Source organism: Dipteris shenzhenensis, chromosome 28 (assembly GCF_047967505.1).
Source record: "Dipteris shenzhenensis isolate YYH24624 ecotype China chromosome 28, Dip_SZ_1.0, whole genome shotgun sequence".
NCBI classification, from domain to species: domain Eukaryota; kingdom Viridiplantae; phylum Streptophyta; class Polypodiopsida; order Gleicheniales; family Dipteridaceae; genus Dipteris; species Dipteris shenzhenensis.
In genome coordinates, this window is record NC_141623.1 from 14,046,522 (window position 1) to 14,118,610 (window position 72,089).

At 43.3% G+C, this 72,089-nt stretch overlaps 1 protein-coding gene and 4 pseudogenes across 4 annotated transcripts; 2 read left to right on the forward strand and 3 right to left on the reverse strand.

Annotated features, from left to right (window-relative positions):
- Nucleotides 1-2,430: 2,430 nt before the first annotated feature.
- LOC147883211 (pentatricopeptide repeat-containing protein At2g33680 pseudogene) lies at nucleotides 2,431-3,651 on the reverse strand (annotated as a pseudogene).
- A 6,899-nt stretch (nucleotides 3,652-10,550) lies between these two features.
- LOC147883212 (pentatricopeptide repeat-containing protein At2g33680-like) lies at nucleotides 10,551-13,713 on the forward strand (annotated as a pseudogene). Its single transcript, XR_015543745.1, has 3 exons — nucleotides 10,551-10,712; nucleotides 10,848-11,032; nucleotides 11,226-13,713. The product of XR_015543745.1 is annotated as a pentatricopeptide repeat-containing protein At2g33680-like (transcript).
- Nucleotides 13,714-31,512: 17,799 nt separating this feature from the next.
- Nucleotides 31,513-34,808, reverse strand: LOC147883213 (uncharacterized; annotated as a pseudogene). Its single transcript, XR_015543746.1, has 8 exons — nucleotides 34,729-34,808; nucleotides 34,520-34,612; nucleotides 34,224-34,319; nucleotides 34,025-34,148; nucleotides 33,371-33,942; nucleotides 33,103-33,219; nucleotides 32,380-32,664; nucleotides 31,513-32,244 (listed from the first exon to the last, which is right to left on the reverse strand). The product of XR_015543746.1 is annotated as an uncharacterized LOC147883213 (transcript).
- Nucleotides 34,809-34,996: 188 nt separating this feature from the next.
- LOC147883214 (putative inactive receptor kinase At2g26730 pseudogene) lies at nucleotides 34,997-36,506 on the forward strand (annotated as a pseudogene).
- Nucleotides 36,507-37,442: 936 nt separating this feature from the next.
- On the reverse strand, nucleotides 37,443-41,015 carry LOC147883215 (uncharacterized). Of its 2 annotated transcripts, XM_087399934.1 has the most exons (7): nucleotides 40,768-41,015; nucleotides 40,472-40,567; nucleotides 40,273-40,396; nucleotides 39,619-40,190; nucleotides 39,350-39,467; nucleotides 38,627-38,911; nucleotides 37,443-38,491 (listed from the first exon to the last, which is right to left on the reverse strand). In XM_087399934.1, the coding sequence occupies exons 1-7, from the start codon at nucleotides 41,013-41,015 to the stop codon at nucleotides 37,679-37,681; spliced, it is 2,256 nt and encodes a 751-aa protein (XP_087256060.1). In that variant the 3' UTR covers nucleotides 37,443-37,678. The 2 variants fall into 2 exon arrangements, with proteins under 2 accessions (XP_087256060.1, XP_087256061.1); XM_087399935.1 differs by lacking the exon at nucleotides 40,768-41,015 and having other exon boundaries at nucleotides 40,273-40,388; nucleotides 40,472-40,557.
- Between the last annotated feature and the right edge of the window lie 31,074 nt (nucleotides 41,016-72,089).

Genomic DNA, 72,089 nt, shown 5'->3' on the forward strand with positions numbered 1-72,089 from the left:
ACCATGTTTCCTAAAGAAATACATTTTTTTTAATCTCTTGAAAAACACGCTCGGATAAACCTGCTCATAGGTTTTTGCTCCTAAAATTGACGCATCCGCCCTTACTTAGGATCATACTTTGTGTACAAGTGGGGTGAAGAGTCTCCTCTAGGCAACCCTTCACCTATTTCTAGTGTAGCCCCACATTAGATTGATCCAAGGGCAACAATGATCCTTTGTCTCAGTCTCTTGCATATCACATAAATTGTAGATCTATCTCTCACATGAGATGCCATCTACTCGTCCTGTCTCAACCTATAGCGTGTGTGAAGATACCCGAAACCGTGTGGGCTCACCTTCTGTGAAGAAGAAGTCAGTGATCCATTCCTGCCTCCTGATCTTGCCCTTGTGGCAGGGCTAAGTCCACTAGCCCCATGTTGTCGTCATATGGGGCTTCAGAGATGGGGAGGTGAGTTGCCGACATCTCGATGTCCTAAGTATGGGAGCACAGCACCCGGAAGTAACAAGATCTCATGGGTATAGTCCCTCTTTGTCCATTGAGTCATTGTGAGGGTCCTGTCTTACATGGACTCCATCGGTTTCACTACAGTTTTACCATGGGTGAGGTTGTTTTGATGATATCTGTTGGGAGGCCGTCTATGCGACTGGCACTACTGGCCCTTACTTAGGATCGTACTTTGTGTACAAGTGGGGTGAAGAGTCTCGTCTAGGCAACCCTTCACCTATTTGTAGTGTAGCCCCACATTAGATTGATCCATGGGCAACAATGATCCTTTGTCTTAGTCTCTTGCATATCACATAAAGTGCAGATGTATCTCTCACATGAGATGCCGTCTACTCGTCCTGTCTCAACCTGTAGTAGCGTGTGTGAAGATACCCGAAATTGTGTGGGCTCACCTTCTATGAAGAAGAAGTCAGTGATGTACTAAGCTATATTGAGTTAGGAACTAATTTCTATCATTCTCTAGAAAGCCAATGCAAGATCGATAGGTATTTTGGTTAAATCTGACAAAACTCCAGGATGGTATCTCTAGAGCAGATAAGGATTCTCAAGATAGTGAAAATGTTACCTTTGAGAATAAGGTTTCTCAAAATAGTGAGAATGTTACCTTTGAGAATGATACTAGAAATCAGTATACAATCTGTCATGGATTGTTATTCTGCAAGAGGAACAATCTGTAAACATTGTTGGAACAACCAGCCAAACAGTTCGGAAGCCTAAAGTCTTGGAACACCGCAACGAAGTCCTCGAGCTAGTACACAAGTAGCTAAACAAGTACTCACAACACAGCAAGCTTTGTGGATGTAAAAGACAACTATTAGTTAATAGTTGCCTCTAGTCCCATAGATCTTTAAGGATCTCAAGAGGACTTAAATACAATCATATCATATCATATCATCTCTCTCTCTCTCTCTCTCAGCGTATTTAGGATGGGCACAGTTAGTGAGAGAGTATTCCATGCCCCTTGCCCGTTACAACTTTTGTCTAACAGCATCCTGCTAGACTCACAAGCAGAATCTCCTGCTACACCTGTGTTACACAACTTGCATGAAGGAATCGAAAGAGTTGCCACCAGTTGACACTGAAGGCTATTGACAATAATGCAAAACAAACATCTGTCTAGCATTTGAATGTATTCTCGTATACACAAGCCTGACATCAGGTAAAATGGTTGTTACTATTATCCCTTGCCCTTCAATTATGGGCATTTGACCTCATGGCTCCAATTTCACCCTAGGAAAAATGTATATACACTTGGACACTTCTGCCTAGGAATAGAAGGCAAAACACCATGACCAAGCTAGCTTCTCAGTCTATACAATGGATTTTAATTGTCCTTGACCGATTTTGGCTGCATGACTAATTTAGATGTGGAATATATCCCTCCCCTTTCATATTCATCCCTATTCTCCTTAGTTTTGCATGGATATTGTAAGTTTGCGGGTAAACTCTCACACCCACCACAAAATTGTGCACCATTTTGTCCACCTCAATACAAGCTTCTTCCATGCATACATGCATTTCCTCAACTCACATAATTTATCTGCATCCTCCTGCATATCAACATCTGCATAAATTTCCAGCATAAGGACATACCCTGAAGCATTTTTCTGATCCATCAAGACCAGTTGATCGAAGCAATGTCTAGCTAGCGCCACCTTGCTACATATTTTGCAGTGAGTAAGCAAGGCTGTCCAGGCCACAACATTGGGAGGGAATGGCATACTTTGCAGTAATGTTTGTGCTTCTGTCAAATATCCTGCACGCCCAAGAAGATTAACTATACAATTATAATGGTCAACTATTGGTTTAATGGCATACTGTTCAATCATGGACCTGAGGTGGTGAAACCCCTCATCGACCCGACCTGCATGACTGCATACAGAGAGAAGACAGACATATGTGATTTCATCTGGCTTCAAGCCACTCTATCCCATTCTCTCAAAGTACTGCAAGGCCATCTTATAATCATTCTGCTGAGCATGCCCTGCAATCATTGCACTCAACAATCCCACACTTTTCTTTGGTAAATCTTCAAACACCATGCGGGCATCTTCAAAGCTCGCACATTTAGCATACATGTAGATAAGGGCGCTCCCAACCTCTGCAGCTAACTCGCAGCCGCATTCCATCATGTGAGCATGAATTAGCCGGCCCTGAGAAAGAGCTGTGAGGCTGGAACATGCTTTCAATATGCTGATGAATGTAACATTGTTTGGAACTAGGCCTTGCTGCTGCATTTGTTCAGAAAGTAGGAGAGCCTCCTCTCCATAATCATGCAGGGCGTACCCTGCAATCATTGTACTCCATGTAACAAGACTTCGCTGTGTCAATTTGTCAAAGACTCTCCGAGCATCCCCAAGCGATCCACATTTTACATGCATGTCAACAAGTGCATTGCCAACACATCCATCTGAATCCAAACCATTTCGGACGATTTGTCCATAGATCATGTTACACTGACCTTCAGCTGCTGTGGTGGAACAAGCTCTCAGAATACTTATGAAAATGACATTGTTTGGCTCCAAGCCCTCCTTTTGCATTTGCTGAAAAAGCCGGAGAGCATCCTCCCCCTGTCCATGCTGCGCATACCCTGTAACTATTGCACTCCATGTCACAACATCATGTTTTGATAGTTTATCAAACACCCTCTGGGCATCTGCAAGACTTCCACATTTTGTATACATGTCGATGAGGGTACTTCCAATGAATTCATCTGACTCGAGCCCACTCTCAACAACATGGGCATGAAGAAGCTTACCGTGACCTAGGGCTGCCAGGCTGGAGAATGCTTTGATTATGCAGACAAATGTGATGTTATTTGGCTCTGTGCCCTGTTGTTGCATTTGCTGAAAAAGATGGAGAGCCTTCTCACTATGTGCATGCTGGGCATACCCTCCAATGATTGCATTCCATGTCACAACATTAGGCCTGGTCAATTTGTCCAACACCGTCTGCCCATCCTCAAGGCTTCCACATTTAGCATACATGTCAACAAGGGCGCTCCCGATATATACACCTGCCTCCAAGCCACTTTCAATAATATGGGCATGAGCCAGTTTGCCCTGATCTAGAGCTGCTATTCCAGAGCATGCTCTAAGGACAGCAACGAAGACATACTCATCTACCTTGAAATTTGACTGTCGCATTTGATAGTACAGTTTGATAGCTTGCTCACCTTGTCCAAGGTGGTCATGTGCTAAAATGATTGCACTTCATGTAAATCCGTTCTGTTCCAGCAAATTGCAGAACACCTTGTTTGCTTCCAGCAAACTCCCACATGCAGCAAACATGCGGATTAAGTGTCATCCTAAAAATGCATTTGACACAAACCCATTCCTTGTGACAAGGCAATGCAGTTCCTTGCCTGCTGACAAGTCTTTCTTGTTTATGCACACTTGTAGGAGACAATAGAAGATGTTTGTGGAAATAGCAATTCCTTGCTTGGCCATAAGGTCCACAGCCTGAAATGCATCACTGAGCCGTCCTTCCTTACAAAGTCTCCTTAAAAAAAGTGTGCCATCAATTCCTACCAGTGAGCTACATTCAGACTCGACTTCTACTTTTCCAATACGAGACTGACTCTAAGCTAATGAGTTCCTATGTCGCCCATACATATACTCCAAATTACAATCAGAAAATTGTCTCTAAACATGCACCTGATAGTATTTCCAGAAGGTCCATGTTTTATAACTTTCTCCTGTGGAAACCATACCCTTTCTCTAAGAGCAAAGCCATTCAAGGTGGCCAACTTTGCTTCAACTGCGCAGCCGTATATCCAACCATGTGGGAGCACACATGCATAACTATGGAACAGCGAGCACACATGCATCAGATGCGCGACAAAAATGCTGGATCTCACTAAACTAAACACTGAAGGATTAAATTAATGGGATAATTCCAATTCTCGTAACATCCCTCTTGCTTGAAATCGCATTCGCCTCAATTGCGTGACAAAGAGGTAGTCAATAAATCAGGGTGGTTCTTAAATGTAAGAAGATAAATAGGATACGAGTTTCCACGTCTTGTTTGAGTGATTTGTTGATCAATGATCTGGTCTGGCTCTAAGAGCTAGGTCTCTCCTTGAAGCAATGGTGCATTGTCTAAAATAGGTCGAACTGGTGGGTCTCCATGGAAAGGTTTCAGGAGGTGCACATGAAAAGGATGGTAATTCGAGCCGATAGGCATTGTCATTAATGCGCTCCAAAACTTTTAAGGGACCATAGGATTTAGGAGCAGATTTAAATACAGGGTGTGTCTCAATACTCTTAAGTCTGCACTTCTCAATACGTAACATGACTAGGTCATCTTCAGCAAATACAACTTTCTTTCTACCCTTGTTTGCACGTGCATTATACACAGCTTGAGCATGCTCGATATTCTTTTTGACAGTAGCCAAAATGCTAGAGAATCTTCAGTAAATCGATTAGCAGCCTCTACTTGGTGCTTAAGGGGGGTCAATGGAGTAGGAATGGTCTTTTTATAGACAATTTGGAATGGAGATTTGCCTATAGCAGAGTGCTTAGTGTTGTTGTAGGCAAATTGTAATATGTATACAAATTTGTCCCATTTGCCTAGCTGAGCAGACACGTAAGCACGCAACATGTCACAAATAGTATTTTGTGTGACCTCGGTTTTGGCCATTAGACTCGGGATGAAAAGCAGTGGAAAAATCTAACTTTGTACCAAGATTGTCAAAGAGTGCGGTCCAAAAGTTACTACAAAATTTACTATCCCGATCTCACACGATTACTTTTGGAAGGCCATGGTGTATAAAGATGTGCTTGATGAACAACTGAGCAACCTGAACTGCGGTCAAGGTCTTCTTACAAGGAATAAAGTAAGCCTGCTTGCTAAATCTATCAATGATAGTCCAAATCATATCAAAACCTGAGCTACTTGTAGGAAATCCAATAATAAAGTCCATAGAAATCTGTTCCCATGGGCCATCAGGAATTGGTAAAGGCATAAGTAAACCTTGATATTTGCCCTTGTAGCTCTTGAGTTTTTGACAAATAAGACATTGTGCAACAAAATTTGCAACATCAACTTTAAGCTTAGGCCAGAAAAAATCTTGAATTACAGTCTGATATACGTAGCAGCGACGCCTCTATGTCCCATGTAGGGTGGTTGATGTACCTCTTCTAGTACCAAGCGTCGAAATGGTGCAGTGACACACAAGTGCTTTTCGTAGAATAGATAGTCATTATGAATGGAATACGATGCCATAGGGGTGCTATTAGCTTGCTTAATCGTATGCCAGATTTTTGAAAAGTCTCGATCAGTAGGATAGTCCGCCTTCAAAGGCTCGAAAGGGTCTCCCTCGATGACTGAGATATTATTTATGCTAGGTCGACGGCTCAGTGCATCGGCAACTACATTGTCTTTGCCTAGTTGATATTGGATCATCGGTTTAAAGCTGTCCAATAAAGGCAGCCCATTTAATGTGCCAATCTGAGATCACCGGCTGAGTAAGGAGATGTCTAAGACTCCGGTGATCAGTCTCAAGAGTAACTCGGAACCCATAAGATAGTGTTTCCAGAGTTTAAGGGCATGCACCACAGCGGCTAATTATTTATCATATGTGGAATAGTTTAGCTCTGCTGGTTTTAATTTACGTGACTCGAATGCAATTGGATGGTTATGTTGCATGAGCACAACCCCAAAACCCTATCCACTAGCATCAGTAACCATGACAAAGAAGGTTCTCGTAAAGTCCGGCATGGTCAAAACTGGTGTGTGTGTTATTGCACCCTTAAGTCGTTGAAAAGCTAAAGTGTGCTGCTCACCCCAAGAGAAAGCACGAGTCTTACGTAGTAGTTCGGTCAATGATGTGCCTTGTGTGCAAAATTTCTAACAAATCTGCGATAGAAACTACACAGACCTAGAAAAGATCGTAACTCATGGATATCTTCAGGCTGTGGCCAGTTTACTATCACTTCTACCTTCTTGGGATCTACTCGAATGCCTTCAGCTGAAACAATGTGTCCAAGATATTCAATTTCACGTTGGAAAAAAGAATTTTTCTCCGGGTTGGCATACAGTTGGTTCTCACATAAGAGGGAGAAAACAAGATTCAAGTGTTTCTCATGTTCCTCTCAACTCTTGCTATAAATCATGATATCATCAAAGAAAACTACCACAAAGTCTTGATAGGGTAGGAAGATACGATTCATCGTCTGACTAAATGTGGCAGGTGCATTGGTCAATCCAAAAGGCATAACAAGAAATTCATAGTGACCAGTTTGGGTTCTAAAAGCAGTCTTGAAAATATCACTCTCACTTGATGATATCCTGACTTAAGATCGATCTGGCTAAAGATTGTGGATCCTTTTAACTTGTCGAAGAGATCATCAACACTCAGAATGGGGTGTCGATTTTTCACTGTGATTTTATTTAAGGCACGATAATTGATGCACATTCGGAAAGTTTCATTTTTCTTCTTGACAAGAAGAACGGGTGCCTCAAATGGTGAGCTACTAGGTCGAATTAGGCCTCTAGCCAAAAGATCTTCTATTTGGGATTGAATCTCTTGCTGTTCAGTAGGATTGTGCCTATATGGTGATTTACACGATGGTGCGCTACCTGGAATAAGGTCAATCCTATGATCCTCAGGTCTAGATTGAGGTAGGCCAGGGGGTAAGTCTTCCATAAAGCAGTCGTCATAGGTAGCTAGAAAAGGATCCAAAGGCTCTTGCTTAGTTTTCTTAGTCTCAGGACTAGCCTCAATCTTATTGACCATAAATAGATATGTCTTCTCACGTTTGCACAAAGCTCTTTTAGCTTGGGTATGTGACAATATAGGCCAAGAGGGAAGATTCTTGTCGCATTCTAGAGTCATAGTCTCATTGCCTTGAGTCAGAGTAATGGTGCGTTCAAGATAATCAGGTTTGGCATTATGATCGATGCGCCAGGGCATCCCTAGAATGAGATCTTGCTCACGCAAAGGAGCGACTAAGAAATCACGGCTCTCAACTAATGGCCCTAAAGTCACCTCAAGATCCTTAACCATTTGCAAACAATTATAATTCGAACCTTGAAAAGCTGATTTGACTTAATATTTTGTTTTGATGGTTGCGAGCCCTAACTTTTCAACTAAACGTTGCGAAATGAAATCATGGGTGCTTCCATCATCAAATAAGACACTATGTTCTTTTTTGTGCAATAGTGCAGTCATATGTAACAAAGAAGTACGAAAATAAGATGCACTTTTACCTAAATAACACTTACCTGAAGGGGTGTAGTCGGCATCTTCAGTGTCGTCCTCCTCATCCTCATCTTCAGCTCACACAGTGTGATGTGGGGTGTGGAATCACAAACTTCTTAGCTTATGTGCATAAAATAGATGTGCAGACTCATCAATAGACAATGAACCAGCCAGATAGAGAAACCACCAAAATAATATATTTCCGTCCAAAGCTATGGACACAATACAAAAGAGATAGATCCAAAGTCCCACCAATGGTGTGGTCCTCTGATCTTACCACGGGGTACTTCTCCTATCTGCCGGCTATCTCTAGACTCGAGCCCGCGTGCTCCACCTTGAGCGTCTGTAGACTTTCCGTCCAGAACGATCCTCTCCACCTTGCTGTCTGGAAACCAGCCTAGGTGGGCTGCCACTCAAGCTCAGTCTGCAGCTCCTTCACGGTCACCTTCACCTCCTGTGGATAGGCCCAAGGCTTGCCTTCTTGCTGCTCCTATCTGCTGTCAGAGGGCTGCTCTAGAGAATAATTTATGAGGGCTGGAGGCCCTCCTTTTATAGGCCCAGGGGCCAGTCATAAAAACCGACCAGTCAGCTTCATACTGGCCGACCAGTCTGCTGCTGGTCCAGCCCTTTAAGGGCTCTGAAACCGGGGCCCTTTGGCCCAAACTTCTAGGGCCTTTGGCCCTCCAATTAAGGCAAGGGCCCAGCCCTATATAAGGCATGCCACTGCCTAGTAGCAGCCCCATTTGCTGCTCCACCTGGCCTCCATGTGGACAACCTAATCTGCTGGTCTGCCTTGCCCTTCTGCGCCATCTCTTCTGCTAGACAGCTCGCCACACAGGCGCTTCCAGCCTACCTATGCCGCCACCTGTGTGCCTCTTTTGCAGGCTCATGGATTCCTGAGTCACTCCACAGCATGCTATAAAGGCTCAAATGCAAAATATCAAGTACATACCAGACTGTTGTACTGCCTGTGTGTTTGCTTGGCCCTGCCAGGGCTAGAGCCTGAATCGCAGCAACAAGGTAGGGGGCGATGACCTTGCTTGGTCGTTGCTCCTGTGCTCCAGGGGCTGTTGGGTGCAGGGCTGCACCTGCCAGTCCCTTAGTACCTTCTCCTTGCAATCTAGAGGGTATTCCCTTCTACCCTACTTTCTCATACCCGTCCTACAGACTGAATACTCTAGTACTACCTTCAACCAACTCTCTAGTTCTCATCATCCCTAACTGAAAATTACACCATCTTGAGATGGGAAAGTGCAGCAAATAGTAGATTCTTGAAGCATACCTGGAAGAAGCTTCAACAAACCTCGCTCTACAGAATTCTGTTACAGGGGCTGGCTCTGATACCAACTGACACGACCCTAGCACTCCTAAAAGCTTGGACTTGCAAAACAAGCACAAGAACATAGCCATAGAACAACGATGGAAATCGCAGGCATGCTCACCACCCAACCGTGACATCCTAGACTTGGATGTCCCCTCCGAGCCTCGAGCAGAGCTACTGGTACGATCTCCCAACCATGTCCCCAGCCTGTTAGAAATGACCCAACAGAGGGTACGCACAGCAGAAGACTGATAGTAATGCCCAGGAGCTCACACAGAGTGCGTGTGGGTGTGGAATCACAAACTTCTTTACTTAATGTGCATCACATAGATGTGCAGACTCATCAATAGACAATGAACCAGCCAGATATAGAAGACACCAAAACTAATATATTTCCGTCCAAAGCTATGGACACAATACAAAAGAGATAGATCTAGAGTCCCACCAATGGTGTGGTCCTCTGATCTTACCACAAGGTCCTTCTCCTATCTGCCGGCTATCTCTAGACTCGAGCCTGCGTGCTCCACCTCGAGCTTTTGTAGACTATCCATCCAGATCCCTTCCACCTTGCTGTCTTTGCACCAGCCTAGGTGGGCAGCACTCTGAGCTAGGTCTGCAGCTATACAGCCCACTTGAATCCTCCTGGATAGAGGCCCACAGTTGGCTGTTCTGCTGCTCTTTCTGCTCCCTGAATTGCTGCTCCAAGTGATGATTTATGAGGGCACAAAGGCCCTCCTTATATAGGCCTTTCAAGGGCTGCAAAAAACCGACCAGCAGCAGCATTCTGGCCGACCCCAACAGGCCGACCAGTCTGCTGCAAAACCAGCCCTTTAAGTGCTCCAAAACTGGGGCCGGCTGCCCCATATCTTCATGCAGGTTCCAGCCTTGGTTTGTTGGCCCTTCAACCAGGCCTGGTTGGCTGGCTGTATCTAGCCCAACCAGCCTGTCTAGTCAGGCCTTCTCCTCTGCTATCCACCTGCCATCTCTGCTTCGCCACTTGCAAGCTCTGTTGCAGGTCATATGGACCAATCGCCAGCCACATATTTTGCTTAAGCATTTTCCATTTGATGGGAATCTGTGACTGTCATTCCAGCTTCCCTTTTTCTTTTCTTTCTCCAACCTCTTCCTGCACTCGATGATTTAGTGTCCAAGCTTCTTATAGTAATGGCACTTACCCTTCTTTTTAGACTAACGTGTATTATCTGAATTTTTCTTAGATGGCTGTGCTGAATCGTCTTGGACTGATAGCCATCATAATGAGGCTTGCCCTTGCCTTTTGCCAACAAGGCTCGTTCCCCATCATGCACATCAACAAACATCTTTTTTCTTGCCAGTTCTTCCTACATAAGAGTTCCCACTGGCTCCTAGAAAGTAAGTCGAGTTGTACTACTACTCATGGACATGGTTGGATAGATACGTGTTTCTAAATATTAGACAATTTCTAGATTGCTTAGATCGTTCACGTGGCTATTTTTTTCGAGATCTGGTGCTTATGTGCTTAGGTACCAAAAGTGAACTGCATGTCTGGTCACTACACACCCCCATTTTACGTGAGTGAAAGTCTTTTTAACAACCAAAGCCTCATACAGACCCCCAAGAGTGCCCATAAGTGGCGCCACAGGAGTATTGTAGACAAATGCCCAAATTGTAGGCAAGAATTTGAGCAGATTATCATTGCGAAGGTTGTGCAATGAGCCCAAACTTTGCACGTTGCTGTTTTAAAAGTATGTGGATTGGTTGGTTTGGTCCTCCTCCTCTTGGTGTTTTAGTGTGTTCAGCTTAATTTTTTGACCTTTACCATTGGTATGCCCTTTTAGAGGAATGAGAGATTTCCTGACTTCGTGCATAGCACAACAAAGGAAGCCTTGTGGATTGATGGTAGGGCAAACCCTCATTGGGTTGAAGCAAAGTTGGCCACCTTGAATGGCTCTGCTCTTAGAGAAAGGGTATGGTTTCCACAGGAGAGAGTTATAAAACACGGACCTTCTGGAAATACTATCAAGTGCGTGTTTAGAGACAATTTTCTCATTGTAATTTGGAGTATATGTATGGGTGACATAGGAACTCATTAGCTTAGAGTCAGTCTCGGGTTGACATAGGAACTCATTAGCTTAGAGTCAGTCTCGTATTGGAAAAGTAGAAGTCGAGTCTGAATGTAGCTCACTGGTAGGAATTGATGGCACACTTTTTTTAAGGAGACTTTGTAAGGAAGGACGGCTCACTGATGCATTTCAGGCTGTGGACCTTATGGCCAAGCAAGGAATTGCTATTTCCACAAACATCTTCTATTGTCTCCTACAAGTGTGCATAAACAAGAAAGACTTGTCAGCAGGCAAGGAACTGCATTGCCTTGTCACAAGGAATGGGTTTGTGTCAAATGCATTTGTAGGATGCCACTTAATCCGCATGTTAGCTGCATGCGGGAGTTTGCTGGAAGCAAACAAGGTGTTCTGCAATTTGCTGGAACAGAACGAATTTACATGGAGTGCAATCATTTTAGCACATGACCACCTTGGACAAGGTGAGCAAGCAATCAAACTGTACTATCAAATGCGACAGTCAAATTTCAACGCAGATGAGTATGTCTTCGTTGCTGTCCTTAGAGCATGCTCTGGAATAGCAGCTCTAGATCAGGGCAAACTGGCTCATGCCCATATTATTGAAAGTGGCTTGGAGGCAGGTGTATATATCGGGAGCGCCCTTGTTGACATGTATGCTAAATGTGGAAGCCTTGAGGATGGGCAGACGGTGTTGGACAAATTGCCCAAGCCTAATGTTGTGACATGGAATGCAATCATTGGAGGGTATGCCCAGCATGCACATAGTGAGAAGGCTCTCCATCTTTTTCAGCGAATGCAACAACAAGGCACAGAGCCAAATAACATCACATTTGTCTGCATAATTAAAGCATTCTCTAGCTTGGCAGCCCTAGGTCACGGTAAGCTTCTTCATGCCCATGTTGTTGAGAGTGGGCTTGAGTCAGACGAATTCATTGGAAGTACCCTCATCGACATGTATACAAAATGTAGAAGTCTTGCAGATGCCCAGAGGGTGTTTGATAAACTATCAAAACATGATGTTGTGACATGGAGTGCAATAGTTACAGGGTAGGCGCAGCGTGGACAGGGGGAGGATGCTCTCCGGCTTTTTCAGCAAATGCAAAAGGAGGGCTTGGAGCCAAACAATGTCATTTTCATAAGTATTGTGAGAGCTTGTTCCACCACAGCAGTTGAAGGTCAGTGTAACATGATCTATGGACAAATCGTCCAAAATGGTTTGGATTCAGATGGATGTGTTGGCAATGCACTTGTTGACATGCATGTAAAATGTGGATCGCTTGGGGAAGCTCGGAGAGTCTTTGACAAATTGACACAGCGAAGTCTTGTTACATGGAGTACAATGATTGCAGGGTATGCCCTGCATGGTTATGGAGAAGAGGCTCTCCTACTTTCTGAACAAATGCAGCAGCAAGGCCTATTTCCAAACAATGTTACATTCATCAGCATATTGAAAGCATGTTCCAGCCTCACAGCTCTTTCTCAGGGCCGGCTAATTCATGCTCACATGATGGAATGCGGCTGCGAGTTAGCTGCAGAGGTTGGGAGCGCCCTTATCTACATGTATGCTAAACGTGCGAGCTTTGAGGATGCCCGCATGGTGTTTGAAGATTTACCAAAGAAAAGAGTGGGATTGTGGAGTGCAATGATTGCAGGGCATGCTCAGCAGAGTGATTATAAGATGGCCTTGCAGTACTTTGAGAGAATGGGACAGAGTGGCTTGAAGCCAGATGAAATCACACACGTCTGTCTTCTCTCTGCATGCAGTCATGCAGGTCGGATCGATGAGGGCTTTCGCCACCTCAGGTCCATGATTGAACAGTATGCCATTAAACCAACAGTTGACCATTATAATTGTATAGTTAATCTTCTTGGGCATGCTGGATATTTGACAGAAGCACAAACATTACTGCAAACTATGCCATTCCCTCGCAATGTTGTGGGCTGGACAGCCTTGCTTACTCACTGCAAAACATGTAGCAATGTGGAGCTAGCTAGACATTGCTTCGATCAACTGGTCTTGATGGATCAGAAAAATGCTTCAGGGTATGTCCTTATGCTGGACATTTATGCAGATGTTGATATGCAGGAGGATGCAGATAAATTATGTGAGTTGAGGAAATTCATGTATGCATGGAAGAAGCCTGGCAAGGCCTGTATTGAGGTGGACAAAATGGTGCATGATTTTGTGGTGGGTGCGAGAGTTCACCCGCAAACTTACAATATCAATGCAAAACTGAATATGAAAGGGACGAATATGAAAGGGGAGGGATATATCCCACATCTGAATTAGTCATGCAGCCAAAATCGGTCAAGGACAATTAAAATCCATTGTATAGACTGAGAAGCTAGCTTGGTCATGGTTTTTTGCCTTCTATTCCTAGGCAGAAGTGTCCAAGTGTATATACATTTTTCCTAGGGTGAAATTGGAGCCATGAGGTCAAATGCCCATAATTGAAGGGCAAGGGATAATAGTAACAACCATTTTACCTGATGTCAGGCTTGTGTACACGAGAATACATTCAAATGCTGGACAGATGTTTGTTTTTCATTATTGTCAACAGCCTTCAGTGTCAACTGGTGGCAACTCTTTCGATTCCTTCATGCAAGAGGTGTAACACAGGTGTAACAGGAGATTTTGCTTGTGAGTCTAGCAGGATGCTGTCAGACAAAAGTTGTAACTGGCAAGGGGCCTGGAATACTCTCTCACTAACTGTGCCCGTCCTAAATACGGAGTGTTGAAGCATGGAATGCTGAGAGAGAGAGAGAGAGAGAGAGAGAGAGAGAGAGAGATGATATGATATGATGTGATTGTATTTAAGTCCTCTTGAGATCCTTTAGGATCTATGGCACTGGAGGCAACCATTAACTAATAGTTGTCTTTTACATCCACAAAGCTTGCTGTGTTGTGAGTATTTGTTTAGCTACTTGTGTACTAGCTCGAGGACTTCGTTGCGGTGTTCCAAGACTTTAGGCTTTCGAACTCTTTGGCTGGTTGTTCCAAAAGTGTTTTCAGGTTGTTCCTCTTGCAGAATAACAATCCATGACAGATTGTATACTGATTTCTAGCATCATTCTCAAAGGTAAACATTCTCACTATTTTGAGAAACCTTATTCTCAAAGGTAACATTCTCACTATCTTGAGAATCCTTATCTGCTCTAGAGCTACCATCTTGGAGTTTTGCCAGATTTAACCAAATTACCTATCGGTCTTGCATTGGCTTTCTAGAGAATGATAGAAATTAGTTCCTAACTCAATATAGCTTAGTACATTTAGTTTTTCAAAAAAGTTTTTGTTAGCTCTTTTTTCTTCTCTTTCGTTTTCTCTTTTATTTTCGGTGTAGATTTTCGGACTTTAGAACAACAAAAAAGCTAAATTTGTATGATTGGATATATTCTAGTCTTACAAAGGTATAGTACATTTAGTTCTCCAATTTTGTTTAAAGCATCCACTACCCCATTTTGACTGGCTGTATGATATCTAATTTGAAAATTACTATTGCATCAACTCCACCCTTCCTTGCTTTCAAAAATATTTAACGATTCCCTGCACTTGATCATATTCCTCCATACTTCAGCCTGCTCTTGGCTGGAATTACTTGCTCTATCTCACTCTCCTCTTTCTAGTTTCTTCCCTCCTTCATGGCTGACGTTGATCACCTCTCCCAAGATGAAGATCGGGAGGAGATGATCATTGGATGATTTGGTCCTTTGAAGCATTCCAGACCGCTCTGGATCAAAGGCTCAATGAGACTCACTCTCACTTGCCTGATCAGATGAACGCACTACAAACCTTGGTAACTCTCATGACGAGCACCATCCAAGCTCTTACTCACGTGGATGCCTTGGCTTCGGTGTTGGCTAGATTCTTACCTACTAGATCGACCATATCGGCTGTTCAGTTGGCTCATGCGTTTGTGGACCAATTATTCAAGTTATACGGTTTGCCTTCAGACATAGTTAGTGACCGGGACAAGTACCTTCTGGACACTTGCTTTTGAGAAGTTGGAAACTAATGAGTTCCTCACATCATGGCACATGCACAATCCATGGTAGTACAGAAAAGGTTAATCATTTGCTTGAAGATATGCTTCGGGCATATGTTTCTAAGAGACAATCTCCGTGGGAAGATTACCTCCCCATGATAGAATTTGCTTATAACAGTGCAAAGCATTCAAGTACTCGTTACAGTCCTTTTATGCTTATGTACGGATTTCGACCTAAGTCACCAGTAATGGTTGGATTCAAGGGCGTACAGAATGATGCTGCTAAGACATTCTTGCAAGACATGCAAGAGATGTTGCAGTTTGCCAAGGAGTCTAATAGAAGTGCCCAAGATCGAGACCGATTTTATGCAAATAGACATCGTTCACCCAGAGAGGCCTCTGAAGGAGAAGTCAGTGATACGTTCCTGCCTCCTGATCTTGCCCTTGTGGCAGGCCTAAGTCCACCACCCCCATGTTGTCATCATATCGGGCTTTACAGATGGGGAGGTGAGTTGCTGACATCTCTATGTCCTAAGTATGGGAGCACAGCACCCGGAAGCGACAAAATCTCACGGGTATAGTCCCTCTTTATCCATGGAGTCATTGTGAGGGTCCAATCTTACATGGACTCCATCGGCTTACCTACGGTTTTACCATGGGTGAGGTTGTTTTGATGATATCTGTTGGGAGGCCGTCTATGCGACTGGCACTACTGGCCCTTACTTAGGATCGTACTTTGTGTACAAGTGGGGTGAAGAGTCTCCTCTAGGCAACCCTTCACCTATTTGTAGTGTAGCCCCACATTAGGTTGATCCAACGGCAACAATGATCCTTTGTCTCAATCTCTTGCATATCACATAAAGTGCAGATATATCTCTCACATGAGATGCCATCTACTTGTAGCGTGTGTGAAGATACCCCAAACTGTGTCGGCTCACCTTTTGTGAAGAAGAAGTCAATGATCCATTCCTGCCTCTTGATCTTGCCCTTGTGGCAGGCCTAAGTCCACTATGCCCATGTTCTCATCATATCGGGCTTCACAGAAGGGGAGGTGAGTTGCCTCCTAATCTTGCCCTTGTGGCAGGCCTAAGTCCACCAGCCCCATGTTGTCGTCATATCGGGCTTCACAGATGGGGAGGTGAGTTGCCGACATCTCTATGTCCTAATTATGGGAGCACAGCACCTAAAGGCAACAATTTGTAGTCTCTATTTGTAGACAGAGCTCCTGCGAGCCCTCCTCCCCCTCTCCGTAGCCTCTACCTCCCTACTTTCCTCCGCCTCACCTTACGCCCCCGCCTCGCGCCCCTTGCCCCTCGCCCTTGCCCCTCGCCCTCGCCTTGCGCCCCTCGCCCTCGCCTTGCACCCTCGCCGTGCGCCCCTCGCCACCACACCCTCGCCTCCGACCTCCGCCCGCTGCCCTCCGCCCTCCGCCCTCCGCCCACCGCCCTTCTTGCGCCCCCGCCCTCCGCCCTTCGCCCTCCGCCCTCCGCCCGCCTTGCACCCTCGCCCTCACCCTCCGCCCTCCGCCCACAGCCCTTCGCCCTCGCCTTCGACCTCCGCCGTCCGCCCTCGCCTTCGACCTCCGCCCTCCACCCTCCGCCTTCCGCCCTCCGCCCTCACCTTCGACCTCCACCCTCCGCCCTCTCCTCGCCCCCCCGCCCTATATCCGCCGCCCTACCTCACCTCGCCATCGCCTCCTCTTTTTTTGCCCCGCCTCGCCTCGCCTCGCCTTATCCTCCTCCGTCACACCCAGGCTCCATCCCTCGTCTAACTCCCCCCTTTTTGGTGGTAGCCTCTTCCCCATCGGAGGTCTCGCAGTTTATCTTGGCGGTATGGCGGCTCCCTGCCCGGAACCGGAGGCCCAGCCGGACCCTCCCTCTCCAGAAGCCTACCGCATGATCTTGATAGAGCAACAGTCGTCTCGGGTACAACAGGTTGCCAATGACTTTGCCCTCACTTCAGTCTATGGCAGAGGCATTGGACACTCTCCCTCTAGACCAGCCATCAGGGATTGGCTTCAATCCACTCTTATGCTAGAGGACAGCCACATCGAGGAGGTGGCCCTTATGGGAAGGAGCATCTTCTGGCTTAAACTCTCCATTGCGAAAGCTGCAAGCAACCTGATTGCCGGTTCCCCCACATCTGTGGATGGAAAGATCATCATGATAGTCCCTTGGTACCGAGGATTCAGCGCAGCGGACTTTGATGCTCGTTTCCGCATACCTCGCCACCCAGTGACGCTAGTTTTTCCAGGCCTTGCTGCTGAGTTGCGGCCGATAGTCAGGGACCTGGGTTCCCACTTTGGCTGGGTGATGCATGACACTTTCGTCGACGCGGTTGCTGCGGCAGGAGCTCCCAGAGTCCGTGTGGCTGTGGCAGACCCTGCGTCCCTCCCTGCAGTGATTGAGATCGTGACAGATGCTGGCAGCATTACTCAGAGCATGGTAGTCACAGGACAGCCAGGCCATTGCCTGAGGTGTCACGGCTTTGGGCACCTGGCTGCTGCTTGTCCACGCTTCTCCAGCTCCTCTCGGCTCCACCCGCCCCCCCCCCCCCGCAGCCCCCTCCCCCTCCCTCCGGGCAGCCACGTCAGGAAGAGCAGAGGCAGCCGCCGGTCCAGAGGTGGCTAGCGGCTGGACCGAGGTTAGAAGAAAAAGAGGAAAGAATAAGAAGACTTCTGACAAAGGCAAGGAGGCAGAGGTTACTCAGCCTGCAGCAGCGCCTCAGAGACCTGACAGGCAGCCGCCCCAGGGATTGATTTGCCTCATCCCGAAGGGAGGAGATCGACAGAAGATCCGTCAGTGGCGCCCGATCACTCTCCTCACCACTGCCTATAAAATCCTTGCCAAGATGATCAGCGCCAGAGTTCGGCCACTACTTCCTGACCTCATTCATGACACTCAGACAGGCTTTGTCCAGGATCGCAGTATCCTGGATAATGTCTTCACCTTCTCAGAGGCGACGGAGTGGGCTCAGCATAGCGGGTCACACTTAGCCATCCTACTTCTCGACTTTGAGAAGGCCTACGATCGAGTGGACTGGTCCTTCCTGGAGGGTACTTTGGAGAGACTTGGATTCCCAGTAGGATAGATTCAGGATATCTCAGCGTTATACAGGACAGCTTCCAGCAGGGTCATCATCGGCGGCAGGATGGGAGAGCGATTTCGATTGGAGAGATCAGTGCGTCAGGGTTGCCCCCTCGCTCCTTACCTGTTTCTCTTCTTCACCGAGGCGATGACATACTATCTTCGGGCGAGGTCGACAGGGATCCGGGGTGTTCGCCTTTCCATCAGGGAGAACACGGAGCTCCTGGACTCGGAGTATGCAGATGACACAGCGCTGTATGTTCAGGATGATGAGATGATGCTGGAGAGGGTGAGGCTGGCCTTAGAGATCTTCTGCTCGGTAGCCGGTGCGAAAATCAACTGGAACAAATCAGTTGGTTTTCTCACAAACCCTGGGGCATGCTCACAGTGGGGGAGGTTTTTGGGTTTCAGATGGATCCTGCGGGGGCAGAATACTAGATATCTCGGCTTTCAGGTCGGCCTGGACATCACGCCAGCTCAGCAGTTTCTCCCGGTGCTAGATTCCATACGACGGAAGCTGGCTTTCTGTAGTAGATTCAGAGAAGAAAGGAGAATCCTTCCATTCCCTGAAGAAAGAAGCCCTCCTAGCTGAGGCTGCACAGGAGTCCCCTTGCATACCCGTCCATACGGCCATCAGAGTGTGTACGGTGTCTGTCCAGATACTAGCCAATGTGTGTGAGGGATGAACCTGAGTACCCTCCATAGCCTCTGTGCATCTGGCTCTCCAGATATGCCAGGCTGCTATGCTCGCTAGAATCTCCCAAGAAGTATCCACAGAGGCATGTACAGCTGTAAAAGGACGGTGTGGTACCACATCCAACGAACAGAACTCAACCCGATGACATCGAACCGAAATGGCCCGAGAGGAGTCAACTCCCTCATAGAAAACCTGAGGTCCTGTAAGAGAAAGCCAAGCCACCGAGCCCCAAGTCATAAAAAGTGGGGAATGGGCAAAGTGACTGAAGATCCTGGCTATCCCCATCCAAATCAATCTCGCCTGTCTGCAATCCCATAAGCAATGCTGAATAGACTCCGAAGCAGAAAGGCAACGAGGGCAAGTAGGGTCGGCTCCGAATCTGGACCTCCAAAGGTTCACTGCAATCCCTCCATGGATAGAAAGCCAAAAGAAGATAGTGATCTTTCTATTCCTGTGGGATTTCCAGAGGCTCCTCCAGAAGTACCTCTGCTGATCCGCAGTAATACCAAAAGTCTTCCAATGAGGAACTCTGGAGGGTCTCCAACCTCTACTATTGAGCTGAAATCTCTTGGCATTACTGACCGTGTAACGAAAGAAGGGGATGCTCTTCTCTCGATGCCCCGCGTCAATCCACTCCCACTCTCCGGGGTCCCACTGTAAATACCTGATGGGAACTCCTCCATAGAGCCAGAGCCTCCAAGACCCGGTGGAGAGTAGCTAGGGGTCAGGGTCTAAGAACCACTATGAATCTGATCCCTGCATCAAAAGACCTACAACCCTGATAGGCTGAAAAGCAGACTCAAGCAAGATGTCCTCTGTGGACCTAGGAATCTGCCACCATCCTGGACACTAAAAACCAAAGCATCCTCCTGTGCATCTCGGAACGCTAAGACCTGAAGCGGAACCCCGCCTCTCGAGAAAGTACCTGCCCAAGTGGAGGAAGTGAGTGGCATATCATCTGTGTCTATCTAAGCCTCTGGAAGGGCTGCCTCAATTTGCAAGATCCTCCCTGCACTCCCTCTGAGATGTCCTGTCAACCTTGATTTGGTTTCCTCTCGAAGCCTACGGAAAGCTTTCCAAGATCCCAAAGAAGAAGCAGGTCCCCTCTCCCACCTGGCCCACTGCATGTAGAGTGAGGCACCCAGTGGCCTGCCAAGATCATCTAAAATATTGTCGTTCCACATGATGGGCTGCCTATCAATCTCTTCCCGGGAGGAAGGAGGAATCCTCCGAAGAAAGCTTCTGAAACTGGCCCAAGCTTTCAGAATGGCAACCATGAGAGGGGACGAAGGTGACCTGAGGTGTGCTGTGGTGAAGATCCATCTAACACTGCTCATCCAGTCTCCTCCTGAGGAAGGTGTGCACCTCTGTATGCTGCTGATAAGAAAGTCCTTCCACGGTTCCTGTCCTGGCATAAGTCCTCGCACCACCATCTTGCAAAGTAAAGCTCTGCACTGTAAATCTGGATCAATAATATTGAGACCCCCATCCTGTGTAGGGAGGATGAGGGTCTCCCAAGCCACCCTGGCTAAGGCATCTGCTGTGCCATCAAGCCCACTCCAGAGAAAGTTCCTGATCGGTCTTCTGAGCTGAATGATGCAGTCCCTAGAACGGCACCAACATGAACATATAAACCAGGCTGTGGCCAAGAGGACCTGGTTGACCACCACAACTCTAGAGGCAAGATCCAGCTTGGCTGAGCTCCAAAAGAGAAGCTTCCTTCTAATGCTCTCCAACACGGGAGCAAACTGCTGCGTGGTAGACATACCCAAGCCGACCTGGCAGCCCAAGTACCTGATAGGCACACCCCTCTGAACCCAAGTGGACCCTATGTCAAGCCCCCAAACTGGAGTGTCCTCATCACTGATCCAAAAGCCATTGGATTTATGCCAATTTATCTGTGCCCCTGCCGCCAAGCAAAATAAATCCAATGCTGTCCTGAAAGAAGTGAGCGTCTGTGGAGAGGCATCCAAATAAATCGCTGTGTCGTCAGCCAACTCACTGTCAAGTAGCTCCTCTTCTCTTCTGATGGGAAGTCTCAGCCCAAAGATGTCAGCTTGAGATCTAACATAGATACTCATAGCTTCGGCCACGAACAAAAAAAGGAAAGGAGCAAGGGGGCATCCCTGACGGACTGATCTCGAAATCTCAAATCTCTCACCCCTTACCCCACCAATAAGTACCTGGCTATGGGCTGATCTGTACAAAGAGGAAACACCTCTGATCCAAGCATTAGTGAATCCAAAGCGTAGAAGGGTGCCCTCCAAAAAACTCCAATCTACTCTGTCATAAGCTTTTTCAAAATCCAATAGTAGAATGGCAAGATTCTGGCCACTCTGCATGGCCCACTCTGAAGCTTCCCAGAAAGAAAAAATGTTATCAAAAATACTTCTGCCATGCACAAAACCCGTCTGAGTGTCATGAATAAGATCAGGGAGAAGTGGCTGCAATCGGAGGCTGATAGCCTTGGCCAGAATCTTGTAACAAGTCCCCAGAAGTGTGATAGGCCTCCACTGGGACAATAAATTTCTGCTACCTCCTTTTGGGATAAGGTGGATGAGACCCTCTGTAAGCGACCCAGGCATCTCACTAGAGTCCCAAATGGCCTGCATGGCTGAAGTAATATAGTCTCCAATCATATCCCAAAATGCAATGAAAAAAGACGGGGTGAGGCCATCTAAACCTGGGCACTTGCCCTTGTGAAGGGCTGAAAGTGCAGTCCTGAACTCTGTGTTGGTGAAAGGTGCGTCGAGTAGAACATGCATATCCGGATTCACCAACACAGGGATACTCTGCCAAATAGCCTGTCTAGCATCCTCTCTATCGTGTGTCTCAGGATCAGCAGTAAGGAGGGTGGCATAGAAATCTGAAGCTATGCGTAAGACGTCATCAGGCTCTGTTGTAAAACCCCATGTGAGTCAATAAGCTGGGATACACTCTCTCTACTATGTCTAGGGCCAAGAGTAGAGAAAAAGTGTTTATTGACTCTACCACCCATCTGAATCCAGAAGGACTCCCGTGCATGAAAGGCATACTCTGCTCTCTGATCAAGCAATAACTGCAGATGAGCCCTGCAGCAAGGCGCTCCTGAATCCAAGCATCTGAAGGCCATTTCTGCTCTTCCCTCTGCAAAGCTGCCAACTGCTGGCGAACACCAATCTCACGTCTGAGAATATCTCGTCTCCTGGTACAAGCAACTGAGCAGTAAAAGTCGCTAATACCAGAAAGGGCAGCGGCTACATGTGATGGATGTGGCTGCCCACCCTGGACATGAGCAAACAATATCTGTAGGGCTGCCTCTGTAAGGTCCTCCTCTGTGTAAAAGGCATCTGGAATCCTGATGCTGGCAGACCGGCCTCTCAAGTGAGGCTCTGAGATAGCCAGCACAACAGGGAAGTGGTCTGAAGTGGAAACCCCCGCAGCAATGCATACCGATCCACCTCTGTCTAGTGCCCAGTCATCTACATAAAATCTGTCAATGCGTGCATGAATAGGCATCTGTTGCCTCCTGTTCGACCAAGAGAACAGGAGGGACTGTGGCTGAATAAGAAAGGCATCATCACACCAAGTATCTCTGCCACAGAAATGGAAAAGGAAGGCATCCCAAGCTGCTCTCTCCAAAGAGTGAAGTCCGCCTTCTCTACCCCCTTTTTTGTCTGACGGTAACTCGACCATGTTTAAGTCACCTCCAATCACCCATGAATCCACAATGGGGGCCCAGGAGAGCAAAGTCTTCCACATAAGGACACGTTCCCCTCTAATGTTGGAGGCATATAGGTTAAGGAAGCCAACCTTACGCCCTCCAATCAAAAGAATAATCCACTGAGCTCTAGAGGGGATAATGACTCCGTGCCCAACAACTAAGGGGAGAACCAACTGCGAAACTGAAATAGAAGTGCCTCCCCTGGTGCCCAAGGCAGGCGACCAAAAAGTATGGCCAGAAAGCAACTTGCCTGACTTGGCACAATCTCTATAATCCAGCTTGTGCTCTTGAATAAATAATATATCAATGGAACCCCCAGTAACACCTGGATGAAGCTGATCCCGGATCAGCTGTCTACGGCGGCGATGTGGGACGCCACCTAGGCCCTGTATGTTCCAACTGATAATCCTCATCGACGGGAGGATGTAGAGTGGAACACCTTACCCGACCTAGTGGCGGAAACAAACCCCTCAACAGGGGAAGACCTCCTGCTTGAGGAGGGAGGGATGGAACCAAGTGGTGGAAAATCAACAGGGGAAAGAATCCTAGCACCTGAAGAAGAAGCCCTGTCAATAGGAAACCCAACCACTGGCTCCCCAAAAGTAGCAGGCACAAACTCCTCCTCTGGGAAATCTGAACTCTCTGCCAAGGCTGAAAACGAGTTCCTGTGGAGCAAGCCAGACACCGGAGTGCGAAGGATCCCTTGTGAGGGAAGAGGATCAATAGTGTAAGCTATCCCCTTCCCCCTATCCAAGGGAGGAAGTGAGGAATGCTCTCTATCCTGTGTCTGCCCAGCCGCGGAGATCTCTCCTACCTCAAGAGGAGCATCTGGCACTGCTGGATCTAAGGAAGAAGCTGCAACTGGGGAGGAGGTCGAAGCTTCAGCGTCTCGGACTGTGCAAGGTGAGACAAGAGGGACAGCTCGAGGTGAAGCAGAGTCTACTAAGGTACCCTCGTGAACTGAAGGAGGGACCTGCACACGTACTGGAACCCACTGTAGAGCGTCGCGTGTGCCTGAGGGAGGTGGGGGTCGAGGAGCAAGTGAAGGACCTGTACCACCCCCCTGTCGAGGCCAAGGAATAGGTGTTGGACCTGTACCACCACCTAACTGAGGAGGACCGCCAAGCGAAGGACGAGGAGCAGGAGCTGGACCTGTACCACCCCTCTGTCGAGGTCGAGGGGCAAGTGCAGGGTCTAATCCACCCCCCTGTCCCCCCTGTCGATGCCCTAGGGCGGTAGCTGTACCAGAGGGCTTCTTGGGCCTTTTCTTCTTCCTGGGGCAATCCCTGGCAAAGTGTCCCGAGGTCCTGCAAATCCTGCACTGGTCCTGCCTGCCTGAAATCTCCACTCTCTGGCGAAAAAAGGAACCATCCGGGCGCTGGATCATAACGTGATCCATCTTGAGGTTAGGATCCTTGCAAAGGACCCTAACTCTAGGAACCCCATCAGCCTTGGTTGCCTCTGCTGCAGTCAATGGCAACCCAGGGAGGGGTGGGATCTCAGCAACTGCGCCAAAATGCTCCCCAATAACAGAAAGAAGTCGATGGTAAACTTGGGGAAGCCCGGGGAACCTGTCGATGGCACATTTGGACCTCGCGCTGCTGCGCGCAGATCCTCGGTGGTACCTCTCTTTCGACTGCCCAGGTCATGGCCAACATCAGGAGCGAGATTATCCACACGCTCAGAGGCCAGTGGGACCAGATCCAGGGGGATTCCCGGGCTGGCCGGGAGAAGCGGAGACGTTTCCTCCGAGATTGGGATACGCAGGGCCTCTTCTTCGAGCATACTTCTCAGGGTCTTCAGTGGCGCTACTCACCGCCACTCTGGCTGTTTATTCACACCCACCTAATCCCTCCGTGAGAGAAAGCTTTTTGTTTCCACTTAGGGCTGCGTCCGATTTGTGAACGCAGCCCCGTCAGCTGCAAAACTGACCCCTTGTATCTTGTTTTTTCGAAGTAATATAATCAACACTGTTTTTTCGGGAAAAAAAAAAAGGCAACAAATTGTCACGGGTATAGTCCCTCTTTATCCATGGAGTCGTTGTGAGGGTCCAGTCTTACATGGACTCCATCGGCTTACCTACGGTTTTACCATGGGTGAGGTTGTTTTGATGATATCTGTCGGGAGGCCATCTACGCGACTGGCACTACTGGCCCTTACCTAGGATCGTACTTTGTGTACAAGTGGGGTGAAGAGTCTCCTCTAGGCAACCCTTCACCTATTTGTAGTATAGCCCCACATTAGATTGATCCAAGGGCAACAATGATCCTTTGTCTCAGTCTCTTGCATATCACATAAAGTGCAGATCTATCTCTCACATGAGAAGCCGTCTACTCGTCCTGTCTCAACCTTAGAGTGTGTGAATATATCCGAAACCGTGTGGGCTCACCTTTTGTGAAGAAGAAGCCAGTGTTCTGTTCCTGCCTCCTGATCTTGCCCTTGTGGCAGGCCTAAGTCCACTAGCCCCATGTCATCATCATATCGGGCTTCACAGCTGGGGAGGTGAGTTGCTGACATCTCTATGTCCTAAGTATGGGAGCACAGCACCCGGAAGCAACAAAATCTCACGGGTATAGTCCCTCTTTATCCATGGAGTCGTTGTGAGGGTCCAGTCTTACATGGACTCCATCGGCTTACCCACGGTTTTACGATGGGTGAGGTTGTTTTGATGATATCTGTTGGGAGGCCATCTACATGACTGGCACTACTGGCCCTTACTTAGGATCGTACTTTGTGTACAAGTGGGGTGAAGAGTCTCCTCTAGGCAGCCCTTCACCTGTTTGTAGTGTAGCCCCACATTAGATTGATCCAAGGGCAACAATGATCCTATTTCTCAGTCTCTTGCATATCACATAAAGTGCAAATCTATCTCTCACATGAGATGCCGTCTACTCGTCCTGTCTCAACCTGTAGCATGTGTGAAGATACCCGAAAGCGTGTGGGCTCACTTCTGTGAAGAAGAAGTCAGTGATCCGTTCCTACCTCCTGATCTTGCCCTTGTGGCAGGCCTAAGTCCACCAGCCCCATGTTGTCGTCATATCGGGCTTCACAGCTGGGGAGGTGAGTTGCCGACATCTCTATGTCCTAAGTATGGGAGCACAACACCCGGAAGCGACAAAATCTCATGGGTATAGTCCCTTTTTATCCATGGAGTCATTGTGAGGGTCCAGTCTTACATGGACTCCATCGGCTTACCTACGGTTTTACCATGGGTGAGGTTGTTTTGATGATATCTGTCGGGAGGCCATCTACGCGGCTGGCACTACTGGCCCTTACCTAGGATCGTACTTTGTGTACAAGTGGGGTGAAGAGTCTCCTCTAGGCAACCCTTCACCTATTTGTAGTGTAGCCCCACATTAGATTGATCCAAGGGCAACAATGATTCTTTGTCTCAGTCTCTTGCATATCACATAAAGTGCAAATCTATCTCTCACATGAGATGCCGTCTACTCGTCCTGTCTCAACCTTAGCGTGTGTGAATATATCCAAAACCGTGTGGGCTCACCTTTTGTGAAGAAGCAGCCAGTGTTCCGTTCCTGCCTCCTGATCTTGCCCTTGTGGTAGGCCTAAGTCCACCAACCCCATCTCATCATCATATCGGGCTTCACAGCTGGGGAGGTGAGTTGCCCACATCTCTATGTCCTAAGTATGGGAACACAGCACCCGGAAGCAACAAAATCTCATGGGTATAGTCCCTCTTTATCCATGGAGTCGTTGTGAGGGTCCAGTCTTACATGGACTCCATCGGCTTACCCACGGTTTTACCCACCGTTTTACGATGGGTGAGGTTGTTTTGATGATATCTATTGGGAGGCCATCTACGTGACTGGCACTACTGGCCCTTACTTAGGATCGTACTTTGTGTACAAGTGGGGTGAAGAGTCTCCTCTAGGCAGAACTTCACCTATTTGTAGTGTAGCCCCACATTAGATTGATCCAAGGGCAACAATGATCCTATTTCTCAGTCTCTTGCATATCACATAAAGTGCAAATCTATCTCTCACATGAGATGCCGTCTACTCGTCCTGTCTCAACCTGTAGCCTGTGTGAAGATACCTGAAAGCGTGTGGGCCCAACCTCTGTGAAGAAGAAGTCAGTGATCCGTTCCTGCCTCCTGCTCTTGCCCTTGTGGCAGGCCTAAGTCCACCAGCCCCATGTTGTCGTCATATTGGGCTTCACACCTGGGGAGGTGAGTTGCCGACATCTCTTGTCCTAAGTATGGGAGCACAGCACCCGGAAGCGACAAAATCTCATGGGTATAGTCCCTCTTTATCCATGGAGTCGTTGTGAAAGTCCAGTCTCACATGGAGTCCATCGGCTTACCTATGGTTTTACCATGGGTGAGGTGGTTTTGATGATATCTGGTTGGAGGCCGTCTATGCGACTGGCACTATTGGCCCTTACTTAGGATCGTACTTTCTATACAAGTGGGGTGAAGAGTCTCCTCTAGGCAACCCTTCACCTATTTGTAGTGTAGCCCCACATTAGATTGATCCAAGGGCAACAATGATCCTTTGTCTCAGTCTCTTGCATATCACATAAAGTGCAAACGTATCTCTCACATGAGATGCCGTCTACTCGTCCCGTCTCAACCTGTAGCTTGTGTGAAGATACCCGAAACCGTGTGGGCTCACCTTTTGTGAAGAAGATGCCAGTGATCCGTTCCTGCCTCCTGATCTTGCCCTTGTGGCAGGCCTAAGTCCACCAGCCCCATGTTGTCGTCATATCAGGCTTCACAGATGGGGAGGTGAGTTGTCGACATCGCTATGTCCTAAGTATGGGAGCACAGCACCCGGAAGTGACAAAATCTCACGGGTATAGTCCCTCTTCATCCATGGAGTCGTTGTGAGGGTCCAGTCTTACATGGACTCCATCGGCTTACCTACGGTTTTACCATGGGTGAGGTTGTTTTGATGATATCTGTTGGGAGGCCGTCTACGCGACTGGCACTACTGGCCCTTACTTAGGATCGTACTTTGTGTACAAGTGGGATGAAGAGTCTCCTCTCGGAAACCCTTCACCTATTTGTAGTGTAGCACCACATTAGATTGATCCAAGGGCAACAATGATCCTTTGTCTCAGTCTCTTGCATATCACATAAAGTGCAGATCTGTCTCTCACATGAGATGCCGTCTACTCGTCCTGTCTCAACTTGTAGCGTGTGTGAAGATACCCGAAACCGTGTGGGCTCACCTTTTGTGAAGAAGAAGTCAGTGATCCGTTCCTGCCTCCTGATCTTGCCCTTGTGGCAGGTCATTGTTATAATTTGCGTCATCTTGACTCTCCTTCCTCTTGGCTTCTCGGTGCTTTCTTGGCCTTTATTACTCATTCACGATTTGAGCTACAATGCTACTGGTCACTATTTTCTTGACTCATTCACGATCGGGACTTTGAAACTGGTTGCAATTGTCTCTTATTCTTACTACGCCATGCTGTGCCACCTTTGCTTCTCACAAGCAGCACTCTTGGCTACTCCTCTCCCATGTATGCTTTCCCGTTGTTAGTTTTTGTCACAACTCCCTCGATGTTGTCCCCTTCGCATGCCTCTTCAACTTCTTCTCCTTCAACCTTCCTACATGTTTCCCTCTTGGCTGTTCTACTAGTTCAGGTCTTCCTGCATGGTTCATGCTTTGCCAACTCGGGTATCACATCGGGTGGCATGCAAGACTACCATTTCGTGCACTTCCTTCTCTTGGAACAGCTCCTTTATGGCATGACCGATATCCTCAGCTCCCACTTCATTTTTTGCAAGCTACCCCAAAATCTGCAATGATATCATTTTAAGTCCTCGATGACCAAGTCCCCTTCTTTTCTGCAACGATACATGGAAGGTTCTTTTACTAAGCTCCTTTTGCTTCGACAGCTCTCTACTGCTTGGATGTCATAGCCTTATTCTCTTCTCTTGCTCAAATGGTTTAATATTGAAGCCATTCTTATGCTACCTTCCGGTCTAAACCACCTTCTATTCCATTTGGTCTTTGCACCATGGCCTCTCATCCTTTTATGCATCTCCTGTTCTACTATGGCCGCTCCAGCTACTGTGTGCTCACGGCCATTGCACCCTTGTGGATATGCAAGGTTTGCCAGCAAGTGTGCATTGCCAAACTATTGGCCTTACGCTTCACGCCCGACCCTTTTTCCCTTACTCATACCATTCCCTTGCAGCTTTGTTGTGAACTCCGGCCATTCTTCAAGCTCAGGTGCTTGGACACTTCTTTTGAGTTTTTGTGATGCCTGCACTCAGTTTGTTGCACTTGGCTCTTCACTTCTAAGTGTTGCAACGTGATAGTAGCTTGGTTGGCTTCATGGCAGTCTCTTGCTTTTTGTCGAGTCAACTATTTGGTTGACTTTGACTTGCTCTTTATTTTATTGGCTCTTTATTTATCCTTTTGTTAGGCTCTTTATTTGTTTTTAGCCTTTTATTCACACACACACACACACACTTATTCTTACATTTTCTCTTATTAGTGCTTTTCCTTAAGTCTATACTTTCTTACAGTTTATTGAAAGTGCTTGTCTAGCTAATATTTATTATCTTTACATTTTATTTTACACTTTGTTAATTATTTAATTATTTAATTATTTTACTAATGATTATTCCCCTTTTCTTGCTATATATATATATATATATATATATATATAAGCTTGCTTACATCTTTCTTATAGAACATTTTTGTCTTGTTCTATGTTTATTATATGTATAAGATGTGTTGAATTTTTTTTCTAGTTATCTAAGTTGGCTTTTGTAATTACTTTAATTAATTCATTTGCCTTTTTTAAGTGCCTGGTTTTTTAATTGTCTCATAGTTAACTTTTTTCTTGACCTCTATATCATTATTGTAGCAACTACAGTCTTAGTGGAAGAATTCCTCTGACACTGCAACACTTTCCGAGCTCTGCATTCGCTGGCAATGCGGATCTTTGTGGTCCTCCACTCCCCTCTTGCCCTAGCCCACCGCCTCCGCCCGCCGGTCCACCCTCTACGTCCCCAATCAAACCTGTCAAGGCACGGTCAAGGTTCAGCACACTAAAGATTGTGCTTATAGTTGTGGGAGACGTTGCTCTACTCGTAGTGATCGGAGCCTGCTGTCTTTTTTACTACTTGAGGAAGCACAGCTCCAACTCATCTTCTACAGAGAAGGCGTCAAAGCCAACCCGGCCCAGGCCATTCAAAAAAGCATCAGACGATTCTAAGGACGAATACAGCTCGGCGCAGGAGCCTGAGCATAACAAACTTGTATTCTTTTCGGGTGGTGGGCATACTTTCGATCTCGAAGATCTCTTGCGAGCCTCCGTGGAGGTTTTGGGAAAGGGCAGTTTCGGGACATCTTACAAGGCTGTCCTCGAAGATGGTTCTACAGTGGTAGTGAAGCGCCTCAAGGACGTGAATTTCGGACGCAAAGAGTTTGAACAGCACATGGAAGCAATTGGAAGACTTTTACACAAACATCTGGTTCCTTTGCGTGCGTACTATTACTCGAAAAAATTTGAGACGGAAGATGGCAATACACAATCTTCATCAGCTGAGGAAAAATCAAATGAATCATCGGCAGAAGTAGCAGCTGCAGGTATGCCAGCATCTGCGGGACACATTCCAGAAACTTCGGGAAATACGAGCAGCTCGACAGATCAGTCTACATAGGGATTCCTCTTTTGAAGTGCGATCGAAAAGCAGCAATTGGACAGATTTCTTGTAGCAACTGATGATCCTTTCTGCGAAATCCCAGACAACATTGAAACGCAGCAACTGGACTGATTCTGACAACCTGTTAGCAGTGCTGCCAAGCTTCCGACCAGCATCACCGTCGTGATCAAACTCTCTGGTAGATTATAGGCTGCATGGTTTCCACTGGTTCGTGGTAGCAATTTGTGTTGGTTGTGTTGCTATACCCTCATTCTTTTCGTTTCCCTTTCATTGTCAAAAATATTTATCTCGCATCACCTAGCAATGGAGACCAGATCAGACTCAGTGCCCTAGGGACTTGTGTTTTGATTCTTTCAACATGGCAACAATTGGAGGTGTCACTTTGTTGCAGGAGACCAGCTGGATAGAGCTCATTCTTTATTATTCTTGTTCTTGGAATAGTACATTACTTTAATTTCATTTTGTATAGAATACAAAGCAAAGTTCCCATGAAATGCACACTAGCACGGGCTTGGAACAAGGTGAATTGAAAATCGGAGAAAGTTCTTCTTGATGCAGTCCAGTCGGAGACGGCACAAGCGTAGTACAACAAACGCTGTTTCAGCCTCAGAATAAACTTACTACACAAAAACAACATATCGAAAGAGAAAAAACAAAAAAAATGCTTCCCACACAGTGTTGGGTTTGCAAGTAACGAACATTAGCTACATGATCTACACACATTTTTTCACATCTACCATCATGGATCTCGAGATTAGCAATCTACCATCATGGATAGAGGGAGTGGTAACAAGCAAGCAGCAAGCTGGTGTCAATACACATTTCACGCCTCCCCCCAGGGATAGGAACATAGGCTTTTTGCAAATTCAGGAAGCAGCCAGCTTGATTCTTCAAATGATGCAAGAGTCCTTAGGCACCTTCCGTACAATTGTACAAGGGAACGGACTGATTGAATTAAATCTCCCTCTCATTTTTCTCCCCAAGTTTTAGCTCTCTCCGAGCAAAGCCAATGCCGTAGAAAGATTGTACATGGCACTGCAGAAAGGCGGACACACAGCACTTTTTTTTAGCGTATGCCTACCCCAAGCATGTGCCTAGAAAAGTTATAATTTCCAAGTACATGGAACGAATTTAATACTTGATAGTTTGCACTGAAGCAAGGTCTTTACAAATACCTTCTGGTAATGTTCGAAAATATAACTTATTGTACAAAACATTTGCTATATTAGCTAAAGATCTTCTTAATATCTACACTCTGCAACCGTTGAATCTCTTGATCTATCCCTTTAATTATCCTGTCCTCTTCTGTATAAATTCCAGTGTGTAACAAGTCCTCTCTCTGTTTTGTAAGCCTCCTGATTTCTGAATTTTGAAACTCAGAAAGCTGCAAGCTGTAGGGAAAAGAATCAATAACCTTGTTTTCATCAGAATGTGACTGCATATAGCATCATCAAGATAGCCTTTTGTTCTTGCCTGAAAAGCCATTGATTTTTGTTTATGACCTACCTCCCATAGAGGTGTCCTCGATTGATGATTTCACAGATCATCAGCAGTTAACTCTTCTGCCAACCAGTTGTCTAATCCATCCCTTTCTTGTCTCATGAATGAAACTCCATGCTTTCTGATATCACTCAGGAATGCATCCTCCATACTTAAATCTACCTGGGTAGCTTCATCCAAGCCATTCCCTATGGAACCAAACTTCTTTGCACTACCACGAAGAGCAGGAGGGGGATGGCGTAGGGAAGGGCTAGGATTCTTTTCTTCCCTCTGTGCCTCAGGGACATTTTGAGTCACCGGTGCAACTGTAGCCGATGCAGCAGCAGTTGTAGCAGCTACATCTGTTTGTTCCATCATCTGTAAACGCTCCAATTGGTCTTTTAACTGGCGTAACTCGAACCTTTCCTCATTGCTTTTCCTTTCTTGTGCTTCAATGAGTGATTGTAAAGCAAGCTGCCCACGATCCTGAGCATGACGATTTGCCTCGTTGTGTGCAAGTTGTCGATGCAGTTTAGCAATCTCCTTGGCCATCTTCCACACCTTCATAAAGCAGAAAGCTAACATCAAATTCATCAACACAAGAAAACCATGAAATGCATATCATGATGCAATTCATCACATCCTTATAAGGCCAGCTCCAAGTTTCAATTTGTTTCATGCAGTTGAGAGATGCACCTGAGTCTTGTAGTCATTCTTTGCTCGTATCACTAGTTCAGATCTTCTCTGGAGATCAATATACTTCTGCTTCAAAAGCATAACCTGACCAAGCAATTCTGCTTCTGAGGTCTTCCAGTGCTCAGTTTTGTAAGTACAAAACTGTTTCTCCAATTCTGCCAATGCTTCATTTGCTGTTGCCAGTCGCATCCCTAGAACATTGTGCTGCTCTTTAAAAGCAGTGTACTTTGTACGTTCAAGTTCTACACGGTGCTCACACTCAGACTGCAATCTTTTGACGGCCACATGCATACTCACATTACAGGGAGAATGAAGCTTTTGGTTCACCTGCCTCCGTTTTGGAGGAGCTCAAGTTGCTGCTGGCTTGAAAAACAATTAAAGTTGTACAAGCTTTCAATACTTTCAGTAACTGAGAAATAGTTTTCAAGATTGTGCACGGCATTGCAATTCACAACATTAGTGGCACAGGCACACGAGATCAAGATACAAAACACCATATTAAGAATGTGGGGAAAAGTCCCATACGGATAGCCTTGTGCATGTAGAGGGTGCGCGTGCATGGATGATGCATGTATGTGGAAGGGTGCATGCACTTCTGTGTCTATACATTTGTTTGGCATGTTGCTGTCTGTAGACATGTGCTTAGGTCTAGTTCTAGTATAAACATGTGTTCCTGTGTAAGGATGCATCTGTGGTATAATGACATTGGGAATTGTTAGTTACCTCTGCATCAGCAGCACGCTGGGCACATTCTCGAGTCCAAGCTTCTCGCCTAAAGAAGCTTCTTCCTCAGCAAGAACGAGTGCTCTCTCTCTTTTCTCCAACGCAAAAAGCTTGGCTCTTTGTTCAGTGGAAAATCCCATAACATACCGTGCTGGCATAAGAAACTATACAATCTAAAAATCGCACACCAATAATTACTTACAAGAGAATTCTCATCAAAACAGGCAATATCGGCTTTTATTCATTTGCTAATCTGCAAGATGCTTACCGAAACTTAGTCTCCAAGTTGGTAAGCTCTGCACGAGTTTTATCAATATCAAGGATTCGGTGCTTCTCTTTTTGCTTCCACTCTGCTTCAAGAGCTGCCATTTTTTTAACCTCTTTTTCGTTGAGATCTGCGCGCCACTTTACCTCTTGGGCACTACGCCACCTCTCAAACTCCTTGACTAGTTCATGCTTTCTCAACATATCGTCTGGCTGCAAAGTTGAAAGGACACTATCTGGACTGATACTGGCTAGTGCATTTTTTAAAACGTTTTCCTCATTCCCTTTTATTGGTTTCAATTTTTTAAACCTGCTTGTATCCCCTTTTGTAGTAGAAGGCCTTTTTAGTGGCTTTTCATCACGGACTTCTTCAGACTCTGTTTGAACACCGACAACCTTCGATCGCAAATTCTCATTAAAATTTATCTTTAAGATTAAGAAAGAATCTTCTAGACTTGGAATTGGTGAAATAGTTTCAGCGTCTGCAATGGTCCTTTGAAGAGGTTTGTGGAATGGTCTGGTCGCTGGGCCTAGCTCTTCAACAGAAAGCACCACACGGAGATTTCCAATGCTTACCTACAGATCATAAATGTGCAGAAGCTAAGAAAATAGCAAGCAGGGGAAAATCCTTGAATGCCAATTGTAGTGTTGATCATACCTGACCCTCTTGCTCGATTTTGTCATTGGGAGAGTACACAGGAGCGTAACCATCGAGCCAAGGTTCCTTCATCAGAGGCGCCATGGAAATCGACGCCGAACCAATCAAACTGTCGGCTGCATATCTGCAAAGTATCCCTTAGATACTCGTTTCTTTCAGACTTGTACATTTTGCAATGAAAGAAATGTTGCAGACTTACTTGTCGCGGTGGAAAACCTGCGCCTGGAGACGAGGATCCTGCGCAAGTGCGGCTGCAAGGCCACTCACGGAGGCAGGCAACTCTAGAGAAACGTAGCTGAAAGAAGTAGTGCACCAGCCACATATCAGCATAGGCCAATCTGTACAACAACGATCCACATCCGAATTTCATCATACCGATCGAAACAAATCAAAGAGCGCCCAAAAAGAAATTTGATTGAGAGAGAGGATGCTTTGTCCATGATTCAATTTTTGTAGCAATATTGGACAAGGCGATTGCGTATGAAAGAGACTGACCCATTGGAGAGCGCGATTTCAGAGCCCTTTTGGACGATGACAGGGGGATGGGTGCGAAGGGGAGCAGTCAACTTGGCAGTGTTGCCGGGCGTGCTTCCTCAACTCCGAGTCCTGAGCCTCAGATCCAACCGGCTTTCGGGCACTCTTCCCTCCGATCTCGCCTCTTCCAATCAGCTGAGAAGTCTCTTCCTTCAGGGAAACCTCTTTACTGGATCGCTCCTTTCAACGGCACTAGCACCCCCAGCCTCAAAGTGATCGACCTCTCCTTCAACTGCTTCACAGGTGACATTCCTCAATCCCTTGGTACCCTCGACCGTCTTAAGATATTACTGCTTCAAAATAATTCGTTAAGCGGAAGCATTCCAGCAGCCATCGATAGTCGTGGCAACCTTGCGTAGCTAAACTTGGAATATAACAGTCTTAGTGGAAGCATTCCTCCGACACTGCAACACTTTCTGAGCTCTGCATTCGCCGGCAATGCGGATCTCTGTGGTCCTCCACTCCCCTCTTGCCCCAGCCCACCGCGTCCGCCCGCCGATCCACCTTCTACGTCCCCAGTCAAACCTGTCAAGGCGCGGTCAAGGTTCAGCACACTAAAGATTGTGCTTATAGTTGTGGGAGACGCTGCTCTACTCGTAGTGATCGGAGCCTGCTGTCTTTTTTACTACTCGAGGAAGCACAGCTCCAACTCATCTTCTGCAAAGAAGGCGTCAAAGCCAACCCGGCCCAGGCCATTCAAAAAAGCAGCAGATGATTCTAAGGACGAATACAGCTCGGCGCAGGAGCCTGAGCATAACAAACTTGTATTCTTTTCGGGTGATGGGCATACCTTCGATCTCGAAGATCTCTTGCGAGCCTCCGCGGAGGTTTTGGGAAAGGGCAGTTTCGGGACATCTTACAAGGCTGTCCTCGAAGATGGTTCTATAGTGGTAGTGAAGCGCCTCAAGGACGTGAATGTCGGACGCAAAGAATTTGAATAGCACATGGAAGCAATCGGAAGACTTTTACACAAAAATCTGGTTCCTTTGCGCGCATACTATTACTCGAAAGAGGAAAAGCTCCTAGTTCTCGAGTATTTACCGGTTGGGAGCGTCGCTGCTGCTCTGCATGGTGAGGGTTTTTACGTCCCTGATTAGCGTGAAATTCATAGTCCAATAAAGTGTATGCCTACCTGTTCTCCCATCTTTCATCTTAGCAATAGCTGGATGAATCTGTTCTATTTGACGTTGATAATGATCAACGGATTGGTGCTGTGACGTCCATGCTTCAGGCAGCAAGACCTCTGCAGGGCCTGCCTTAAGCTGGGAGACGCGACTGAAAATTGCCACCGCTGCCGCACGAGGGCTTGCCCAAGTACACGGAGCAAGTGGCAAATTTGTTCACGAACATATCAGGTCGTCCAATCATCAATGTTCTGCTCCACCGCCAGTACGATGCTTGCATTTCAGACGACGGCCTATCTATACTCTTCAACTCCAATCCAGCCGCCTCTCGTACGGTTGGATACAGCGCTCCCGAAGTAGCTAAGACCCGCAAGGTGACGCAGAAGTCTGATGTATATAGTTTTGGCGTGTTTCTTCTCGAGCCCCTCACGGGAAAGGCTCCTTCCCAGACATCCAACGAGCAAGGAATGGACTTACCGCGATGGGTGCAATCTGTCGTCAGGGAGGAATGGACTTCAAAAGTTTTCGATGTGGAGCTGATGAGATACGAAAACATAGAGGAGGAGATGGTACAGATGCTCCACATTGCCTTGACTTGTGTATCAACCGCACCGGATCAGACACCAAAAATGACGGATGTGTTAAAGATGATAGAAGACGTGAGGCAATTTGAGACGGAATATGGCAATACACAATCTTCATCAGCTGAGGAAAAATCAAATGAATCATTGGCAGAAGTAGCAGCTGCAGGGATGCCAGCGTCTGCGGGACACATTCCAGAAACTTCAGGAAATATGAGCAGCTCGACAAATCAGTCTACGTAGGGATTCCTCTTTTGAAGTGCGATCGAAAAGCAGCAATTGGACGGATTTCTTGTAGCAATTGATGATCCTTTCTGCGAAATCCAAAACAACATTGAAACGCAGCAACTGGACTGATTGTGACAACGTGTTAGCAGTGCTGCCAAGCTTCCGACCAGCATCACCGTCGTGAACAAACTCTCTGGTTGTGTTGCCATACCCTCATTCTTTTCGTTTCCCTTTCATTGTCAAAAATATTTATCTCGCATCACCTAGCAATGGAGACCAGATCAGACTCAGTGCCCTAGGGACTTGTGTTTTGATTCTTTCAACATGGCAACAATTGGAGGTGTCACTTTGTTGCAGGAGACCAGCTGGATAGAGCTCATTCTTTATTATTCTTGTTCTTGGAATAGTACATTACTTTAATTTCATTTTGTATAGAATACAAAGCAAAGTTCCCATGAAATGCACACTAGCACGGGCTTGGAACAAGGTGAATTGAAAATCGGAGAAAGTTCTTCTTGATGCAGTCCAGTCGGAGATGGCACAAGCATAGTACAACAAACGCTGTTTCAGCCTCAGAATAAACTTACTACACAAACAACATATCGAAAGAGAAAAAACAGAAAAAATGCTTCCCACACAGTGTTGGGTTTGCAAGTAACGAGCATTAGCTACATGATCTACACACATTTTAACGTCTACCATCATGGATCTCGAGATTAGCAATCTACCATCATGGATAGAGGGAGTGGTAATAAGCAAGCAGCAAGCTGGTGTCAATACACATTTCACGCCTCCCCCCAGGCATAGGAACATAGGCTTTTTGCAAATTCAGGAAGCAGCCAGCTTGATTCTTCAAATGATGCAAGAGTCCTTAGGCACCTTCTGTACAATTGTACAAGGGAACGGACTGATTGAATTAAATCTCCCTCTCATTTTTCTCCCCAAGTTTTAGCTCTCTCCGAGCAAAGCCAATGCCGTAGAAAGATTGTACATGGCACTGCAGAAAGGCTGACACACAGCACTTTTTTTTAGCGTATGCCTACCCCAAGCATGTGCCTAGAAAAGTTATAATTTCCAAGTGCATGGAACGAATTTAATACTTGATAGTTTGCACTGAAGCAAGGTCTTTACAAATACCTTCTGGTAATGTTCGAAAATATAACTTATTGTACAAAACATTTGCTATACTAGCTAAAGATCTTCTTAATATCTACACTCTGCAACCGTTGAATCTCTTGATCTATCCCTTTAATTATCCTGTCCTCTTCTGTATAAACTCGAGTGTGTAACAAGTCTTCTCTCTGTTTTGTAAGCCTCCTGATTTCTGACTTTTGAAACTCAGAAAGCTGCAAGCTGTAGGGAAAAGAATCAATAACCTTGTTTTCATCAGAATGTGACTGCACAGCATCATCAAGATAGCCTTTTGTTCTTGCCTGAAAAGCCATTGATTTTTGTTTATGACCTACCTCCCATAGAGGTGTCCTGGATTGATGGTTTAACAGATCATCAGCAGTTAACTCTTCTGCCAACCAGTTGTCTAATCCATCCCTTTCTTGTCTCATGAATGAAACTCCATGCTTTCTGATATCACTCAGGAATGCATCTTCCATACTTAAATCTACCTGGGTAGCTTCATCCAAGCCATTCCCTATGGAACCAAACTTCTTTGCACTACCACGAAGAGCAGGAGGGGGATGGCATAGGGAAGGGCTAGGATTCTTTTCTTCCCTCTGTGCCTCAGGGACATTTCGAGTCACCGGTGCAACTGTAGCCGATGCAGCAGCAGTTGTAGCAGCTACTTCTGTTTGTTCCATCATCTGTAAACGCTCCAATTGGTCTTTTAACTGGCGTAACTCGAACCTTTCCTCATTGCTTTTCCTTTCTTGTGCTTCAATGAGTGATTGTAAAGCAAGCTGCCCACGATCCTGAGCATGACGATTTGCCTCGTCGTGTGCAAGTTGTCGATGAAGTTTAGCAAGCTCCTTGGCCATCTTCCACACCTTCATAAAGCAGAAAGCTAACGTCAAATTCATCAACATAAGAAAACCATGAAATGCATATCATGATGCAATTCATCACATCCTTATAAGGCCAGCTCCAAGTTTCAGTTTGTTTCATGCAGTTGAGAGATGCACCTGAGTCTTGTAGTCATTCTTTGCTCGTATCACTAGTTCAGATCTTCTCTGGAGATCAATATATTGCTGCTTCAAAAGCATAACCTGACCAAGCAATTCTGCTTCTGAGGTCTTCCAGTGCTCAGTTTTGTAAGTACAAAACTGTTTCTCCAATTCTGCCAATGCTTCATTTGCTGTTGCCAGTCGCTTCCCTAGAACATTGTGCTGCTCTTTCAAAGCAGTGTACTTTGTACGTTCAAGTTCTACACGGTGCTCACACTCAGACTGCAATCTTTTGACGGCCACCTGCATACTCACATTACAGGGAGAATGAAGCTTTTGGTTCACCTGCCTCCGTTTTGGAGGAGCTCAAGTTGCTGCTGGCTTGAAAAACAATTAAAGTTGTACAAGCTTTCAATACTTTCAGTAACTGAGAAATAGTTTTCAAGATTGTGCATGGCATTGCAATTCACAACATTAGTGGCACAGGCACACGAGATCAAGATACAAAACACCATATTAAGAATGTGGGGAAAAGTCCCATACGGATAGCCTTGTGCATGTAGAGGGTGCACGTGCATGGATGATGCATGTATGTGGAAGGGTGCATGCATTTCTGTGTCTATACATTTGTTTGGCATGTTGCTGTGTGTAGACATGTGCTTAAGTCTAGTTCTAGTATGAACATGTGTTCCTGTGTAAGGATGCATCTGTGGTATAATGACATTGGGAATTGTTAGTTACCTCTGCATCAGCAGCACGCTGGGCGCATTCTCGAGTCCAAGCTTCTCGTCTTAAAGAAGCTTCTTCCTCAGCAAGAACGAGTGCTCTCTCTCTTTTCTCCAACGCAAAAAGCTTGGCTCTTTGTTCAATGGAAAATCCCATAACATACCGTGCTGGCATAAGAAACTATACAATCTAAAAATCGCACACCAATAATTACTTACAAGAGAATTCTCATCAAAACAGGCAATATCGGCTTTTATTCATTTGCTAATCTGCAAGATGCTTACCGAAACTTAGTCTCCAAGTTGGTAAGCTCTGCACGAGTTTTATCAATATCAAGGATTCGGTGCTTCTCTTTCTGCTTCCACTCTGCTTCAAGAGCTGCCATTTTTTTACCCTCTTTTTCGTTGAGATCTGCGCGCCACTTTACCTCTTGGGCACTACGCCACCTCTCAAACTCCTTGACTAGTTCATGCTTTCTCAACATATCGTCTGGCTGCAAAGTTGAAAGGACACTATCTGGACTGATACTAGCTAGTGCATTTTTTAAAACGTTTTCCTCGTTCCCTTTTATTGGTTTCAATTTTTTAAACCTGCTTGTATCCCCTTTTGTAGTAGAAGGCCTTTTTAGTGGCTTTTCATCACGGACTTCTTCAGACTCTGTTTGAACACCGACAACCTTCGATCGCAAATTCTCATTAAAATTTCTCTTTAAGATTAAGAAAGAATCTTCTAGACTTGGAATGGGTGAAATAGTTTCAGCGTCTGCAATGGTCCTTTGAAGAGGTTTGTGGAATGGTCTGGTCGCTGGGCCTAGCTCTTCAGCAGAAAGCACCACACGGAGATTTCCAATGCTTACCTACAGATCATAAATGTGCAGAAGCTAAGAAAATAGCAAGCAGGGGAAAATCCTTGAATGCCAATTGTAGTGTTGATCATACCTGACCCTCTTGCTCGATTTTGTCATTGGGAGAGTACACAGGAGCGTAACCATCGAGCCAAGGTTCCTTCATCAGAGGCGCCATGGGAATCGACGCCGAACCAATCAAACTGTCGGCTGCATATCTGCAAAGTATCCCTTAGATACTCCTTTCTTTCAGACTTGTACATTTTGCAATGAAAGAAATCTTGCAGACTTACTTGTCGCGGTGGAAAACCTGCGCCTGGAGACGAGGATCCTGCGCAAGTGCGGCTGCAAGGCCGCTCACGGAGGCAGGCAACTCCAGAGAAACGTAGCTGAAAGAAGTAGTGCACCAGCCACATATCAGCATAGGCCAATCTATACAACAACGATCCACATCCGAATTTCATCACACCGATCGAAACAAGTCAAAGAGCGCCCAAAAAGAAATTTGAGTGAGAGAGAGGATGCGTTGTCCATGATTCAATTTGTGTAGCAATAGTGGACAAGGCGATTGCGTACGAAAGAGACTGACCCATTGGAGAGCGCGATTTCAGAGCCCTTTTGGACGATGACAGGGGGATGGGTGCGAAGGGGAGCAGTCAACTTGGCAGGGTTGCCGGCAGTCATGGCGAGGTTGATGATTTCGGGAGGCAGGTGGACGCGGACGAAAGCATTGATGGCTTTCATGGGAAGGCGCAACCCAGCTTTGAAGCTCCGGACATCGACGCTGAGTCTGAAGATACGTAAATCGTCACTGGAGGGGTCGAGGTCCATGGCCATGCAAGACGGATCACCAGCTTAAGCTTTGCACAAGAAGAAGAAGAAGAAGAAGAAGAAAGGGCGCAAGGTGGCAAGAAAATTGCCCATCTCGTCTTCTACTTAATTAATTAGCATGGATTATTTATAGTCCCTCATTTCGTTGCCTCTATCATCTTTACCTTAATTACCAGCCTTTAGACTTTTTGGTTTCTCTTTGCCCATTGCCCTTTGATGCTACATGATTTTGCCTCCAACACCCTATCAAGAGGAAAAGGCGCATTCCCTCCTCCACTCGTTTGGTGCTCTGGCAATTTCCATATGTTTATGGTCTCAACGTGCTAAGAGGGAAGTCTCATAACTAAGCCCTCCCGGTGTAGGAATGAGCTCTTAGCAACTCTTCTTACAATATGTTGCTAACCAACTCAAAGTTGAGTCATTGAGTTTCAATGCTCATGTAGACTCATTTGTTTCCTACAAGCACGACCCCATTTGAATCCAACGAACACGTATATGCTTCTTTAAGACTACTTTTCTACCTACAAGTAGCATGACCCGTCTACGACAAGAAAGAAACGTACTAGTGTCTAACCATCCATAGGTTCCTTGTAAATTTAAGGTAAGAAGAATGGTTCCAAGATGAGATTTGCTAGCCCCTTCATATAACATGGTGCTTGCTTCACATCATAAGCTCTCCTCTTCTCAGGACCCATGTTCTCCTCCCTAACCCCTTTAACATCTTCATCTCTTTCATCTTGGGGTGAAGGAGCACTAGAGTAAGTGTTTATAATGCCCTCCATTATTTCCATCCTCATACAGTGCATCTTCTTCTTTAATGCTTCTATTCTGTTGCTCTTTTGGCTATGATCGTGCGCTAGAGTGTTTCAATATCCTTGGGTCAACATTAACTCATGAGGATGATTATACAATGCATGTGCTCTCAAACTTCTCGGAACAAGTTCATCTCCTTGCATGAAAAGAAATTAGCGAATCGACTCGAAAAAGTTGCATGCAAGAATGGAACAGTATATGAAAAGAATTATTGAATCAACTCATAAACTAGCCAAAATGGGACTTGTTCCTCATCATTCAACTCAACATCAAGTAAATTCTTGGAAACAACCATATTTCTTTATGTGTGTGATTGATATATCGTGTACTCTCCTTATTTGTCCTTGCATCATGTACAATCACACAAGGCCATTTAATAAATATTTTCTCTACTAGACTCTTCTTTGGATTCTGATGAGCTTGTAGACATCTACAAAGGGAACACTTGCTTGTTACATTACTATGTTATTACATAATTCATGCATGATGACAAAAAATGCATAAGATGGATCCTAACAAAAAAAAAAATCCCATTGCTCTATTTTGTTGATATTCTCATCAAAAAGCTCTTTGGAAAGCTTACAAAATTTGATACTTCCATCTATATTAGCATCGATAAAGGCCTCAAAAATCTCTTTTGCTAGCAGGATTCTATAATCTTGCTTTGATGATCCAAAAATGTTAAGCTACCTCATGAATCTATTTTGTTGATATTTTCATCAAAAACCTCTTTGGAAAACTCACAAAATTTGATATTTCCATCTATATCAACATTGATAAAGGCCTCAAAAATCTCTTTTACTAATAGGACTCTGTAATCTTCCTTTGATGATCCAAAAAATGTTAAGCTACCTCATGAATCTAATGGGGGAAAACTACTATGTACTCATAGAGTCTGATGCAGATTGGATACCATTACGCATACACTGACTGTTCTCCAACTGATAGTGAGACTTTGTTTCCTAGCAAGCCCCTAGGCCATGCATTAGTGTCTTCTAGCCATGAAAATGGTGATGGGCATGATACCTTGCACGGGCCTTAAAATCACCTTGTTTAAGTATTATGAAAATTATCATGCCCATCAGGTACCATTTTACTCACATTTTCATGGTTTGGAAAGAATATTTCCTTGTTTTTCACTATGCATCATGCATTTTCGGAAGGAAAACATGCATTGGTGTGCTTCTAGTCATAAAAACGATAGCCAATGGGCATGACACTTGGCACGATCCTTAAAATCACCTAGTTTAACACTCATACAAATTATAATGCCCATCGAGTAGCATTTGTATGGCTCAGAGAGAATATTTCCTTTTTTTCCACCATGCATCATGCATGAGCATAGGAAAACATGCATCGGTGGTCTTCAAGCCATGAAAATGGTACCTAGATGGGCATGATACTTTGCATGGTCCTTAAACTAGGGGATTTCAATTCTTGTGAAAGTATCATGCACATTGGGTACCATTTCCATGGTTAGGAAAAAATATTTCCTTGTTTTTGACCATGCTTCATGCATGAGCATAGGAAAACATGCATCGATGTGCTTCTAGCCATGTAAATGGTATTTCATGGGCATGATACTTTCCATGGATCTTAAAATAACCTAGTTTAAGGCTTGTGAAAAGTATCATGCCAATTGGGTACCATTTTCATGCTTGGAAAGAATATTTCCTTATTTTTCACCATGTATCATGCATGAGCGTAGGAAAACATGCATGAAAATGGTACCTGATGGGCATGATACTTTGTATAGGCCTTAAAATAGGTGAGTTTAAGGCCTATGAAAAGTATCATGCCCATTGGGTACCATTTTCATGATAAAAAAGGAATATTTTCATATTTTTTACCATGCATCATGCATGAGTGCAGGAAAACATGCCTCAATGGTCTTCCGGCCACTAATATGGTATCCGATGGGCATGATATTTGTCCAAGCCTTGAATTAGGTGATTTTAATGCTTGTGCAAAGAAAATTCCCATCTAGTACCATTTATATGGCTAGAAGACCACCAATGCATGTTTTCCTATGCTCATGCATGATGCATGGGAAAAAACAAGGACATATTCTTTCCAAACCATGCAAATGGCACTTGATGGGCATGATACTTTGCATAGGCCTTAAATCAGCTAGTATAAGGCTCATGAAAAGTATCATGCCCACCATCAGATACGATTTGCATGGCTCGAAGCACACCAATGCATGTTTTCCTATGCTCATGCATGATGCATGGCGAAAAACAATGAAATATTCTTTCCAAAGATGTAACTATCAAAATGATATTCTATATCAAATTTTCTTATGTGAAACACCATTTGCATACAATTGAGTGTAAGAATCTAGTCTATTTTGCTATACCATAGCTATTGCAACCTATGCAACTATTGAAATATAGGATAGTTGGGATGAGCAAGGAGAGAGAGAGAGAGACTCAAACATTCTTGCCCTAATCGAGGGATTAATTGATGGCAACTACTAACTCCCTTATTACACCCCTTAGTCTTTATCACCTCACCTTACTAGGGATTTCTTATTCATATGATCATAAGATGTTTTTCATGAATCATGGTTCTCATCATCATAAGGAAATGAAAACACCCAAAAGAGAGAAAAATGGGAATTACAAATCACTGTCGAGAAAGTCTATATTATCATTGAAAACTATGAAAAACTGTGGGTAATCAAGCATATTACCATTGAGATAAATTTCAAAATACCGTTGATAATGATGGACTTATAATTGATAATTCAAATATATAGCACCAATAAAATAATCCCACGGAGATAATGTTCCTCATAGCCACAATCAATCTTTGGTTTTTGAAAGAGATGCAAGGATCAAAATGCTAGAGGATTGGAATCAAAATTGCATGTCATCTATATACATGCATCTATATACATGGTCTAAATTTTTTATGGTTGAGAAGATGCAAGTCTTCAAAAAGAGAATCAAATTTCAAGCAATATTTGAAACACTAAATGCTCACATGGAAGAGAGTACTATAGAAACCGTCCAAAATCAAATACAAAAAGAAATTTTTAATACAAAGACTATGATACTCCAACAAGCACACACTTCCATAAAAATAAATTACACGCGATGGATGAATAGGCTAAGAAAAGTCAGCATTGAAAGCATCAAGTAAGAACTTATGGGACTATTTTAGAGCTCATCTCTTTCCATGACAAAGGTTCTAGTGTTGTGGGAGAAGTATTCATATAAAAATTGCTAAAATATGCAAATTTAATTCAATCAAATCAAGTACAACATTTGATTCAATGCATAAAGTTGTGGAACAGTTCATGTAGCTTGCAAGCATAAGTACAAGGGCATTTTATCTCATATTTAGGAATTTGAAACAAGGATTCCTTTTAGTTGGGTGAAAAGTAAAGGAGCCATTACCAAAGCTGACAAATGTTGATAAAGCTCACCATGTGGGAGAATGTAAGCTAGTTGGTGAGCCTTAGCATGTTTATAGTATAGTATCTATAAAACCACATGAGGGAACTAGTTAGTGAGCCTTAGCATGTTTATAGTATAGTATGTATAAAACCACATGAGGGAAAGATGGAGAAATTGAGCTGATAGATCAACCTTGTGATGATGAATGTCTAAAGAGTATTACAAGCCATGTTCAAGCTCTATGGCATGCCTATGGAAAAATGCAAAGGAAAATTGAAGATTGTCCTTAAACTTGATGAAAGTGAGATGGTCAAAGGTAAAAATTTAGAGAAATTTAGAGAAAGTTACTTTAGCACAAATGAATAGAATTTTGAAAGTGGATCTTTCCCTTAGTGACCAAAAGAAGTTCAACAATATAGTAGACCAAGAGATTTGCTGGCTAGTTGCATGTAGGTACCATAGATTTTGTTTTTGTCACTATATACTTGCATATGATTTGAGATGGGTTGGATACCTATCATATTTGTTTTTAGGTCCTCAATGAATATTCTAAAATGATTGTTCAACCACACTGCTATTCCTAATGTGATAAATAAACAAAACAATGGTGAGCTACTTGATGTTGAAGGCTATGCACCCTACCAAGTAGAATGGCATCCAGCTAATGATGATCTAAAATATGTATGGTGTTTCACAAGGAGTGAATGCAAAGCACCATTATCCATTGTGCATTGGAGAAAGGGTAAAAGATAGAAAAGATAAGAATGCAAAGAGAGCATGGGTTGGTACACTCGAAGACACTGACCAAACTAATCCACTAAATCAAGACATAATAAAAGCGAATAAGTCTTCAATACCAATCTTTGCTATTCTCTTAGAGAGGTACCAATTTTTGTGCACATCATGATTTCATAAGGATAATTGAGACGCTTGTTCATTTTTTACATCATTGATGCACATAGCAGCCATAAGAAGAGAGTCAAAAGATGTGATTGAAAGAATTTATAAAGTTCTTTCAAATATGGGATTGCACTCTAGCAAAGAAAAGATTAAGAAAAAACAGGGAAAGTAGGCAATATTTCATGCAAACCAAGTTTTGGTGTTGTAAAAGCTTTGAGATTTCTATCTACAAAGAATTAAATGCATTTGGCTTGCTTGGAGGGAGTGTCCTTTTTTTTGTAGATCAATGAAATTGTTAGTTTGGAAGTGTGCTTTAGATTTTTGTATACAAGAGAGATTAATTTGACCAATAGATGAAGTTAGTACCATTAATGTTGTTTTTGTCCAAGTTTGTCCAAATGTGTCTTAATCAGTTTGTCCAAATGCATCTTAATGAGTTTTGTCCCATGTCATATTGGACCATGAATTCTTGTAGTTATGATTTACTTATTGTTACATTGTTTGAGTCTATGTTGAAGTCTCTTATGATGTAAGTAGTGGTGCCTTGAGTTATTGAGGAGAGCATTTCTTAAATTCCATGAAAAAGGAATTTTGCGTTTCTTTTGGTGGCTTGTAGACATTGATTATTGCTAATGTCTCTAGGGATGACAATCCCAAAACTACGAGTAAATGTTGTAGTGCCTTTCTCATAGTACTTTGCTTGCAAGAGGTCGAGTTGTTGTTTGTAATTATGTGGCAATGCCTAGCCCTTCATCTTTGTGAATGTGGTTGTATGTGGGAATCGAGTTTCTTGAAAACAAAGGATTGTTTCTACAAGAAGACTATAACTAGAGGGGATGTCATCCTTGTGAGAAAGTAGGGACCTTGTGTTAGGGACTATAGATTTGTCTTGTAGTTTGAGAGGATTCAGAAGTCAACTTGGTCCAATGACCATACAGAACTCGTGTTCAGGCAATTGATTTTGTTGACCAATATGGAGCCAACTTTGATGTGTCTACGTTCTAGTTTGGTTGGGATGAAAATGTCAAAAGGATCATGCACTCATGAAAATTTTGTGAATACGAGCCCGTGTGTTTTTATGTTCGATGGGAAAAAGGCCAAGAAGTCCATTGAGAGGCCTTGTGAACGGTGTATTGTTCATGCAACGCAGATGGTTGTATGGGGAATGGAGTTCAACAAACTATGTTAAGGTGGTTTTTCCCCACTTGGAGCTTGTGAATCAATTGTAGTATCAGAGTCTAGGCATTTGGCATGCTATCACTATAAAGAGATCTATTGCTCTATCATGCTTGTTTGCCTATGTATTTGTTATTGAATTCTATCCAAACGATAGGTGGTTTCTTATTTGTCTGAGAGTGCATGAAAACACCATCTACATCATTTACTAGACCATTGATAAGGTCAAAGTTCCTTGATCAAATTTCATTTAGCATGCATGGTTTAAGCCTTAGTTTGGAATGCAAACCTTCTGTGGCCTTAGGTTCGCTCGGCATTTGGATTTTCTATTTGCATGTTTTATGTCTTTTGTCGATCTCCTTCATGATGTGTGGTGCAATACAAAGCATGTTGAATAGTAAATCATTGTGCTTGTCCTTCAAAGCATTTATCTAGAAAAGATGTGCAATCAAATTTTCGATGGTGGAACATGATGGTATAGCGTGTATTATCAAGGTCAATGTCAATATGTTTTCCTAAGCACAATCTGTGAAGGATCTTAAGGAAGAGTTTATTGTCCTATCATAGTGGTTGCTTGAGCTCATAGTAGAAAACATGGTTTATCCAAATAGATGGCAGCATGGCCAGGGTCAAGGGAATTTTTGAGAAAATCTAGCGGTCTTTGGTCATGCTTGCCTAACACGGGTCATCATTGAAAAGAACGTCCATCCCATCAAAAGGCTCCATGTGGTTGTGCTTGATTTTGCACATACGCATCTTCATTGCAACGAAATTATTTTGGCCTTCAAAGAAACTTCAATATCTAGGACAAGAAACTACAAGTTCTTATATAATGAAGGGAGCTTTTTTACTACATGACTAGTGTAACTTGATGTTATCACAAATAAATGCAAAGCAAATTGTATAGTTGTCCCTCCAATGTTGTATCATGTATGCTGCTTTCTCTATGTATGCAAGAAGTAGAGCATTTTGCAAGTCTACGTCAAATGATTCTTTATGTTAATAGTTTCATAAAAGTGTTTGGACCATGAGCACTAGTGTGAAAGTTTTTCCTATGCCAGCATTCTACAAAAGGAATAGTAGAAAATAATGCCTTGAGTAGACGCATTTTTTAAGTTGTATGTCCTTCAAGATCATGCAATGTTCATGATAATACTTCCACAAAAAGATGAAGTAAAGAGAGCTGTCCATTTTTTTGACAAGTGGTGTAGTGTGTTTGAATGAATTGGTTTTGCCTTTGCTTGGCCTCCATTGCCTTGGCAAGTTTTAAATGTTTAATGCAAGTCCGTATATGTTTGTGGGATTACAAGTCCTTGTTGGGCAAGTGTAACTGTGAGAGGTCTACTGTGGTGTATCGGTTGTGACAAAATTCGCTATGTCAATGTTGGAGGAGCATCTAAAAATAGGTGCATCTTTCACTCAAAGCAAGCCATGATGGCTACCTCTATTCTAGAGCCTAGTGACAATGAAATAGTCTAGCACCTTGTGTTGTCATGTCAGCAATCGTTTCATTACATGAAATTTTTCAATACAGTATTGAATATGCATTGGAGAGTTTATCACCACTAGGGGAAAGTTTTCATTTTGTGAAGTCTACAAAAACAAGCTAGCAGTGATTGCCATATCTTATAATGAAGAAGCAAGGTGGGACCCAATTGTCTCACCATGGCAAACAATATCTACTTAAGCTTGTGCTTATAATCCAACGATGTCCTGAGCAAGATGGTTTGCCTTGCAACTCGCACACGCTTCCCATCCCTGAGAGGTCTTTCGTTGGTGTTTGCACTGTTCCATTGATCTTGTGGGTGTTTGTGGTATTGTTATGGAGGGTTGGCGGCAGTTGGTGGATCGTCCTCTGAGCCCAGCTTTCTTCTGTTGCTTTTGATGCCTTCTTCATCTGTGTGTCAGCGTTTATCTCTGATAGGAACCGTTGTATGGCGATTGCCTCTTTGGACCTGTCCGCCAGGTCTTTTCCTTTCAGGTGTAGTGTAATGCCGGGAAAGGATACGAACTTGGTAGGAATGTCTTGGTCGTCATCCTCAAAGATCATTTCCATGTGTTTTTTGCCACTGCTAGTCCCCTGCATGATTGGCATCGTCGGAGCTGCTGCAATATTCTCTTGCATGCTCTCCACATATGTTATGTCGCTATTAGGATTTAGTAGCGGGGTGGATTTGGTGGTGACGATGGTGGCGACAACCCTAGCTTTTGGCCATTGCTAGAGGAGGTCTCCCTCCTACACTCTGTTTTCCAAATTTCCATTTGAATAGTACTTTGCTAATATGGGATACATAAAGTCCAATGCAATCATACACTACACTACAAAGTTCGAGGGGAATACATTACCATTACGCTTTTATATATAGTGATCTCATAGTGACAACTTCATCACAAAGCTTAAACAAGACTTATTTTCAAGACCTTGGAATCATAAATTATTCTCTTAGTATTGATTTTTGGAGGGATACAAATATAGCACATTGACTCACATGTATGTTGATAACTTACTTAAATGAGAAAGTTTATAGACAACTCATTAGTTCTTCAATATATTTAACAATCATAAGGGCAGATATAATGTTATGCCATTAGCTCTTTGGGTAGTTCATGTCAAATACAAAGCAATCACATTGGAATGTAGCCAAAAGAGTCTTAAGATACATAGGAGGTACAAGATGTTTTTAAATAGAATACCAGGAAACCGATATCAAGTTGCATGATTACTATAATAGTATCTATTTCAATGATCATGATAATAGAAGAAGATCAAGCCACCAAGATTATACTTTTTTCCTTGGACAAGGACTGATTTCATGGCTATTTATTTCTTTACCTTCTATAGAAGGAAAGTAGAGAGCCCTTACCACAGAGGGATGTGAAGTAATATGGTATAGAAGATTGTTGATAAAAAAATGCTACTTTGATGAAGTAACATCAACATGATATATCATGATAATTAGTTAAAGTCAAGCACTAGCAAAGAATCTAGTATAGATAACGTATTGATGCATGCAAAATTTTCATCAAGTAAAGGGTTGTACTTGGTGACATCACATCATAATATTGTGACATCAAAGATCATATTGTTGACCACTTTATCACAATAAAAAAGGAGCTTTTTGAGAAACAAGCAAAAGCTCTTGATTTATCTCACAAGAAGGACATTCCCTTTAAAAGGGAGTGATGGAATGTAATGCTTGGTCCTTCTTTAAACCTAAAATCATGATCATGAGCGAAGGGCCACTTCATGTTTTTGACCTTAAGGAAGTTTTCTACTCAAGGGGGGAAGAGGTGGATCACTCATTAACATGTAAGCATAGCACATGAGCTCAATAGAAGGATTTTAAATAACCCCCTTTTTGCAAAATTTTCATAGAAAAGAGGGTATCATATAAAGGGGATATTCATAGATTGAATAGAAAAAGATATGTTTTATTCATGATAAATTTATAGATATGGGGTTTTACAAATTAGGCCTTGAATGCATTTCATATATAGGCTTTAAACATAGATGTGGGGGTTGAAGGCCACTGTATCGTAATCCCAATTATGTACAATACTCAAACACATATACATATGGATGACATAGAAGATTAGGGTGTTTTGGACCCCCACCAAAACTTGTGTGGCTATCTCTTCTGGCTCTCCTTTTCTCTCACCCTCTTCCATTCTGCTTCAGTTGTTGAGATCTCTCGACTGGTATCAGACCGCAGGTGTTCTAGCTTAGCTCGAGTATGTGCCTGGAGCCCAAAGTTTGCTACTGATGCAACTCTGTGGGAGGAAGGAGAAGCTCCTTTGGGTGACTTTACCTACATCATGGTGTACAGAGACCTTGCAAAAACCTTTGGAAAGTTCTCTCAGTAGTTTTTGGCAAGCCAGTAGGTGGTTTTGAAGGCAAAAAGAAGTTTATTTTAGACCTCAGAGTCTTGTCATGAATATATCTTTCTCTAGAGGCTGAATCTTGCCCTAAGATCAAAAGAAAAGTTACAGAAGACTTTGACTACTTCGTTTTTTGTTTTTACATCTCTATCATCCAAGTTTTTAGTGAAAAGTTACAACTCCTACAAAAAGTGACGAAATTCAAGTTCCTACACAGATTTCGTGTCTTGGATCTCCATATCCAGCACACCATTTGCAGTTTAGACACTCCCAATGGATTCAAAGTGTCCAAAACTTCTACCTCTGAAGCTGCTTCTAATTCCATGAAGTTCTGAAGCTATGGTGAAGCTCTGTCTACTCCAACATCTTCATTTTGTCATTTCTTGTGTAAGGTTGCCCCCTATGTTTTAATCTGCCTAAGGTTCATTTTTGCAAGTAAATGCAAGCATTGTGACTGCCTCTTACTCCATCCTCAGATGAGATTTTGAAGTTCCAATAGAAGAGAGATATTTGCACATTGTCTTGTTGAGTCCAATTATGCAGTGACGCCCATGTTTTGAGACATCTCAGGTTCTATTTTCACTAGCAACGATCACTACTGTGGGGCCGTGATTTTTGATATACCTTATGCAAATCACTCTGGTTGCAATCTGAGCTATGTGTGCTTATTTGTGGTTTGCATTAGGTTGTAGTGGATGCTTTAGAGGCCATTTGGATGCATTACGATCCTTGTTAAATGCACTGATAGGCCCAGATTGCCTTGTGGGATGCTTTATTGATAGACGTTCAGCACACACATGCTATTTTATGCTAAGGGATAGCTTTGACATATTGTAGTGCGTTATTCTATGAGCTCTAGGATGAGATTTTGTTGATGCATATGTTCATGGACGACATTTATGCTTGAGGCATTTCGGCACTTATTGGCATTGGGATTGCCATTGTTTTGCCATTGCAGTTGGCATTTTCTTTTAGGCCAGATTTGCTCATATGGATGCATTGTATATGCACATGAGTCAAATGTATTTTGATTCTTTGAGCCTTTGAGCTTTGGTGATATTACCTTCCATTTTGGCATACACATTTGGGTGCACTAGCATTCCATTTTTTCAGGTACTAGCATTTGGGATTTTGTTTCATTTGCATCATGGCATCCTCTTCCATGTCTGAAAATGAGTTTTTCAGCATTAAAAAGTTTGATAGGATAAAATTTGCTTTGTGGAAAGAACAAATAAGGGATGTGCTTATTCAAAAGAAGTAGATTAAACCCTTGGCAGGGATTAGAGCTAAGCCTGTAGATATGTCTGAGGATTATTGGAATGAGTTGGATGCATTAGCAAAGTCTACTATTAGATTTCATCTTGCAAAGTCAGTTTATTTCACAGTAGGAAATGAGCACAGTACGGAAGATTTGTGGAAGAAATTATGTGCCACTTATGAGAACGAAACTGCCTCTAATAAAGTTTACCTCATGAAGAGGTTGTTTGAGCTGTAGATGAAGGAAGGGGTCTCCATTGCTTCTTACTTAAATGAATTCAATATTATTTTCATCCAGCTTCAAGCTCAAAAGATGAATTTTGATGCGGAGACTAAGGCAATATTTCTCTTGTGTTCATTGCCATCCTCATGGGATACCTTCCGTACAGCTATTAGTAACTCTGCACCTAATGGAGTACTAAAGTTTGATGATGTTGTGGGTAGCTTGTTGGCCAAGGGGATTAGACGGAAGTCTATGGATGGCAACAAGCAAGATGCAGCCTTAAATGTGCAAAGGGACAGATCACAATTCAGGGGAAAGTCCCAAGAAAGAGGAAAGTCTCGTAGCAAATCCAAGGCATGGAACATTGAGTGTTACCATTGTGGCAAGAAGGGCCACATGAAAAAGGACTGCTACAAGCTTAAAAGAGAGCAAAAGGATAAGAAAAGGAATGCAAAGTGGGGTACAAATAAGAAGGAAGAGAGTCCAAGGGAGGACAAAGGAAAAATGAAGACTGATAATAGTGACAATGACATTCTCTTCATGACTAGTCTACCTCTACTGCTGTAGACTTGCTTACCTCTTCAGATGATGCATATTCCCAGGATTTGATTTTGGATTCTAGTGCTTCATTCCATGTTACTCCCCATAGGGAATGGTTCTCCACTTATGACAGTGGAAAGATAGGTTGTGTGCATCTTGGAAATAACTATGGATATGACATAGTGGGAGTAGGTGACATAAAGTTTTCTTTTGCAAATGGGTCTGCATTTGTTTTGAAAAATGTGACATGTGCCTAAGTTGACCAAGAGTCTCATTTCAGTGGGTCAACTAGATGATGATGGTCTTCAAACCACTTTTGGCTTTCAGAGTTGGAAAATTCAGAGGAGCTCTATGGTTTTTGCCAAGGGTGCCAAGTGTGGGACTTTGTATCCCTTACATGTATCAGGGGTGTCTGATCATGTTGCTGCAATAACCGAGCAGCCAAGTACTTCTTTGTGGCATTGCAAGTTGGGACACATGAGCCAAAATGGAATGAAAGTCTTATGCCATTTGGGTTATGTATCGCATTTGAGTTTTTCTGACTTTGAATATTGTGAGCATTGTCTCTATGGGAAGTAGACAAAATCAACCCATAAAAGAAGGGGAAAGAAAGAGCTTGAAATGCTTGATTTGGTGCATTCAAACCTATGTGGTCCCATGCCTACATGATCATTAGGCGGGGCTGAATACTATGTGACATTCATTGATGATGCAGCTAGGAAAGTGTGGGCTTATGCTATAGCTTGGAAGAGTGATGTGTTCCAGGTATTTCAGAAATGGCTAGCTTTGGCTGAAAATCAGTCAGGTAGAACACTTAAATGCCTACGAACTCACAATGGTGGAGAATATCTCTCTCATGACTTTCAAGATTTTTGTGATACACATGGGATCAAGAGGGAGCTCACATCCCCTCATACTCCAGAGCAAAATCTAGTTGTTGCAAAATAGATGAACCGACCATTCAAGAAGGGTTGCAGTGAAGGGTTGAAGGGTTGCAGTGTATTCTTTCCAATGCAAGTATTTTTTGTGGTTTTTGGGCTAAGGCAATGAAGACTGCAATGCATGTGATCAATAGATCACCTAGTAAGAGTTTGGATGGTGGTACTCCTGAAGAAGCATGGAGTGACAAGAAGCCCTCTTACTCTCATTTGTGTATATTTGGGTGTGAGGCATATGCACATGTGCCAAAAGAGCTTCAAAAGAAGCTAGATCCTAAGTCTAGGAAATGCATCTTTCTGGGTTATGGTGAAAGTGGAGAGATGGGCTATTGTCTCTGGGATCCATAAGCAAAGAAGATCATACGAAGCCATGATGTGGTCTTTAATGAGAAGAAGATGCATAAGAAATCCATGAGGGATGTGGAAATGAGGAGAATCACTTTTTAGGATGTGAATCAACCCGCATATGTTGATAGACAACAAGTTGTCCATGCACCAAAAATGGTGCCCCTAGGTACTCCCACAGGTACACAATCAAGGGCAGATGATGGATCATCTATTGGTGGAAATGATGATCAAAATGTGGCTGATATGCAAGCGGGATAGCAAGCTGAAATGCCCTTGAGAAGATCAGCTAGAGTGTCTAGACCACCTGAGAGATTTGTTCCAAGGGCAGACTATGTGATGTTTCTGATTGTAGGGAGACTTCTTGCTACAGAGAGGGTATGATGCGCAAGGATCATCGCAAGTGGGAGTATGCTATGCAATCAGAGATGAATTCACTCATGAAAAATAAGACTTGGGAATTGGTTTCTTTGCCACATGGAAAGAAAGCATTGCCATGTAAATGGGTCTTCACGATGAAGGTAACAATTGATGATGTGCCTAAGTACAAGGCTCGTTTGGTTGCTAAAGGGTTCAAGCAAGAGAAGGGTGTGGACTTTGATGAGATCTTCTTTTCGATTGTGAAGATGACCACACTTAGATGTGTACTTGGACTTGTGGTAGCAGAGGATATGGAGCTTATGCAGATGGATGTCAAGACTACTTTCTTATGTAGGGATTTGCATGAGGAAATTTACATGGTACAGCCGAAAGGCTTTGAAGAAAAGGGCAAAGAGAATTTGGTTTGCAAGCTGAAAAAGAGTCTCTATGGCCTTAAGCAAGCGGCTAGAGAATGGTATTAGAAGTTTGATTCTTTCATTCAGTACCAAGGTTTCAGAAGAAGTGAGATTGCCTCTACACTAAAAAGACTAAGGACAATAGCTTGATACTCCTGGCACTTTATGTGGATGATATAATATGGACTAGCAAGAACACTTATGAGCTAGATGCATTGAAGGCCAAGTTGCATGAGGCCTTTGACATGAAGGATTTGGGACCTGCAGGTCATATCCTTGGTATGCGCATCATGCATAACCAGAGTAGGAAACTCCTTTGGCTTTCATAGAAGGAGTATGTTACAAAAGTGTTGCAGTGTTTCAATATGGAGGGGGGGAAGGCATTAAGTACTCCATTGCCTCCATATGTGAAACTGAGTCAGGCAAATAGTCCCAAATCAAATGAGGAGAGGGCCATGATGGCCAAGGTTACTTATGCATCAGCGGTTGGGAGTCTTGTGTATGCTATGATAGCTACTAGATCGAACATTGCATTTACAGTGGGAGTTGTTAGCTGGTATATGGCTAGTTCAGGAAAGAGGCATTGGGAGGCAGTTAAGTGCATCATGAGTACATGAAGGGTACCAAGGAGATGTGTATTTGCTTTGGTCATGTACTTGGATACACAAATTTAGACTATGCAGGGCATGTGGATAGCATGAGATCCACTTCTAGTTATGTGTTCACCTTTGCAGGTGGTGTATTGTCGTGGATGTCTCGCACACAAGTGCATTGCTATGTCTACCACAAAGGCCAAGTATGTTGTAGCCATAGATGGATGCAAGGAGGCTATATGGCTTGATCGACTAGTGGGAGATTTCGGGATTCATACAAGTGTACCGACATTGCATAGTGATTCCATGAGTGCTATTCACCTAGCAGGGAATCTGGTCTTTCATGCAAAGACGAAACACATTGAGGTTAGGTACCATTTCATCAAGGAGGTACTTGAGGACAAGCACATAGAGCTTTTCAAGGTTCATACACATGATAACCCTATAGATGTGGTGACGAAGAGTCTACCTAGTCATCGGTTTGAGTATTGTCATGTATTGATGGGCATTAGATAGTATGTCCATTGGTTGTTCTCCCTTAAAGTCACATTATCCTTTAAGTGGGAGGTTGTGGGGGTTAAAGGCCACTGTACTTTAACTCGGGTTATGTACAATACTCAAACACATATATATATGGATGACATAGAAGATTAGGGTGTTTTGCACCCACCAAAACTTGTGTGGCTCTCTCCTCACTTTCTCTCACCCTCTTTTGTTCCGCTTCTGTTGTTGAGATCTCTCAATAGAGACACCCTTGATGCTATCTAGCCCTAACCCTAAATGCAAACAGCCATGGGGAAGTTTTATATATTCATTCTTTTCACCTAATACAACCATGTAGTTAATTAATCACTTGTGTGCCTAAGGAAACTATATGCTAGAAGCATAAAAAAGTTCCTATATGAACAAATGATCACCCAACATGATTGTTTTAGTTGTCTACAATTATAAAATTCATCTAACAAATGATATGATAAAAAATGACTTGACTAGTTTCATGGTAATCCATGGATGTTCAATAATTCATATCATCTCCAAGTAAATGGACAAGTGAAGTCCCCCAAAAAGATCTTATGCGATGTATCACCAAAACAATGGGTCAAAATAGTCAAATTCGATTAATAACTTAATATGGTACAATGTGCATATTGAACATTAACCAAGTTCAACATAGGAGTCACTATATTTTAACTAGTGTATGGCCTTGAAGGAGTGGTTCTATAGACTCAAGTGATACTATGAATCCTTGTCAACCGTGTAAAACAACTTCAAGTATTTGGGTGTACCAAATCTTGCAATCAAATAGAAAAGTGCATAATTAAACACATCTACATGGCAAGCTAAATGGATGCAATAAGTTTATATAGCGCCACAAGCACTTACTCAAAACACTAAAATAAAATACAAAAACATGTCCACATTCCAAGGTCTAATAGTGATTACATTCACTAGTGTACTCATACATATGTAGGTCACATGTGTGCTAGGTTGTTTCTCCATTGGATCACCTAAGAAGAAGTTGTCACTACTTTAATATTTTTGCCCACCTATAATTCAACCTTGGATTCTCTTCACTTGACCTTCACCTAGACCTCCAATTTAGCCTTATAGTCAAGAATTCCTTACCAAGTTCATTATGAGAGATCTATTATGGATTAATAACTTTTCTTTATCTACTTCACACTATGTAATCATTGCCATACACAAGTGCTCACAATTTTCAAAGATTTTCTCTTTCATCCACCATAAAGAGTTTGATGAAACTCATTATTTCTCAAGGGATCAATTGAAAATCCCACTTACATATGCATGCAACATTCAACATGACACCAACAACATAGGGCCAAGTTGACCAAGGATCTCCATGGGAAGGATTCACAATGATGTACAACTTGATTCCATTCAGCATTGCCCAAAACTTCTAGGATGATTGTTCCTTTTCATCTGCCTATATCTCTTGAGAGCTAAATATACATCCTTGAATCTATACTTGGCAACCCATTTTAGAAAGAGACCAAGTTTTTGCTTGAAGTGAAGTCCATTCATGATAGACACAACTTGATTGGTTAGAGATTAGAGTATTATAGAGGATGAGGTAGACAAGCTTTAATTTAATTAGCATGATAAGGGGCCACTTGAGATGGACAATTGTAATGACTATTGATAAGTAGGAGCCATCTACTTTAGAGAGATGGATTTGGATAAAGTATTGTAGGATTTATCTGCAATAATAAGTAGAGGGAGAAAAAATAAGGTTGCACTAATAATAGAATATATAAAGGGAGTATGATGGTTGCATGCCCCCATGAAGGCAAAGCTACTTAAATTAAATACAATGTCTAATAAAGTTCTTATCCTATGCTAATTTGTACTATTTTTTATGTGTTGGGATCTCAACAACCAAGGTTATTGCAAGGAGGTTTGGCATCTATGGGAAAGATCAATGATTGGTATGAGGGTGGATACTAATATTTAGGTAGTCTTAATATTCTAGAGCTTGGTTTTAATGTGGAAGTATAAAAGAAGTAAGAGAGTAGAAGCCCTTTTAGACATAAGAGTTAAGCTTGACAAAACCATTATGCTTAACCAAATTATGAAAATATCATGACCTTTGTGGTAGATGTGGAAAACCTTTTGAGAAGGTAGACAAAAAAGGTAGAGCTAGGTGGCCACAACTAGCTAGAATATATGGAATACATTTCCTTTTCTCAAGCTCCAATTAAATTTTCAACATATGAGAGAAATAATTCTCCCAATTTCAAGCAAGGATATCAACACAATGACTTGCTTATGGAGAATCGTGGATGTGAACTTGAAGGTATGATACATGATGGCAATGTCTACTTTGAAAGGAATCAGGTAAGAAAATATGTGAACACATGCTACAGGTTGAGACAGGACGAGTAGACGGCATCTCATGTGAGAGATAGATCTGCACTTTATGTGATATGCAAGCGACTAAGACAAAGGATCATTGTTGCCCTTGCATCAATCTAATGTGGCACTACACTACAAATAGGTGAAGGGTTGCCTAGAGGAGACTCTTCCAACACTTGTACACAAAGTACGATCCTAAGTAAGGGCGAGTAGTGCCAGTCACGTACACAACCTCCCAACAAATATCATCAAAACAACCTCACCCATGGTAAAACCATAGGTAAGCCGATGGAGTCCATGTAAGACTGAACCCTCACAACGACTCCATTAGTAAATAGGGGTTATACCCATGAGATTTTGTTGCTTCCAGGTGCTGTGCTTGCATACTTAGGACATAGATATGTCAGCAACTCACCTCCCCATCTGTGAATCCCGATATGATGACAACATGGGGCTGGTGGCCTTAGGCTTGCCACAAGGGCAAGATCAGCAGGCAGGAACGGATCACCGACTTCTTCTTCACAGAAGTTGAGCCCACACGATTTTGGGTATCTTCACAAATGGTACAGGTTGAGACTCGACGAGTAGACGGCATCTTATGTGAGAGATAGATCTGCACTTTATGTAAAATGCAAGAGATTGAGACAAAGGATTATTATTGCCCTTGGATCAATCTAATGTGTGGCTACGCAAGAAATAGGTGAAGGGTTGCATAGAGGAGACTCTTCACCCCACTTGTACACAAAGTATGATCCTAAGTAAGGTCCAGTAGTGCTAGTCGCGTAGATGGCCTCCCAACAGATATCATCAAAATGACCTCACCCATGTTGAAACCGTAGGTAAGCCGATGGAGTCCATGTAAGACTAGACCCTCACAATGACACCATGGATAAAAAGGGACTATACCCGTGAGATTTTGTCGCTTTCGGGTGCTGTGCTCCCATACTTAGGACATAGTGATGTCGGCAACTCACCTCCCCATCTGTGAAGCCTGATATGATGACAACATGGGGCATGTGGACTTAGTCCAGCCACAAGGGCAAGATCAGGAGGCAAGAACGGAGTCACTGACTTCTTCTTCACAGATGGTGAGCCCACACGGTTTGGGTATCTTCACACTTGCTACAGGTTGAGACAGGACCAGTAAATGGCATCTCATGTGAGAGATAGATCTGCACTTTATGTGATATGCAAGAGACTCAGACAAAGTATCATTGTTGCCCTTGGATCAATCTAATGTGGGGCTACACTACAAATAGGTGAAGGGTTGGCTAGAGGAGAATCTTCACCCTACTTGTATACAAAGTACGATCCTAAGTAAGGGCCAATAGTGCCAGTCGCTTAGATGGCCTCCCAACAGATATCCTCAAAACAACCTCACCCATGGTAAAACCGTAGGTAAGCCGATGGAGTCCATGTAAGACTGGACCCTCACAACGACTCCATGGATAAAGAGGGACTATACCCGTGAGATTTTGTCGCTTCCGGGTGCTGTGCTCCCATACTTAGGACATAGAGATGTCGGCAACTCAGCTCCCCATCTGTGAAGCTCGATATGATGACATGGGGCTGATGGACTTAGGCCTGCCACAAGCTCAAGATCAAGAGGCAGGCCGAGTAGACGGCATCTCATGTGAGAGATAGATCTGCACTTTATGTGATATGCAAGAGACTGAGACAAAGGATGATTGTTTCCCTTGGATCAATCTAATGTGGGAATACACTACAAATAGCTGAAGGGTTGCTTAGAGCAGACTCTTCACCCTACTTTTACTCAAAGTGCGATCCTAAGTAAGGGCCAGTAGTGCCAGTCGCATAGACGGCCTCCCAACAGATATCATCAAAACAACCTCACCCATGGTAAAACCGTAGGTAAGCTGATTGAGTCCATCTAAGACTGGACCCTCACAACCACTCCATGGATAAAGAGGGACTATACCCATGAGATTGTGTCACTTCCGGGTGATGTGCTCCCATACTTAGGACATAGCGATGTCGGCAACTCACCTCCCCATCTGTGAAGCCCGATATGACGACAACATGGGGGTGGTGGACTTAGGCCTGCCATAAGGGCAAGATTAGGAGGCAAGAACGGGGATCACTGACTTCTTCTTCACAGAAGGTGAGCCCACACAGATTCGGGTATCTTCACACATGCTACACGTTGAGATGGGACAAGTAGACGGCATCTCATGTGAGAGATAGATCTGCATTTTATGTGATATGCAAGAGACTGAGACAAAGGATCATTCTTGCCCTTGGATCAATCTAATGTGGGGCTACACTACAAATAGGTGAAGGGTTGCCTTGAGGAGACTCTTCCCCCACTTGTACACAAAGTACGATCCTAAGTAAGGGCTAGTAGTGCCAGTCACATAGACGGCCTCCCAATAGATATCATGAAAGCAACCTCACCCATGGTAAAACTGTAGGTAAGCTGATGGAGTCCATGTAAGACTAGACCCTCACAATGACTTCATGGATAAAGAGGTGCTATACCCATGAGATTTTGTTGCTTCCGGGTGCTGTGCTCGCTTACTTAGGACATAGAGATGTCGGCAACTCACCTCCCAATCTATGAAGCCCGATATGACGACAACATGGGGCTAGTAGACTTACGCCTGCCACAAGGGAAGGATCAAGAGGCAGTAACAGAGGCAGTAACAGATCACTGACTTCTTCTTCACAGAAGGTGAGCCCACACGGTTTTGGGTATCTTCACACATGCTACAGGTTGAGACCGAACGAGTAGACGGCATCTCATGTGAGAGATAGATCTGCACTTTATGTGATATGCAAGAGACTGAGACAAAGGATTATTATTGCCCTTGGATCAATCTAATGTGGGGCTACACTACAAATAGGTGAAGGGTTGCCTAGAAGAGACTCTTCACCCCACTTGTATAGAAAGTATGATCCTGAGTAAGGGCCAGTAGTGCCAGTCGCGTAGACAGCCTCCCAACAGATATCATCAAAACAACCTCACTCATGGTAAAACCGTAGGTAGGCCGATGGAGTCTATGTAAGACTGGACCCTCACAATGACTCCATGGATACTACCCTCTCTCAACCCCCCACATCTCTCTCCTCCTCTCTCAATCCCTCTCTTATTCCCCTCTCCTCTTTCTCTCTTCTCTCCTTCCATTTCACAACCGCTTTCATGACGACCCCTTCACATCCCTTCGAAATCCCGTCATGTATCCTCCTCTCTTGCCCCTCCTCTCCTCTTTCTTCTCCCTTCTATGACTATATAGTAGCCAGCCCTCTCTTCTCTCCTCTCTCTCCTCCATCTCTGCCCCTCTCACATCCCCCTTCTCTCATATCTCCCCCCTTCTCTCTCAAAGTCCCTCAATTGTGTTAGCCCCTCACTGTGCCTCTCTCAACCCACCTGTTACACATCTGATCCTGCTACTTTCCTTTCTCTCATGCTCCACCACACCCCCTCCTCACTATCGCTCAGGGGTGACATCCCTACCTCAGCTTCTTACGATCTCCTTCATGGCCCCCCCCATGCCTCTCCCCTTTTTGTCCACATCACATGTGATAGCACCATTAGATGAAACATGGCAAGGACATGAGTCACTATGTGGCATGTTCAAGACCTTAGACCTTTCAAAAAAACCTTTGGAGTGTTTGTAATTCCTTTTCGTTAAAGGTTGTCTCCTTTCAAAATGCAATAGCTTTCCATATGTATGAAAGTTAAAGGGGCTCTCAAAAGGATAGATTTTTAATTTCTCAAGATTGTGATGTTTGTGTCCTCTCTCTCCATCCATCTCCGCCCCTCTCTCATCTCTACCCCCTCCCCTTGCAAAGTCCCTCAATTGTGTTACCTGCCTACCACCTCACTGTGCCTCTCTCAAACCACCCCTTACACCTCTCCTCTTGCTACTTTCCTTTCCCTCATGCCCCACCACACCTCTTCCTCACTATCTCTCAGGGGTGACAACCCTACCTTAGCTTCTTATAATCTCCTCCATGGCCCCGTCCATGCCTCTCCCCTTCTTGTAGGCTTCTTGTCCACATCACATGAGGTAGAACCATGAGATGAAACATGGCTAGGCCATGAGTCACAATGTGGCATGTTCAAGACCTTGAACCTCTTGTAAAAAACCTTTGGAGTGTTTGTACTTCTTTTTCCTTAAAGGTTATCTCCTTCAAAATGCCATAGCTTTCCCTAGGTATGAAAGTTAAAGGTGATCTCAAAAGGATAGATACTTAATTTCTCAAGACCTTGAAGTTTGTGGGAGTAAATGTTGGCCAAAGACTCAAGTTTGAAGGACTATTCAAAGGCAACTTCTCAACAACATTTTGATGAAATTATTAATTTCAATAACCTTTGATAGAAAAGTAGGATTGAGGAGTTATCCATACTCAAGACCTTTAACTTTTTGATATTAGATTATGCAACTACCATTGATTTAAAGGATCAATTGCTCAAAAGATTCCTTGATAAGATTTCATGAAAACCATACCCATTTTCAAACCCTTGCGGGGATATTGGATTTGAAAACTATAAAAAGGAAGAAGTATGTGTTTTTCCAATCTCTCTCTGATTGTGAAATCAAATTTCTCAAAATATGCAAGGTGAGGTTAAGTGGACCATTTCAAACACTTTCCACAAGGGAGTGGATGGTGAAACTTCAAGTGTCTATTGGCAATCAAGGTGGAACATCCTACTTGGTGTTTTCCAAAGTTTTAGTATTTCTCAAAATCATCATATACCTTAGTTTTTTGTTTTTCACATAGGAGAGGTATAAAATGGTGAAGATTCTTGCCTTTGTGGCCTATCTCTTAAAAGGGCTTGCCAAATTTTGGTTTGGAGCAAGAATCAAGATGAGAAGATCAACAAAATTTGTTCATTGCTAACTACAAATCTCATGGAAAATTTTGGCATAAGGAAGACCCCCATGTGTGTATCTATAGGTGGCCCAATTAAGGCAAGAGGTATGGGAGATATCACATAGTTATGTGATTATTATGGAGAGATTTAAATAAATGCACATTGATGATAAAGGCGTTGTCTTAGTATGTGTTGAGATAGATGAGCAGTGGATCTAGTTATGTGTTGAGATAGATGAGCAATGGATGCAGTTATGAGTTTCGCCTTAACTTGTACTTGGAGACACCACCTACCATGGACTAGGACAGGGATATTGCTAAGTGGTTGGATAGGATTTCCAAAGATCAAGAAATAAATCCTCTTCCCCCTCGCCTATATATATTAGAGATGCCAGGGAAGCACCATTTGGACCTATCAGGCTCCATAACTTTCTCACAATAGATTTGATTCTACAACATGTTTTTTTTCCCCCTACACTTTCATACATCAATCTAGATCTTGTGAAGCTGATCAATGAGACACTTGCATAGCCATGCCTTCTTCTGGCACCCCAGCCCCATCTAAATACTATTGGAATCCTCCCAATGAAAACTTGTATTATGATATCAACCATCTAAAGGAAGTCATCGAAGATGATAAAGGAATTATCATGATGGGTTGCATGAGGAAACTTTTGCATATCACATTTGAGGGGGAGCTTTTGGGTGATTGTTGGCACAAGAAAAAGGGGGAGAAGACATCTTATAAATACATGTTCGATGATGCATATTTTACTTCAACATATGTGTGATGTACTCAAACATCGGAGGTCAAACATAGTAAAGCTTGATAAACCAAGGTTGTCACCTCGAAGGGTTCACCTCAAAATTTTAGTGTACCACATGCATTCAAAAGCAGGGTATTTTAATTTAACTACAAGGAAAATTTTAATAGGATTACAATAATAGGAGGGGGGTTTTAATTCACCTTTAGAAAAAAATTGATTAGTTCATAAGTTAAGAGGGGTGGTTTTATTGAGGGGGGAATTTCAATTTAGGGGTTTTTGAAATACCCCTTGAAAGCATGTGATCCATAGGGTTTCTTAGTAGTGCACCCCCCGAGGCTGTTACATGTAAATAGGGTGGATTGGAAGATGGATAAGAAAAATTTCAAGAGAGTCCAGGTATGTGAATTCTTATAATATTGTAGGCCTTCCCATATTTTCTCCTTCAATATGACCATCTTGTGAATGACACTCTTGGGAACTCTATGTTCCTCCTCCAAGTGATTAATCTCATCTACGACAATCTTGGGTTGATGAGGGTCCCCTTGCAAAATGGCTTCATCAAGTTTAGGATAAGCGGCATAAAAAATATCATTGCTACTGTGGCTTTCCATCTTTGTTCCTTCACTCGAGACCTGTCAGGTTTATAAACTTAGTTTTCTCTCTTGCTATCCAAGATGTAATTGTTCACATATTCTAATATGTCAAATCAAGCCGTCTTGACATGCTCAACCATGGATATTTTTATCGAAGCTATACCTATATATTAATATAAAATCCTAGCAAAAGTTAATCAAACTTATTTTTTAAGTTTCACAAAATTGATAAAACAGAGTACATTTTTATATATTTTCTTATGAATTTTGAAGTAAAAGATGTAAATCTTGGCAAAACTTTATATTTTTTCACATAAAATTTTCAAATCCTCATGAATGTTTCAAGCAGTTATTTTTATTAGTTCATACAAACTTTCAAAACCAATGTAAAAGTTTTGCTTCTTAACGAAACTAATAAAAAAAATCCTCCATGTGCTCAACGATGTAATCCAGTGAGATCTTTGCCATCTTTGAAGACCCATGTACCTATAGATTCCCCACACATTACATTGATGAATATGACAGGTTAGTTGTATGATAGTTAAGGCTAGAGGAGGTAAGCACACTGGCTAGAGGAGTTAGGCACTGGCAAGAGGATGGATTTTCCTTGGTTTAGGATTAACTGCAACCCCTCCAAAATATAACCTTTAGTAAATCCCAAACAACCACCAGGCTTGTTTCAGTAAATCCCAATCAATAAATCCAAAAGTAATCCCAAACATGGGAAAATGTAAATCTCAGATAGTATACTAATCCCAAACAACCACCATGCTTGTTTTAGTGACAATGGCTTTGCATGAGGGACCATCTAATTCATAGGTTCATATTAGCATTGAGTCGAAATCAGACTATAATAACAATGATTATGCATGAGGGACCATCTAATTCACTGGCTCAGATTAGCATTGAGGTAGAATCAGACTGTAATAACAATGTCTTTGCATGGGGGACCATCTAGCTCACAAGCTTAGATTAGCATTGAGTCAGATGATCAGATTGTAATAACAATAGTTCTCATTCGTATGACCGAGAACTATTGTTATTACAATCTGATGAACCAACTCAATGCTAATCTGAGGTCATGTTTTGATCTTTTCTTTCTTCAAGGCAGTTGATTGCAATAACAATGACTTTGCATGAGGGACCATCTAATTCACAGGCTCAGATTAGCATTGAGTCGGCATTAGACTGTAATAACAATGACTTTGCATGAGGGACCATCTAATTCGCACACTCAAAGTTAGACTGTAAGAATCAGATTGTTAGAATTTTAGAATTTCTAGTTATAATGGCCGTTGAATTATTATGATATTGGCTCCGATGACCGAGAAATTCTCCCATGGCAACCATCTAATTGCATGTCATGGCTAGACGATGATGTATATGACTGCCTAGGGCTACCAACAAGCTGGGTACATGTGCCACCGCTCCTCCCCCCTCATCCCATTGAATTATTATGATGTTGGCTCCGATAACCAAGAAATTCTCCCGCAATCATCTAATCACATGTCATGGCTAGATGATGATGTATATGATTGCCTACGCTAGGTTGGGCTACCAGCAAAATCCAGTGGGTGGATTGTGTGCTCTTAGCAGTGATAGGCACCCAGAGTTACACAAACTAACAGAAGAAACAAAGGGGAAAAGAGTGGGAGGGTGGCAAGTCTAGCTATATAAAGGTCTTAAGAGCAGAGAAACAAATCACTGCACCCAAGAAAAGCCCTCTCCTACCCCCTTCCACCCCACCTTGATGCCCCTTCATAATGCTACCCAAGTCATGGGATCCATTGTTTGCCTTGGCTCTCCATCCTGCAACACTCCACCAGCCATAGCCATGTTCAATTAGCCAAGGTTTTTTCAACATCGTGCCCTTCTTCTAGTTAGTAAGCTCAATGGTAAACAAGCCAGTATTGGTGCTATGTTTGAAGACTACCATGAAGAGGTGGAGATCCAACCTATAGTGGTAGAGAACAAGCTCCTACCTGATCACCCAAGGCCTTTTCTATGCCTATCCATGGGCAGGGGAGAGGAGAACTCATCCTGCAGCATATCATCATTATTTAGTCAAGCACTGGGAGAGAACTCAACTTAGTGGAGAGCCGCTCGTAATTGAGCACAACCTTTGGCATTGGGGGAGGAGAAGTCAACTTGGTGGTGAGATCCAACACACTGAGAGCATCAGTGTGCTAGAGCTCACCACTAGATTGAGTTTTCCTGTCCACTATCAAAGGTTGTGCTCGATTACAAGGAGCTCACCACAGGGTTGAGTTCTCTCTCCTAGTGCCTTGAAGGAAGTTGCTATGAAGAAGGTTACGTTTAATTACGAGGTGCTCGTATTGTCCCTTGCATACAAGGAGTTTTGGGTCAAAAGTGTAAGAAAGTGCTAAATATGAGGTGCTCGTATTGTCCATTGCATACGAGGCACAGGTCAAAAGTGTAAGAAAGAGCTAACAAGGGCAAAAAGTGACACCAGGTCCCACCACAACAGTGGTGTTGATAAGTGCTAAAAGTGTCTAAAGAAGTGTCACAAAGAAAAATTGCTAGCATATTTGGATGTAATCTCTTTTGTTAAATGTTTGCTTCGGATGTAATTTCTTTTATTTCAATTTTGATGTAAAACACTATTATTTATCGCAAAACTATCAGATGTAATTTCTTTTGTTTTAATTTCAATGGAGTACCATTATTGCAAAAACTATTGTTGCTGTTACTTCGGTAGTGAAAGTGGCTCTAAAAAAGCACAAATGGCATATTTTTGCCCTCATTTACATTTTATTGCAACCATAGGGATCGTTGCACAAGAAACTATTAAAAAACTATTGTTACTGTAGTAAAAATGGTTCACAAATGCCCTCATTTAGGATTTACTGCAACCAATGCGAAGAAATTGTTGCAAAAGAACTTAAATACCTCTAAAATAGGACTACACTTTCCTTAGCTTGAAACTAAAATAGCTCCAGGAACAAGCAGAAATAATTGCACAAGGACTAATAGGACTAAAATAGCTTCAAAATAGGAGTATATTTTCCTTGGTTTAGAACTATAATAACTCCAATAACCAGTGTGGTGGTTGCAAGGAAACTATCATAAATTGAAAATGTCTACATTTTCCTTAGCTTGGAACTAAAATAGCTCCAAGAACCAATGCAGTGGTTGAGAAATTGTTCCACAAGGATTAATAGGACTAAAATAGCTCCAAAGTAAGACTATATTTTCCTTGGTTTAGAACTAAAATAGCTCCAACAACCAGCACAGTGGTTGCGGATATGGACCTTGAGGGGTCTCACCTTTAGGGATTGACATGGCACAGTGATCTTCATGCCAATGTGGTTATCTCTCCATCACAACATCATTGCTCGAACCAGCACGATGGTCAGCGCAACAAAAGATTATGTTGCACAACGATAGATGGCGAAGCTGTGCAATGACAGGTGGAAAGGAAAAAGTTGTGTGATGTAGTCAAGCCAACGTGGTGGCCGCTCTCCCTACCAACATCATCGCTTGAACTAGCACGATGATCAGCGCAACAAAATATTGTGTTGCACAATGGCAGGTGGCAAGGCAAAAGATGTATCATGTAGCTAGAGACTACGCTATGCATAGGAGGGCAGAGCAACAGTCTCTATGCTCATGAGTAAATGGATGTAGTGCTATGTGTTAAGCTCTATGGTGTTAACAATGATAAGATTGTGTCTCATTATTACGCCAGTGCAACAATCATGATGTCGCGAAAAAATTTTACGAGAGCATGGATCCACACAAAATTCAAAATCTCACCCATCACCACATTGCATCATGGCCCCAAAAATAGTTCTGTGAGATTGGCTACACCTAAGCAAACGGTGAGCCTAGTCTAAGTCCTTGGTGGGTATGGAGTTGTATGCCGCATCTTGTAGCAATATCAAGAACACCACAAAATCCTAGAGTACTTGGATGATTGCTCGGTTGTGGAGACTTTCCTTAGACTATAAGTTGTCATAGTAGCTACCTGATTAAAGCTTGAACAGCTCCAGAAAAAGTAGATGGTATGCAAATATCCATAACCTTCAAAATGCGATGGGACATTCCATCCACATCTTGTGCAATGTCAAAAGGTGCGGGTTTCATGTAAAGGTACTCTGTAGCTACATGATAAAATCTCTAATGGGAAGTCTGCACAATGGTAGGATTGTTACTCTATAATGCTGGATAATGCTTGCTAGTGCTTGTCGGTGTCATCATTCCCCAATCACAAATGCCTAGATACACTCCTTCAGATGACTCAGAGAAATGTGGCATAATGTTTTGTGCATGCAAATCATTATGTAGGTCATTATTTTGGTGGATGTAATGAATAGTCCATACAAGTGCACTTAAAAGATCAAAAACATCTTGATGGACCCATGGAGCTCTAGTAGGCATTTCCGCATCATCTTTGTGTCCCACCAGAGATGGTCACTTTCTGTCATGTCCAAGATAGGTCATCCATCTTTCCAAGTGATTTATTTTATTGGGTAGAAAAAAAGTTTGTTTATATTAAGATCATCATATGATTTATACACATAAGGTCCTCAAAAACCAAAAAATCCTCTCAAGAGAGGAATATACATTCTGTGTCCTGGATTTCTCCTTATCAGAGCAAAAAGACCAAAAAAAAAATTTACTTCTATTGACCTGGTAACCTTCAATTAGCTTTGTGACAGAGGAATAGGGTGCCCCTTCAGACTATAGGTTCTTCTTTGACTGGGAAAAGGGAGGGTAAGAGATGTGCTTGAAGATCAACACTAGAGTTTGTACACCTCCCAACATCTCTGATGTGGTCTTCCAATTCAGCCTGCAATTGTGAAATCTGATCATTAAAGTTATGGAATTTTTGATCCAACAGGAATTTGGCCTGGACCATAGAAGGTAGTGTTCAGTAAGAAAATACCTTCCATACCAATTAAAAAACAACTGATCAGCATGCATAACCTCATCATTAAATTGAGAAGCATTTCTAGCAATCCAAATAAACCATAAAGCATGTGCCCTAATGTACACCCATGTAGCATAGGATAGTTTGAGTGCATCTCCCAAGAGAATTGACTTCCAGTTTATTGGTTCCCCTAGCCTTAACTGAACAACTTTCTAGACTTTTCTTGCTATGGGGCATGATATAAACAAATGGAAGATGTCCTCTTTGAGACCAAAATAGTATTTACAAGTGCCATCTCCCTTACCAATCCTGAGGCTTCTGTAATTAGTCTACATAGCTTTGTGCAAAGTTAGCCATAATAGAGTGGACATTTTCTCTGGTATTCTTCTATCCCAGATCAATGAAAATTTGTTACCCCATTTCCTTTCAGCATTTGCGAGGTTCCATCTGGCATTGAGTTTGGAAACAACCTCTTCAATGCCCTCAGAAGGAGTAGGGATAGGTAAGAAAGATGAACTGCCAACCCAGCTAAACTCTCTATTGAAGTTTAAGACCCTACCCCCTTTCCAGGTGATATCACCCTCCCACAATTGTATTTTGCTCATAACTAGCTCTTGATCTGCATTACTAAGTCCGAATTCCCTTCTTATCTCCAGCCATGTCTTCCATTTGAGGTTGGTTTTGTCCCACAAATCTCCCTAGCTGGTTAGCCCCTTCTTTGAGAGATGCCATGCTTTTAGGAAGTCCTCATCACTTAATTGCTGTTTGGTAAAGAAGAAAGACACCCAAATTGAATCTAGAGTCATGAAACTCCCTTTTCTAGAGAGAATAATGTGACTCTTGATCTATTCAAAGGATTGCCATAGGTTTTTCCAAAGCTGACTCCCCTTAGTCATGCAGGGTTCTAGGTTGCCTATAGCTGAGAGAAGAGGAAAGTCCTTCCACCTAGGGGCCTATAAGGTCTGACATATTTGAAGTTTCTAAGAAGGAGGTTAGCCCCAGTCACTGTCAAGAGAAGTGATGGCTTTTATTATCCATGTGGCTGTCGATTTGTATGCTGCCAACTGTGTATTAATAATTCCCAACCCTCCTTCCTTTCTAGGTCTAGTACAAAAGGACCATTTGACCTTGGATTATTTGTCTTCTTGTGTCACTCCCTCCCCACAAGAAGGATCTGCAGATTCTTATAAACTTTTCTAATCCTGTTTTGGATGGACACCAGTAGGAGAGATAAAAGATAACTATTGGGTATATGCAATGGTTTAGAAAAACCCTCCTTCCTACTAGATTTGCCTGCAACCCTCTGAGCCTATCTTTTTTTTTATATATATATCTTGAAACCATTCCCATCTATCTTTCATCTTAACCTTGAAGCCCATAGGAATACCCAATAGTCTAAAGATTTGACCATGTGGAAGCCCATTTGTTCCAGAAGGTTTTGAGAGTCACCTTTTAGGCAAGGCATAGCCAGTTTTTGAGTGATTTATTTTAGACCCAGATGCCAAACAGAAGATGTCCATACAATCCATAGCTCTTTGAATGTTTGCATCTATGTTTTTGATGGTGAGAGTGGTGCCATCTACAAATTTTCACTAGATGCTTTTCTGAAGGGATCTCAATATCTCTGATTTCACCCTTTGACACTTGATATTTTATTAGCCATCCCAAGGCATCAGCAGCTATGGCAAATAAGAGAGGGGCCAAAGGGCACCCTTGTCTTATGGATCTCTTCAGCATGAAGCTTTGAGACATCTCTCAATTCACACAAACCTTTGCTGAGGCATTGGAGAGTAGTAGTACAACAAAGGAGGTGAACTTGGTTCCAAGCCCCAAACTGTTAAGGGATTGCAAAAGAAAATCCCAATTAAGTTTGTCATAGGCTTTGTCAAAGGCAATTTTAATTAGACAAACCTCTAGCTGTATCAGACAAACCTCATATGCATTGTCTAACTGTTTGGCATCTATCTCTAGCCTCCAGGACTTTATCATCAGCTGTGTCCACTGTACTTAACAAGTTCTTGAAATGATTGACAGTGATATCCACATTTTCTTCTTCTGTTCTAGCCACCTCTCCATCTTCCTTCTATAGAAGACGAATTTCCTCTTGGTGTCTCTTTTTTCTGATCCTCATGAAATTTTCGTTAGTTGGTCTATCTACCTTTCCCTAAAATATATCTTGGCATTATGGATCTTAATCTGCTCCTGTATTTTGATTTCCTTTCTTTTTTCTAGAAGTTGTTGCTGAGCATTAATGTCATTCACCCTT

Coding starts and splice junctions, on each gene's coding strand:
- LOC147883215 (XM_087399934.1), bottom strand. CDS start 41,015: ATGGCCATGGACCTCGACCCCTCCAGTGACGATTTACGTATCTTCAGA. Junction 40,568..40,767: donor GAAATCGCGCTCTCCAATGG/GTCAGTCTCTTT, acceptor TACTTCTTTCAG/CTACGTTTCTCTGGAGTTGC. Junction 40,397..40,471: donor CAGGTTTTCCACCGCGACAA/GTAAGTCTGCAA, acceptor GATACTTTGCAG/ATATGCAGCCGACAGTTTGA.